This window comes from Thamnophis sirtalis, unplaced genomic scaffold (assembly GCF_051295495.1).
Source record: "Thamnophis sirtalis isolate CommonGarterSnake01/CBP01778 unplaced genomic scaffold, rThaSir2_p1.2 scaffold_7, whole genome shotgun sequence".
Lineage (NCBI taxonomy): Eukaryota > Metazoa > Chordata > Lepidosauria > Squamata > Natricidae > Thamnophis > Thamnophis sirtalis.
Genome location: NW_028261387.1, coordinates 95,402,528 through 95,464,819, shown reverse-complemented (window position 1 = coordinate 95,464,819; position 62,292 = coordinate 95,402,528). Strand labels below are relative to the sequence as shown.

The 62,292-nt window shown below is 48.5% G+C and overlaps 2 protein-coding genes across 6 annotated transcripts in view; both read right to left on the bottom strand.

Annotated features, from left to right (window-relative positions):
• Positions 1-1,931: 1,931 nt before the first annotated feature.
• Positions 1,932-38,058, bottom strand: MYLK2 (myosin light chain kinase 2). Its single transcript, XM_087720669.1, is given in 14 exon segments — positions 1,932-2,617; positions 2,620-2,659; positions 9,780-9,912; positions 12,064-12,216; positions 14,743-14,871; positions 16,986-17,056; positions 18,654-18,795; positions 20,044-20,108; positions 20,110-20,154; positions 20,271-20,364; positions 21,776-21,881; positions 30,325-30,686; positions 32,195-32,518; positions 37,727-38,058. Coding segments are annotated over 13 exon segments (1,614 nt in total). The 5' UTR covers positions 32,431-32,518; positions 37,727-38,058; the 3' UTR covers positions 1,932-2,579.
• Positions 38,059-58,448: 20,390 nt separating this feature from the next.
• TPX2 (TPX2 microtubule nucleation factor) overlaps positions 58,449-62,292 on the bottom strand; it is a 60,609-nt gene continuing 56,765 nt past the window's right edge. For all 5 annotated transcript variants that reach the window (XM_087720664.1, XM_087720665.1, XM_087720667.1 and 2 more), the window contains 4 exons: positions 62,210-62,292; positions 61,430-61,541; positions 60,837-61,003; positions 58,449-58,776 (listed from right to left, as the gene is read on the bottom strand). The exon at positions 62,210-62,292 is cut by the window's right edge and continues 64 nt beyond it. In XM_087720664.1, coding sequence (XP_087576790.1) covers positions 58,666-58,776; positions 60,837-61,003; positions 61,430-61,541; positions 62,210-62,292 — 473 coding nt within the window. In that variant the 3' untranslated portion in view covers positions 58,449-58,665. The remainder of the gene's footprint in view (positions 58,777-60,836; positions 61,004-61,429; positions 61,542-62,209) is intronic.

Sequence of the window (62,292 nt, the reverse complement as noted above, 5' to 3'; positions counted from 1 at the left end):
CTGGAACTGGCAGTAAAACCCAGGCCTGCCACGCCCTTCAACCGGTTTCGCTTCTGCGCACGCGCCGTACAATTTTCATTGCAGAAATGTAATTTTTTGATCATTTTTTTAATGTTTGCGCCTGCGCAGATCTATTTAAGTGCAAATACACACACACACGCACACACACAGGTGTTTTTTTTTTGTGTGCCGAGAAGCCCCCTACCCCTTTCCTGCAACCATCCCTCATATGTTTTAAATCCTAGGCTGCAACGTGTGTCTTTTTTTCCCTCCCCGGGAATGTCAATTTTAGATTTTAGCCTGAGAAGCTTCAGTCGATGTGTTTTGTTGGCTTATTTTTTTTCCTTTTAAAAGAGAAAAAAAAACACACCTCTTTATATTTTTAGGCTTCCCGGGGACGAAGAGATGAGCTGGTGCCTTACGGGGTTCCTGCAGAGATGGGCTTTCGTCCCCCCTCGAAGGAATGGCGGCCCTTCTTCCGTTGAGGTCGTGCAATGGCCAGTTTTTTTGGGGGGGGAATTCACATTTTTTTGACGACTGGTTCTGTGCTTGGTGGGGAAGGAAGCCCACGGCTGGCTCCTATTTAAGTGGTTGTCCACTAGGATGCCAAGATCCTTCTGGCGCAGTGTTTCTCAACCTTGGCAACTTGAAGATGTCTGGACTTCAACTCCCAGAATTCCCCAGCCAGCGAATGCTGGCTGGGGAATTCTGAGAGTTGAAATCCGGACATCTTCAAGTTGCCAAGGTTGAGAAACACTGCGTCTAGCTAGCAGTTACGACTCTTGAACCAGGTACCACCTATGACAACACCCGGGGCTCATTCATGCTCCCTCGGACTGTTAGGGGGTGGTGGACTGGCTGGCTGGGCGTAGCTAGGTGGTCTTGTGACTGGTTGGGCAATTTAGCAGTCCATTTTTCCTTTCTCCTTGCTGTGCCTGCCCCTCCCCTCCTCACTCACCAGCCCCTGGGTCACACGGCTGTGAAAAAGATCCCGAAAGGCTGTTTTTTAAAAGCCTTTTTTAATTTAAAGACTTTTAAAGCACTGGTCAGCACTTGTGACGGACTTTCTCTTGTTCTACTAGGCATTTCCAATGGTGGGAAAAAACGGGAGGGGGGATTGTGCGGAGTGAGGTGATATGCAGCCATAACAACATCCTTCTTAGAAACTCAAGGTCATCATTCTTTGTCTCTGCACCTAACCGGAACTGGATGGGCGGAAGCTGCAGCGTGGCAGTGGGAGATTGGACCATGGGATGGACTTGTGGGTGTGGGGGACTTTCAACTTTCAACCTGGTGGGGAAAAGCTTTCAGATTAGGGTTTTCCCAGATGTGCCAACATGGCTCTCTTCATCAACTGGAACTTTGAGGCAGCCGCAGTGGATGATCGCTGGAAGATAAGGCCGGTGGTGAGGGGCGGGGCAAGGGGCGGGGGCTGAATCCCACCACTCCGCAGGCCGGATAATTTGTATTGGCGGGCCGTATCTGGCCCGCGCGGGCCGGAGTTTGAGTACCAGCGTCCTATCTTGTCCCTGTGCATTTCGTTTTTCTTGCCTAAATGTAGAAACTGACTTTTTTCCCACTCCTGAGTGTCCATCCTCCTTTTAGCCTCTGGAGGACGTGCCAAGGGGGGGGGGGCTTTGGGGGCTCCGCGTGGCCCTCCTGATGGGGAGGAAGCTTTTGGGGACCCTCCCAGCTCAGAAGGGAGACTCACGGACCTGCCCAGGGCTGGGAACTGCTTGGGGGTGGTGGGGTGTCAGTGAATTTCCTCCAGTAACACTTCCACTCCAACTTTTAAGCAAAGAAACCGTTTTACAAAGGACAAAAGCAGAAGAAATTCTCCGTGGAGGAAAAGAAAAAAAAAACGCAATCAAGCAGGGGTTGCGTAGCCAAACTTCCAACAGTCCTTTGCCCCCCCCTCTGCCTATCCCCCCCCCCCAAAAAAACCCAAAGCCATGGCAGGAAGGTATGCAGGGGATCCCGTCTGCGGGGATCTGAGAATCCAGATTTCAAAATGAGCTTCCTTGGGTATCTTCTGACGGGAGGAGACGCCCAACAGCGGGGGGGGGATGCCAGGACCCTCTTCTGCCCCGACGAACGACACGTCTAGATGTCCCCAGCGGGACCCGGCCCCCCTGCGGCGAGGGTAGAAGGGTCCTTTAAGCAGCCGGAGCTCCGGGAAAGGGTGCGCGGATGGCGCCGCGCGCAACGTTGAGAGTCCTAAGGTGTTCTCAGCGGGAGAATCCTTCCAAGCAGCGCTGGGGGTTGGCGAAGGTCAAGCCAGCTGAGAGCGGGCAAGGACTTCACCTGCCCAGGTAGGCAGAGGCAGGAGACTGGGCAGGCTTCGTACGGAGGGGTGGTGGTGGTGGTGAGCATCAATGCACCGCCAGGTCCCATGCTCCGGGGCTCTGCTGTCCAGTGAAGAGTCCCGTGGCTCCCCCCCACTACGCAATCCCTGGATGGCAGGGCACAACACAACACAATACTCTCCAAGCTCTGGGCTGGTGGTTCCCCTTCGTTCCTCTTTGGCGGGGTACTGCGTCCACCATGTCCCTCAACACCTCCCCGCTCCCCCCCCCAGTTCAAACCCCGAGCGCGGTCAGGGATCCGGAGCTGGTGATTTCTTGAATCGGTTGGCAGCACAAACGCCGATGAAGTTTTTCTGTTGGGGGGGAAGAGGACAATGAGAAGCCGAAGAAGAGAATGTAGCTCAGGATTTCACGCTCTCTCGGGAGCTGGGCGGTTTTCTTGCAGACGTTTCATGAGCCAGCTAGGTAGTAACATCAGTGCTAGAAGGGAGGGGGGGTTGGGGTGGAGGAGGAGGAGGAGGAGGAGGAGGAGGAGGAGGAGGAGGAGGAGGAGGAGATGATGATGACTGTGGGCCCGATGCTCTCTGAGCCTGATTTCTTGAAGGCATTTCATGACCCAACTACATAACATCATTAGCTCTAGAGGGGAGAGGGGAGAGGAGGAGGAGAAGGAGGAGGAGGAGGAGGAGGAGGGAGGAGGAGGAGGAGGAGGAGGAGGAGGAGGAGGAGGAGGAGGAGGAGGAGGAGGACGACAATGATTATGGGGTCCTTGGTGCCCTCTTGAGTCTGGTGGTTTTTTTACAGACATTTCATGACCCAACTAGGTAACATCATCACTGCTAGAAGGGAGTAGTGTGTGTGGAAAGGAGAAGGAGGAGGAGGAGGAGGAGGAGGAGGAGGAGGAGGAGGAGGAGGAGGAGGAGGAGGAGGAGGAGGAGGAGGAGGAGGAGGAGGAGGAGGAGGAGGAGGAAAGAGGACAATGATTATGGGGTCCTTGGTGCATTCTGAGCTTGGTTGCTTTCTTGCAGGCGTTTAATGACCCAACTGGGTAACATCATCAGTGGTAGAAGGGAGTGGGGTTTGCTCTTTGTTTACATGTGTGGCTTGCAATCCTGCCTGAAAACAAGACGCCAATCAAGCGACTACCAACTCAGGCGGACAATCGCACAGTGAACAGCAGCCTCACTCTCACCAACACTGACAGGGCAAATCCTCCTTCCTTCTAGCACTGATGGTATTCCCTAGTTGGGTCATGAAACGCCTGCAAGAGGACAACCAAAATCAGAGAGCACCAAGGACCCCAAAGTTGTCCACCCCCCCTCCTCCTCCTCTTCGTCCCTCCCTCCCTCCTCTTCCTCCCTCCTCTTTTTCCTCCTCTCTCCTTCTCTTGAAACCCTCTCTTCCTTCTAGCACTGATGTTATTATCTGATGTTGGGTCATCAAACAGCTACAAGCAAACCGCCAGCTTCAGAGTATCAGGGATCACCCAGTCCTCCTCCTCCTCCTCCTCCTCCTCCTCCTCCTCCTCCTCCTCCTCCTCCTCCTCCTCCTCCTCCTCCTCCTCCTCCTCCTCCTCCTCCCATTCTCTTTGTCCTCTTCTTCTCTACAAAGCCCACTCCCTTCTAACACTGATGATGCTACCTGCTTTGGCAATGAAATGTCTGCAGGAAAACCATGAAGCTTAGAGAGCACCAAGCACTGCACAGTTTCGTTCTCCTCCTCCTCTTCCTCCCCCCCTCCCCGCTTCTCCTCCTCCTCCTCCTCCCTTTCAGCACTGATGATGTTACCTAGTTGGGTCAACAAAAGTCTGCAAGAAAACAACCAAGCTCAGAGACTATCAATACAATACAATACAATACAATACAATACAATAGCAGAGTTGGAAGGGACCTCGGAGGTCTTCTAGTCCAACCCTCTGCCTAGGCAGGAAACCCTATACCCTATACTGTTTCAGACAAATGGCTATCCAACATCGTCTTAAAAACTTCCAGTTGGGGCATTCACGACTTCTGGAGGCAACTTCTGTTCCACTGATTAATTGTTCTAACTGTCAGGAAATTTCTCCTCAGTTCTAAGTTGCTTCTCTCCTTGATTAGTTTCCACCCATTGCTTCTTGTTCTGCCCTCAGGTGCCTTGGAGAATAGCTTGACTCCCTCTTCTTTGGGGCAACCCCTGAGATATTGGAAGACTGCTATCATGTCTCCCCTAGTCCTTCTTTTAACATCCATCTCTAGATGGATAGAGATAGTTGATAAATACAATACAATAGCAGAGTTGGAAGGGACCTTGGAGGTCTTCTAGTCCAACCCACTGCCTAGGCAGGAAACCCTACACTGTTCCACTATCCAACATCTTCTTAAAGGCTTCCAGTGTTGGGGCATTCACAACTTCTGGAGGCAACTTCTGTTCCACTCACTAATTGTTCTAACTGTCAGGAAATTCCTCCTGAGTTCTAAGTTGCTTCCCTCCTTGATTAGTTTCCACCCATTGCTTCTTGTTCTACCCTCAGGTGCCTTGGAGAATAGCTTGACTCCCTCTTCTTTGTGGCAACCCCTGAGATATTGGAAGACTGCTATCATGTCTCCCCTAGTCCTTCTTCATCAAGGTCAATAGGAGTCCAGGCACAGCTAGATAAATCAGATTGCATGGCAGAAAATTCTGCTTTCCAAGGACAATTTCCAAGGAAGCCTCCGGGCTGCGAAGGAGCATCCGGCAAGACAAATGAATTCTGCAAACTGAGACTTGGCATTTTAAAAATCACTTTGCAGATACTTTTTCCCAGCTCCTGCTGGGAGGAAGGGAGAGCTGGCTCGGCCTGGAGCTGGGAGTTTATCCAGGGAAAGGACTTAGATCCCCCCTTTTCCCGTGTCTTAAAAACCAGAAAGAAGCAGATAGCATATTTTACAATGTGCTTATCATTATGCTCAACTTACAACCGCTTGTTTGACCGTTCACAGCCCACGGGGGAAGCTGGATTCGCTTAACAACTGTATGACAGGCTTGGCAACCGCAAGCGATTCACTTAACGACAGTGGCAAGGAAGGTGATAGAAGGGCACAACGTTTCAGATTGTGAGTTCTAGTCCTGCTTTAGGCATGAAAGCCAGCTGGGTGACTTTGGGCCAATCACTGTCACGCTTAGCAGTGGAAATTTTGAGGTCGGTTTTGGTCATAAGTGGAGGACTGTCTGCATCAAAGCTTGGCTGATGAGTGGGAGAGAAAGCCCTCGGGTCTGGGGAGTGGGGTGTGTGTGTCATTGCTGTGGATTTTTGGGGGGGGGGCATTATTTTTTGTTACATATTTTAACTTCGTGTCCCCATTTTTCCACTTTACATCTTCTGTTCTGCCTAGTTCATTTTACATCACATTTGACATGCCAGTCATCTATATTTTCTTTCCCTATTTTCCAGCTTAGCTTTAATTTCTTCTTTATATAAATAATATTCTTATTTGCCTCTCCAAGGTAATCAAATTTAACAGATCATTTTAGACTGTTTTTGTTAAAGATTTATACCGTGTATGGGTTCTGGGAAGTCGGGGGAAGGAAGGCTGGGGGGGGGGGGGGGTTGGGGGGTAGGGTGGGAGGGAGGGATTTATATTAGGCTTGACGAGGGGTGTTAGATTTTAAAGTAATATGATTGCACATGTATACTGTCTTCTCTTATTTCTTCTTTAAAACTAAGATATGTTAAGTATATTGATATGGAAGCATAAATACCATCAACATAAAATGGAGTTTGCTCGGAAGCTGAAATACACCAATAAGAGGAAGAGTGGGAAAGAGGAGAGAAGAAAGAAAGAAAGAAAGAAAGAAAGAAAGAGGAGAGAAGAAAGAAAGAAAGAAAGAAAGAAAGAAAGAAAGAAGAAAGAAAGAAAGAAGAAAAATAGGAAGAGAGGGATAGGAGAGAGGGTAGGGGAGGAAGTGTTGAGGAGGATAAGGGAGGAGTGGAATGTAGAGAGAGGAGAAGGAGAAAGGAAGGGGAAGTAGAGTAATATGGAAGCGGAAATACACCAATGAGAGGAAGAGTGGGAAACCAGAAGGGAGAAGAAAGATGGGAAGAGAGGGATAGGAAAGAGGAAGAGTGGGAAACAGAGAGAGAAGAAAGATGGGAAGAGAGGGATAGGAGAGAGGGTAAGGGGGAAGATGAGGAGGAGAAGGAGGAGTGGAATGAAGAGAGAGGAGAAGGAGAAAGGAAGGGGAAGTAGAAAAGGATGATGGAGGGAAGGAAGGAGGTAGGAGAGAGGCAGAAGAAAGAGGTGTATGAGAGAGCAGAAGAGCTAATAATGGGTTTTTTATCTTTTTGGGCGTTGATGACAAGAGGAACTGATGCAATTACTACTTAATACAATAGGATATTGGCTATGTAATAGTATACATGTGATTATATGTTACGAAAATGAAAAATAAAAAAAGTATATTCAAAACAAAATTTAACATATCGTTTCCATCTGTTATTCTGTTTTACCATCGATAACATACATCCTCCAATTTTATATAGTGAACATTTCACTTAGTAATTATCCACAATTAGTAATATTAACCTGTTTCCTCAAATTAGTTATATACCCATTGGGTATATTCACCGTATTTCATTCTATTCTACTAGTAATTCCTTTTCCTTCTTTCCTTCTTTCAATCATTTTCTCTTAGTCTCTCAAGAACTCCACTTACAATCTTTTCTTTCCACGCCTTCCTTTTTCTTGTTTTTGTAGTTTCTATATCTTTTCTTCCCAATCTTTTTTTCTCCTTTTTAATTCTATTGCAGTGTTTCTCAACCTTAGCAACTTGAAGATGTCCGGACTTCAACTCCCAGAATTCCCCAGGCCAGCATTCGCTGGCTGGGGAATTCTGGGAGTTGAAGTCCGGACATCTTCAAGTTGCTAAGGTTGAGAAACACTGTTCTATTGTTTTAGTACTTTTCCCCAGTTGTTTTCCTGACTTTCCCCATTAATTCCACCTTTGCTGTTTAATTTTCCCTTTTGGGGGGGGGGCAACTTCCTTTTAGGGGACATTTTTGATGGCTGGGATTAAACTGCTTTGGGAGGTTTATTTATAGGTTTGTGTGAAAGGCACTCTGATCGTGTACAAAATCCAGAACGAAAGATGAAGACGGATGTAATGTTTTTGGAGGCAAAATTGGAAATATTTTCACTTGTATTCGGCCCAAAATTCCTCTCCGGGGTCAGATGACGCAGAGAGTGACGGGCCTGCCGAATTCACATCAAAATCTGGCTGGGCCAAGCACTTGTTGGCCAACGCTACAAGGCCACTCATCCAGCCTCCCAGGAAATTCACACTTGCAAAACGACTGAGCAAATCTACGTGTGTGTTTTAACAGTGTGTCCTCTTTGGCAGCTTCAAGATTGTCTGGACTTCAACTCCCAGAATCCCCCTGGCCGGCATGGCTGGAGTTCAACTCCCAGAATCCTCCAGCCAGCAGATGTAAGAACAATTAATCAGTGGAACAGAAGTTGCCTCCAGAAGTCGTGAATGCCCCAACACTGGAAGTCTTTAAGAAGATGTTGGATAGCCATTTGTCTGAAATGGTATGGGGTTTCCTGCCTAGGCAGGGGGTTGGACTAGAAGACCTCTAAGGTCCCTTCCAACTCTGCTATTGTATTATATTTATCAACTATCTCTATCCATCTAGAGATAGATATTAAAGAAGGACCAGGGGAGACATGATAGCAGTCTTCTAAGATCTCAGGGGTTGCCACAAAGAAGATTTGTGGGTCAAGCTATTCTCCAAGGCACCTGAGGGCAGGACAAGAAGCAATGGGTGGAAACTAATCAAGGAGAGAAGCAACTTAGAACTGAGGAGAAACTTCCTGACAGTGAGAACAATTAATCAGAGGAACAGAAGTTGCCTCCAGAAGTTGTGAATGCCCCAACACTGGAAGTCTTTAAGAAGACGCTGGATAGCCATTTGTCTGGAACGGTATAGGGTTTCCTGCCTAAGCAGCGGGTTGGACTAGATGACCTCTAAGGTCCCTCCCAACTCTGCTATTGTATTGTATTGTAAATTTTCAACACCCAGAATCCTCCAGCCAGCAAGAGTGGATCAAACTCCCAGATTCCCCTAGCCAGCATGAAGGGACATCAACTCCCAGAATTCCTCAGTCAGCATGGTTGGAGTTCAAATCCCAGAATCCCCTGGCCAGGACAGGCAAACAACAAGTCACAGAATCCTCTAGCTATCATAGATGGATTTAACTCCCCGGAAATCCCCCAGCTAGCATAGACACAACTCCCAGAATCCCTTGGCCAGCAGGGATGGACCGCAACTCCCAGAATTCCTCAGCTAACATGATTGGAGTTCAGCTCCCAGAATTCCCCAGACAGCGCAAACGGACCAACTTCCAGAATCCTCTGGAAAACATGAGTGGGCTTCCATTCCCAGGATTCCCCAGCCAGGAAGCTGGCTGAGGAATTCTGGGAATTGAAGTCCACCCGCGGCAGCTGGGGAATTCTGGGTTTTGAAGTCCATCCATCAGTGGAACAGAAGTTGCCTCCAGAGGTTGTGAATGCTCCAACACTGGATGTTTTTAAGGAGATGTTGGATAGCCATTTATCTGAAACGGTATAGGGTTTCCTGCCTAGGCAGGGGGTTGGACTAGATGACCTCTAAGGTCCCTTCCAACTCTGTCATTCTATTCTATTCTATTCTATTCTATTCTATTCTATTCTATTCTATTCTATTCTATTCTATTCTATTCAGAGCATTCAGATGCCTTTCCTAAGGGCAGCCACTCTGCTTCCCTACCAAGATCGAAGCAAAGTTCCTTCCTGATCTCATTTTCCCAGAATGCCCCTCAGTTACAGCAAAAGTGAAACCAAAAGGAAAAAAATTCAGGGGCAATTTTTTTTTTAAAAAAAGGCAAACATGGATGAAACTTTCCTGCAAACCATCAGCCTTTGAGTTAAACCAGACAAGAGTTTGTGTCAGGGTTACAAATGCAGGTAAGTCCTCAATTTACGAGTTCATTTAGTGACCGTTCCAGGTTACGACGGCACTGGGGGGAAAAGGGCGACAGAGCCATTTTTCACCCTTACAATCATGGCAGCCTCCTCAGGGCCATGTGATTCACATGTACGACGGTCGCGGTGTCCCCAGGGTGACGCGACCCCCTATTGCGACCGTCTGACAAGCAAAATCAATGGGGAAGCCGTTTTCACTTAACAACCGAGTCCCTAACTTAAGAACTGCAGCGATCCCCTTAGCAACGTGGCAGGGAAAGTCGTAAAGCGAGGCAAATCCCACTTAATGAATTTTTCACTTAGCAACCTCGAATTTGGGCACTCAAATTTGGCGGTCGTAAGTCGAGGACTACCTGTAAAAAAAAAAGCAGTCGGCGGGTCAATTCTACTCGACACGGCCGCCATCTTGACTCTTTTGACCACTCCGCAAAGCATCTGCAGCGGGCCAGCCGGGGGCCCCTCTGCCCCCCCCCCCGGGCCCCAACTGGCTATTACCTTCCAGCGGCGTCGCATGACGTATCTCCGGAGCAGAACCTGAGACTTGAGGCGCCGGTTGACTTGCTTCGCTTTCTCGGCCAGGTTGTTGAGCCAGGGGTGCTGGAGGCACTGGGCCGCACTCATCCTCCCGCTGGGAGAAAGGGAGAAGGAAAGAGAGGAGGAAGAAAAGAAGATGTTAGAGGCAGTCCTCGACTTACGACGGTTCGTTTAGTGGCCGTTCAAAACCCTGAAAAAAAGGGACGTCCTCACTGTCTTTCAGAGTTACCACCTTTGCAGCGTCTCCAATGACCAGGGGAGCAAAACTGTAACGCTTGGCAACTGGCATGTACTTACGACGGGTGGAGAGTCCCCTGAGTCACGGGAAGGGGTGGGATTCACTTAATTTCCCTACTGGTATGTGAGAGCGTGCGCACTGGCTTCACTTGCACGCATCCCGTCCATGCATGCGCTCTGGAAGAGGTGGGTCCCTACCGATTCAATACAATACCATACAATAGCAGAGTTGGGAGGGACCTTGGAGGTCTTCTAGTCCAACCTCCTGCCTAGGCAGGAATCCCTATACCGTTTCAGACAAATGGCTATCCAGCATCTTCTTAAAGACTTCCAGTGTTGGGGCATTCACAACTTCTGGAGGCAACTTCTGTTCCACTGATTCATTGTCCTCACTGTCAGGAAATTTCTCCTCAGTTCTAAGTTGCTTCTCTCCTTGATTAGTTTCCACCCATTGCTTCTTGTTCTGCCCTCAGGTGCCTTGGAGAATAGCTTGACTCCCTCTTCTTTTGTGGCAACCCCTGAGGTATTGGAAGTCTGCTATCATGTCTCCCCTGGTCCTTCTTTTAATATCTATCTCTAGATGGATAGAGATAGTTGATAAATATAATACAATAGCAGAGTTGGAAGAGACCTTGGAGGTCTTCTAGTCCAACCCCCTGCTCAGCCAGGAAACCCTATACCGTTCCAGACAAATGGCTATCCAGCATCTTCTTCCAGTGTTGGGGCATTCACAACTTTTGAAGGCAAATTGTGTTCCACTGACTAATTGTCCTCACGGTCAGGAAATTTCTCCTAAGTTGCTTCTCTTCTTGATTAGTTTCCACCCATGAGGGCACCAGGCTAGGAACTGGGAGATGGTGAGGTTTAGTACCACCTCGGGCATGAGAGCTGGCTGGGTGACTGTGGACCAATCACCAGGAGAGGGTGAGTTCTAGTCCCACCTGAGGCATGAAAGCCGACTGGGTGACTTTGGGGAGTGTGACTTCTAGTTTCACCTCAGGCATGAAATTCAGCTGTGACTTTGGGCTAATCACCAGGAGATGGTGAGTTCTAGTCCCACCTCAGGCATGAAAGCCGACTGGGTGACTTTGGGAAGTGTGAGTTCTAGTTTCACCTCAGGCATGAAATTCAGCTGTGACTTTGGGCTAATCACCAGGAGAGGGTGAGTTCTAGTTCCACCTCAGGCATGAAAGCCGACTGGGTGACTTTGGGAAGTGTGAGTTCTAGTTTCACCTCAGGCATGAAATTCAGCTGTGACTTTGGGCTAATCACTAGGAGATTGTGAGTTCTAGTCCCACCTCAGGCATGAAAGCCAATTGGGTGACTTTGGGAAGTGTGAGTTCTAGTTTCACCTCAGACATGAAATTCAGCTGTGACTTTGGGTCAATCACCAGGAGATTGTGAGTTCTAGTTCCACCTTAGGCATGAAATTTAGTTGTGACTTTCGGCCAATCACCAGGCGATGGTGAATTCTAGTTCCACCTCAGGCATGAAATTCAGCTGTGACTTTGGGCTAATCACCAGGAGATTGTGAGTTCTAGTTCCACCTCAGGCATGAAATTTACTTGTGACTTTCGGCCAATCACCAGGAGATTGTGGGTTCTAATCCCACCACAGGCATGAAAGCCGATTGGGTGACTTTGGGCCAGTCCCTCCCCCTTGCCCCCCCCCCCCCTATCTCACATGCTGGCTGGAGAATTCTGGGACTTGAAATCCACAAGCCTTAACGTTAGCCAAGATTGTATATCCCTGTTCTAAGGCAGGGGGTCTCCAACCTTGGTTAACTTTAAGGCTTGTGGACTTCAACTCCCAGAATTCCTCAGCCAGCGTTTCTGGGAGTTGAAGTCCACAAGTCTTAAAGTTAACCAAGGTTGGAGACCTCTGTTCTAAGGCATTCAGGGTTGGTGGACCAGGGGTTTTCCTTCTAGTGTTTAGGCACTGAGTCTTATGCTAATTCCCTGCTTGACCCCTCCGCCTATCTGGGAGGTTTGCTCCACGAAGCACCGACCCTTTTTGCTTGATGATCAGGTTGGAGACGAAGTCTTTGGCTTCATCCGAGATGCCCTCAAAGGCCTCCTCGTCAAAATACCACTCCGCCAGGAGAACATTGTTGAGGGTTTCCGTGTCATTGTCCCCCAGGAAAGGGGAAAAACCACTCAGCCTGGAAGGGAGACAAAGAGAGAGAAGATGGGAACAGGAAATCTTCTGCAGAACAATCAGAATAGAGCTGGAAGGGACCTTGGAGGTCTTCTAGCCCAGCCCCCTGCTCAAGCAGGAGACCCTTACAGAATTACAGAATAAACAGAGTTGGAAGGGACCTTGGAGGTCTTCTAGTCCAGCCCTCTGCTCAAGCAGGAGACCCTTACGGAATTACAGAATAACAAGAGTTGGAAGGGACATCGGAGGTCTTCTAGTCTAGCCCCCTGCTCAAGCAGGAGACCCTTACAGAATTACAGAATAACAAGAGTTGGAAGGGACCTCGGAGGTCTTCTAGTCTAGCCCCCTGCTCAAGCAGGAAACCCTTACAGAATTACAGAATAACAGAGTTTGAAGGGACCTCGGAGGTCTTCTAGTCTAGCCCCCTGCTCAAGCAGGAAACCCTTACAGAATTACAGAATAACAGAGTTGGAAGGGACCTTGGAGGTCTTCTAGTCCAGCCCTCTGCTCAAGCAGGAGACCCTTACGGAATTACAGAATAAACAGAGTTGAAAGGGGCCTTGGAGGTCTTCTAGTCCAGCCCTCTGCTCAAGCAGGAGCCCCTTACAGAATGACAGAATAACAGAAGAGTTGGAAGGGACCTTGGAGGTCTTCTAGTCCAACCCACTGCTCAAACAGGAGAGCCTGTAAAATTTCAAATAAACGGTTGTTCATTCTTGAAAGCCTCCAGTGGAGTAGCTCCAGCAACATCTGGAGGGAAGATGTTCCACTGATTTGTTATTCCCAGCATCAGGAAATTTCTCTTTATTCTAGGTTGATTCTCTCCTTCACTAATTTCCATCCATTGCTTTTTTAGAATAGAATAGTGCTAGAAGGGACCCTGAAGGTCTTCTAGTCCACCCCCCCTTGCTCCATCAGGTGACCCTATACCATTTGAAACAGGTGGCTATCCAACCTCTTCTTAAAAGCCTCCAGGGATGGAGCATTCAGAACTTCTGGTGGCAAGCCGTTCCACTGGCTAATCGTTCTGACTTGTCAGGAAATGTCTCCTTAATTCCAGGCTGCTTCTCTCCCTGGTTAGTTTCCATCCATTGTTTCTTTTCCTGCCTTCTGATCATCGCCGTGTTCTAACAACCCCATAATCCCTTGCGGGATGGAGTCTAGGCAACTGAATGGAGTTCAGTGTTTAATGGCCGGATGCCCTTCCCGTCACCAAGGCGGAGTTTTGTTCAGCAGATACATTCTCATTGTGCCCAGAAAGAGAAATATCTGCCTCTAACCTAGGATCGAACTCACAGCCTCCTGATCGTGTGTCGTTAGCTCCACCTCTAGGCCAACACCCTTATCTCTCTTTTCCTGCATTCGGAAGCTTTGGAAAATAATTTGACCCCCTCTTCTTTGTGGCAGCTCCTCAAAAACGAAATGCACAGGTACAGTATAGGTGGTACCTGGCTCAACAGTAGCAACTGTGAGAGGGATCTTGGAGTCCTAGCGGACAACCATTTAAATAGGAGCCAGCCGTGTGCAGCAGCTGCCAAAAAGGCCAACACAGTTCTAGGCTGCATCAACAGAGGGAGAGAATCAAGATCAGGTGAAGGGTTAATACCACTTTATAAGGCCTTGGGAAGGCCACACTTGGAATATTTGCATCCAGTTTTGGTTGCCATGATGTAAAAAAAGATGTGGAGACTCTAGAAAGAGTGCAGAGAAGAGCAAGAAAGAGGATTAGGGGACTGGAGGCTGAAACATACGAAGAACGGTTGCAGGAACTGGGGATGTCTAGTTTAATAGAAAGAAGGACCAAGGGAGACATGATAGCAGCCTTCCGATATCTCAGGGGTTGCCCCAAAGAAGAGGGAGTCAAACTATTCTCCAAAGCACCTGAGGGTAGAACAAGAAGCAATGGGTGGAAACTAATCAAGGAGAGAAACAACTTAGAACCGAGGAGGAATTTCCTGACAGTGAGAACAATTAATCAGTGGAACAGAAGTTGCCTCCAGAAGTTGTGAATGCCCCAACACTGGAAGTCTTTAAGAAGATGTTGGATAGCCTCCAAGGTCCCTTCCAACTCTGTCTATTCTATTCTATTCTATTCTATTCTATTCTAATCTAATCAAGGAGAGAAGCAACTTAGAACTGAGGAGAAATTTCCTGACAGTGAGAACAATTAACCAGTGGAACAGAAATTGCCTCCAGAAGTTGTGAATGCCCCAACACTGGAAGTCTTTAAGAAGATGTTGGATAGCCATTTGTCTGGAACGGTATAGGGTTTCCTTGCCTAGGCAGGGGGTTGGACTAGAAGACCTCCAAGGTCCCTTCCAACTCTGCCATTGTATTGTAAATACCAGAATCCTGCTGTCATGTCACACCTAGTCCATGTTTTCTCTAGGCTGGCCAAACCTAATTCCTGCAACGTTTTCGTGTGCTTTTCGTTAACTTAAACCAGCTTTAGAGATTTTTGCAATGGAGTGCATGCTGCAAACCCCTAGATTTAGGGTCCCTGTGCTCCCCCCCCTGCACCCCAACTCACAGCATATATGCGATCACCCCCATACTCCACATATCGCTGCTGTAGGAGACCGGCTCGTAGCTAACCACCTCTGGCGGCAGGAATTCCGGGGTGCCAAAATTAACTTTTAGTTTTTCTCGGGGGTTGAACCTGCAACGGGGGAGAAGAATTGATATCGGTATGTTCGAACGATGCTTCTCCAATCCACGCACTTTTTAAATTTAATTTTATTTTATTCATGGACGTTTTGAATACTGCGCATTGTCAGGGCATATCATTTGCAAACGAAAAACAAAGGGAGAACAAAAAGAAATATTAGCACATTTACTGGTAACAATAGTAGTAATTTAACGGAATAGCTTGCCTCAGTTTCTCTTTATATTAGCTTATTGAAAATTCTGTTAATTATATTGGCATATTTATGATGATAAACCATCTTTACCTTTAATTCATACCTAGCAATCATCTTTCTTCTTCTAATTTCTACCTCTTATCTCTAACCACTCATAAAATCTAAAATAATACTCCGTGCCTCCTTTTATTTTCAAAGTCAATCTATCCATCTCTGCACCGTCTAATATTTTCCGAATTACATCGTCATCTGATGGAGTGTCCACATTTTCCCAATCTTGTGCAAATACAATCCTTGCTGCTGTTCAATACATGCAAAATTAAATGTATAGTCCCTTTATCATAACCCTCCAACGTTATACCCAAAGACAAATATTTCTGGTTTCAGATCCATATGTTGCTTAATCGTCTTTTGCAGCCAAGTATGTATTGTTTTCCAATATTTTCTTGCTTTCACACAAGTCCACACCACGTATGATAAGAAGCACCTGGGATCTGATTAAATTTCCCCACATATATAACTCTCTCTCTCTCTCTCTCTCTCTCTCTCTCTCTCTCTCTCTCTCTCTCTCTCTCTCTCTCTCTCTCTCTCTCTCTCTCTCTCTCTCTCTCTCTCTCTCTCTCTCTCAGAACACTAAGGGATTAAAATGTACAAAAGAAATATATGTACACATAGATAGAGATCAGGTGTATTGCATATAAATTAGTACATTAGTAGACTAATATACATAAAGGCAGTATAAATACATATCTTGGGCATAAGAGGTGTTGAAGATAAATTAATATATTAATAGACTATCATGTATAAAAGAAATATATGTACCCATGTATGGATAAAAATGGTGTAATGGAGGAATACCGATGTGGAAATGTTACAAAGATGATAATTGTTTTAAAAAACTGGGGGGAAAATGTTCAATAAAAATATTTTTTAAAAAAGAAAAGAAACAATATCTGCAAGAAAACAACTGAACTCAGAGATCATCAAGGACCATACAGTCCTCCTCCTCCTCCTCCTCCTCCTCCTCCTCCTCCTCCTCCTCCTCCTCCTCCTCCTTTCTAGCACTGAGGATGTTACCCAGTTGTGTAATGAAACATCTGCATGAAAACCACCAAGCTCAGAAAGCACCAAGGACCCCAACAGTCATTCTCCTCCTATTCCTCCTCCTCCTCCTCTCCTCTTCCTCCTCCCTCTCTTCTTCCTCCTCCTCTTCACCCCACTGCCTTCCAGCACTGATGATGTTCCCTAGTTGGGTCATGAAATGTCTGCAAGAAAACCACCAAACTCAGAGAGCACCAAGGACCCCACAGTTGTCCACAACCACCTCTTCCTCCCTCCCTCCCCTTCCTCTTCCTCCCTCCTCTTTCTCCTCCTCTTGAAACCCTCCCTTCCTTCTAGCACTGATGATGTTCCCTAGTTTGGTCATGAAACGTCTACATGAAAACCACCAAGCTCAGAGAGCACCAGGGACCCCACATGCCTCTTCCTTCCTCCTCTTCCTCTTCCTGCCTCCTCTTCCTCCTCCCTCCTCCTCTTGAAACCCTCCCTTCCTTCTAGCACTGATGATGTTCCCTAGTTGGGTCATAAAACATCTGCATGAAAACCACCAAACTCAGAGAGCACCAGGGATCCCACAGTCTTCCTCCCCCTTCCCCTTCCTCGCCTCCTCTTCCTCCTCCTCTTCCTCCTCCCCTCTGCTCTCGAAACCCTCCCTTCCTTCTAGCACCGATGATGTTCCCTAGTTGCGTCATGAAACGTCTGCATGAAAACCACCAAGATCTGAGAGCACCAGGGACCCCCTAGAACAGAGCATATTGGAGATGCTCCTGGAGGGACAAGAGAGGAATCAAAATGGGTTTGTCCTGGGCACGTGGGCAGAGGAAGGTCTGGCCACTCTGATCCCCCACATTACCTCCGGGCAAATCCAAAGTCAATGATCTTCACCATGTGCCCAGTGGCCGTCACACACAGGATGTTCTCGGGCTGCAGAATAAGGAGAAAAGAAGTGACCACATGAGGGGGAATAGATCAGGAGCTTTACAGATTAACAGGGTTGGAAGGGACCTCGTAGGTCATGTTATTCTTCTTTTTAAAAAAAAAATATTTATACTGAATAAACATTAAAAACACTGGACATAGCGTGACCTTTCTGGCTTTGTCATTTCCATACAGATTCTAACATAACAACAAATACAGTTTCTACTTTTCGCACATGGCTACATTCATCTTATTAACACATCCCTCACCCTCCTTTATATTATGTTGATCTATGTATTATCCAGTTCCAATTTTCCAATCCTCAAAATATTCTGTTCCGGCTCCTTTTCCTCATTTCCAACCGTTGCAACATTTAGTTCCAAATTTCAGAATAGAATAGAATAGAATAGAATAGAATAGAATAGAATAACAGAGTTGTAAGGGACCTTGGAGGTCTTCTAGTCCAACCACTTCAGACGGATGGCTATCCAACCTCTTCTTTAAAACCTCCAGTGTTGGGGCATTCACAACTTCTGGAGGCAACTTCTGTTCCACTGATTAATTGTTCTCACTGTCAGGAAATTTCTCCTCAGTTCTAAGTTGCTTCTCTCCTTGATTAGTTTCCACCCATTGCTTCTTGTTCTGACCTCAGGTGCCTTGGAGAATAGCTTGACTCCCTCATGAGAGAAGGAAGGAAGGAGGGAGGGAGGGAAGGAAGGAAGAAGGGAACAAGGGTGGGAGAGAGGAAGGATGGAGGAAGGACTAGGGGAGACATGATAGCAGTCTTCCAATATCTCAGGGGTTGCCCCAAAGAAGAGGGAGTCAAACTATTCTCCAAGGCACCTGAGGACAGGACGAGAAGCAATGGGTGGAAACTAATCAAGGAGAGAAGCAACTTAGAACGGAGGAGAAATTTCCTGACAGTGAGGACAATTAACCAGTGGAATAATTCGCGTTCAGAAGCTGTGAGTACTTCATCATCGGAGGTTAAGAAGAGATTTGACAGCTACCTGTCTAAAACGTTATAGGTTTCCTGCTTGAGCAGGGGGCTGGACTAGAAGACCTCCAAGGTCCCTTCCAACCCTATTATATGGTGTTCTAATTTGTGGGTCCTCCTTCACTGGAGGTTTTTAAGAAGAGACTGGACAACTATTTATCCAGAATGGTGTAGGGTCTCCTGCTTGAGCAGGGGGCTGGACTAGAAGACCTCCAAGGTCCCTTCCAGCTCTTGTTATTCTGTAATTCCGTAAAGGTCTCCTGCTTGAGCAGGGGGCTGGACTAGAAGACCTCCAAGGTCCCTTCCAACTCTTCTGTTATTCTGTAATTCCGTAAAGGTCTCCTGCTTGAGCAGAGGGCTGGACTAGAAGACCTCCAAGGTCCCTTCCAGCTCTGTTATTCTCTTACTGAATTGCATTCAGCCTGGTTCACTCTGGGAAGACATCTGCAGGAAGCTATGATGTCGGGACCCCTTGCAAAAGCCGCCATGGATTGGGCCCCGAGCCGCCGCCCCTCCTCCCCGCACAGGCTTTGGCCTTCTGTAGCATCTGGCCCTCCCCCTCTTGGGGGGGGGCTCCGCCTTGCCCCCCCCCGGGGGGCTGCCTACCTTGAGGTCCAGGTGCAGCACCCTCATCTGATGCATGAAGAGGATCCCTTCGCAAATCTGCCGCACGAACACCATGCAATCCACTTCGGTCAGTTGGTAATCCTCGTCGATGATCCGTTCGAAGAGCTCGCCCCCTTCCACGCTGGGGGAGGAGGGGAGTCAAGGCTGCATCAGGACGGCTCATAAGGTGCCCCCCCACCCACCCAAGGAACATCAGGACAACATAGCAATAGAAGCAGGACTTATTTGCCGCTTCACGAGGCTTTTACTGAGTGGTTTACAGGGTCAGCCTCTTGGCCCCAATAATCTGGGTCCTCGTTTTACCGACCTCGGAAGGACGGAGGGCTAAGTCGACCTCGAGCCTGGTGAGAATCGAACTGCTGGCAGTGAGCAGTTGAATTGGCCTGCATTTTAGCCACTATGCTGCCACAGGAAGGCCACAGGAAGGAAGGAAGGAAGGAAGGAGGGAGGGTGGGAGGGAGGGAGGGAAGAAAGGAGAGAGGGTGGAAGTTTGATTTTCATGAGAGAAGGAAGGAGGGAGGGAGGGAGGGAGGGAGGGAAGGAAGGAAGGAAGGAAGGAAGGAAGGAGGAAGGGAACAAGGGTGGGAGAGAGGAAGGAGGGAGGAAGGAAGTTTGATCTTAGGCAGAGAAGGAAGGTAGGAAGGAGGGGAGGAGGAAGGGAGGGAAGGATGTTTGATCTGCAGCAGAGAAAGGAGGAAGGAAGGAGGGAGGGAGGGAAGAAAGGAGGGAGGGTCTGTTCTTCATGAGAGAAGGAAGGAAAGAAGGAGGAAGGGAGCAAGGGAGGAGAGAGGAGGGAAGGAGGAAGTGAGGAAGGGATGAAGGAACGAAGGCAGAGAAGGAAGGAGAAAGGAAGGAAGGAAGTTTGATCTGCAGGAGAGAAGGAAGGAGGGAGGAAGGGAGCAATGGATGAAGGAAGCTTGATCTTAGGCAGAGAAGGAAGGAAGGAGAAAGGAAGGAAGGAGGAAAGAAGGAGGAAAAAAGGAAGGAAGGAGGAAGGAAGGAAGCTTGATCTTAGGCAGAGAAGGAAGGAAGGAGAAAGGAAGGAAGGAGGAAAGAAGGAGGAAAAAAGGAAGGAAGGAGGAAGGAAGGAAGCAGAAAGGAAAGAGGGAAGGAGGGAGGGAGGAAGAGATGAAGGAAGCTTGATTTTAGGCAGAGAAAGAAGGAAGGAGAAAGGAAGGAGGAAGGAAAGGAAGGAAGGAAGGAAGAAGAAAATGGGGCACAGATCCCTTAGCCGCCGTCTCTCTTAGCCACCTCCACGTTGGGCTCAATTGTGGTCGTAAGTCGAGGACCCCCCGTACATGCAGGATGGGGGGGGGGCTCTGCCTCTGATCCACGTGTGTCCCCCCCCCCTTCCCCTCCCCCAACTCACAACTCCATGAAGAGCATGATCTCTCGAGGCGTCTCGATGGCGTCGTAGAGTTGGATGAGGTTCCGGGTGGTTGAGCTGGTTCATCACGTCGATCTCCGCCTGGGCATTTTCCTGCCGGAGAAAAGCGACCTTGGAGGGACTGAAGGGGAGGAAGGGGGCCTAGCAAGCCCCCCACCACCACTCCCACACTGCCCAGCCCCACCCCGGATCTCCCTCAAGGGGCCTACCGTGTCTTTGGGGCCCTGCTTCTTGATGATCTTCACGGCCAACTTGAGGTCTGAGTCCTTCACCGTACAAATCCGGACTTCCCCAAACTTCCCCCTGGAAAGGGAGAGGGAGGGGAAAACCCTTGAGCCGAATCTCTGCTAATATGAATGCTTTTATATTTGCATTTTTATGGTATGGTAAGACACCCAGAATCACTCTGGAGACAGGAAGGAAGGAAGGAAGGAAGGAAGGAAGGAAGGAAGGAAGGAAGGAAGGAAGGAAGGAAGGAAGACAGACAGACAGACAGACAGACAGACAGACAGAAGGAGAGAGAGAGAGAGAGAGAATGGGGCGAGAGGGAGGGAGAGAGAAACAAAAGAAAGGAAGAAGGAAGGAAGACAGGAGAGAGAGAGAGAAAGAGAGAATGGAGAGGGGGAGGGGGAGAAAGAAAAGAAGAAGGAAGAAAGGGAAAAAGAGAGGAAGGGAGAGAAGGAAGAAGGAGGGAGGGAGGAAGAGAAAGATGGAAGAAAGGAAGGGAAGTAGGAAGAGAGCGGGGGGAAGAAAGGGAGGGGGAAGAGAAAGATGGAAGGAAGAAAAGGGGGAAGGGGAGAAGGAAGAGAAAGACTAAAGGGAAGGAGAGAAAGATGGAAGGAAGAAAAGAAGGAAGACAGAAGGAGGGAGGGAAAGAAGAGGGAGGGAAAGAAGAGGGAGAGACAAAGAGAAAGATGGAAGGAAGAAAAGAAAGAAGGGGAGGAAGGAAGGAAGGGGAGAATGAGAAGGGAACGAGAAGAAGGAAGGAAGGAAGATCTGGGTGAGGGAGGGAGAAAGAAAAGAAAAGGAGAAGGAAGGAAGGAGAGAGAGAGAGAGGATGCGAGAGAAGGAAGAGGGAGGGAGGCACAAAGAGAAAGATGGAAGAAAGAAAAGGAAGGGAAGTAGGGAGAGAGAGGGGGGAAGGGAGGGAGGAAGAGAAAAATGGAAGGAAGAAAAGAAAGGAAGGAGGAAGAGAAAGAAGAAAGGGAGAGAAAGATGGAAGGAAGGAAAGAAGGAAGAGAGAAGGAGGGAGGGAAAGAAGAGGGAGGGACGAAGAGAAAGATGGAAGGAAGAAAAGAAGGGGAGGGAAAGAAGGGAGGGGGAGGGAGGGAGGAAGAGAAAGGTGGAAGGAAGAAAAGAAAGAAGGGAAGGAGAGAATAAGAAGGGGATGAGCAGAAGGAAGGAAGGAAGGAAGATCTGAGTGAGGGAGGGAGAAAGAAAAGAAGAAGAAAAGAAGGAAGAGAAAGGAAGGGAAGGAAGGAAGGGAAGGAATAGAAGGGTAGGGTTGGAAGGACCTTGAGGCCTTTGCTCAAGCAGGAAGACCCTCTACAGAGGTGTCCAACTTTGGAACTTTAAGACTGGTAGACTCCAACTCCCAGAATTCCCCAGCCAGTCCTTCTCCTGTACCCTGCGAGACCAACGGCTGTCTGGTCTCCTCTTGAAGCCCCCCAGTGATGGAGACCCCACCCCACCCCTGGGTCGAAACCTTCCTTACCCTCCCAGGATCTCCTTTGTGTTCAGCTTGTAAGTCTCTTTGAAGTCTCCAGTCCTCAGCGTGACGATGCGGTGGGTGAAGGGCGCAGGAGGAGGGGGGGTGTCGTCTGGAAAAGAGAGAGAGAGAGAGAGGGAGGGAGGGAGGGAGAGAGAGGGAGAGGGAGGGAGGAAGAGAGAGAGAGGGAGAGGGAGAGAGAGAGAGAGATGGGAGATCTTTGAAAAAGAGAGCATGGGAACCATTTCTGCTCCGAACCAGCTTTCTATGCGCATCCATGCTCAGAGGGTGACATCTATGGGCCACAGAGGGGAATCTGTGCCTGGCTTGCCAGCCCCCACATTGGATTGGTTGACAATCACAGAATCACAGGACTGGTCTGGAAGGGACCTTAAAGGTCTTCTAGTCCAACCCCCTGCTTGAGCAGGAGACACGATAGAAGTCCAGACAAATGGCTGCCCAATCTCTTCCTGAAGATCTTCAATGATGTGTGTCTACCTTTCCCCTCCCTTCCTTCCTTCCCTCCTTCCTTTCTCCATCCTTCCTTTCTCCTTCCTTCTTTCCTTTCCTTTCTCCATCCTTCCCTTCTCCTTCTTTCTTTGCTTTCCTTCCCTCCCTTCTCCCATCTTTTCCTCCCTCACTTCCCCCTTCCTTCCTCCCCCTCCTCCCTCTCTCTTGCCCAATTTCTTCCTGAAGACTTCCAATGATGGAGCATCTGTGTGTCTATCTTTCTTCTCCCTCCCTCCCTCTCTTCCTTCCCTTTCCTTTCTCTATCCTTCCATCTCATTCTTTCTTTGCTTCCTTCCTTCCCTTCTCCCAACTTTCCTTCCCTCACGTCTCCTTCCTTCCTGCCCCCTCCCCTCCCCTTGCCCAATCTCTTCTTTGAAGACCTCCAGTGGTGGAGCATCTGTCTATCTTTCCCCTTCCTTCCTTCCTTCCTTCCTTCCTTCCTTCTTTCCTTCCTTCCTTCCTCCCTCCCTCCCTCCCGCCCTCCTTCCCTTTTTCTCTCTCTCTCCCTCTTTCTGTCTTTCTGTCTTTCTTTCTTTCTTTCTTTCTTTCTTTCTTTCTTCTCCTATGGCCCAGTTCCAAACTGGCCACAGCCCAATAGTGGGCCAGGTCTCAGGAGTTGGGGACCAAAAGGAACCTACGATCCAAATTTTGCCCCTCTTTTTCCAGAATCTAGAAAGCTGCTAGAAGATTTATCTACGGGATCCCATTTCTGCTGACTTCCATGATTTCCCAAACTTTTTGAGATTGGGGTAGAATTATTCACAATACAGGGAGTGTTAATTATGGGCACAGCTGAGTCCCAGGTTTTCATTGTTGAGGAAGGCAGCTGTTCAGTGAGTTGTGTCTCATTTTACGACCTGTTTTGCCACAGTTCTTAAGGGAATCACTGCAGGTGTTAAGTAAATCGGGCTGCCCCCACTGACTTTGCTTGTGGGAAGCCATCTGGGAAAGTCTCAAGCAGCAATCCCACGACCCCGGGACGGTGGGACTGTCATAAGTACGTGCTAGTCACCAAGGGCCCTAATTTTTGATCATGGGGATGCTGCTGTGGTCACAAGTGTGAGAAACGGTCATAAGTCACTTTTTTCAATGCAGTTGCAACTGTGAACTGTCAGGCTAAGACAATGCGTGCGTGAGTATGTGTGTGTGTAAGGGCACGTGCACACGCTCACACAAACACACACACACCAGGTACAGCATATAGATTTTATAAAGGTGTGCATAATGCATATTAATTAACAAAAAATAAACAGCAAATTTAGCAATAATTAATTACCCAAATAAAAAGAAACAATAGGAAAGGAAAAATAATAGATAGATTGATGAGAGAGATAAGATAGATAGATAGATAGATAGATAGATGGATGGATGGATGGATGGATGGATGGATGGATGGATGGATGGATGGATGGATGGATGGATGGATGATTGATGGATGGATGGATGGATAGATAGATAGATAGATAGATAGATAGATAGATAGGAGAGAGAGAGAGATGAGAGAGAACAGAGAGATAGATAGATGATAGATGATAGATAGATAGATAGATAGATAGATAGATAGATAGATAGATAGATAGATAGAGATAGATAGATAGATAGATAGATAGGAGAGAGAGAGATAGAAAGAGAGAGATGAGAGATAGATAGATGAGAGAGAGAGATGAGAGAGAGAGATGAGCTAGATGAGAGAGATAACAGATAGATAGATAGATAGATAGATAGATAGATAGATAGATAGATAGATAGATAGAAGGAGAGAGAGATAGAAAGAGAGAGATGAGAGATAGATAGATAGATGAGAGAGAGATGAGAGAGAGATGAGAGAGATAACAGATAGAGATAGATGAGAGAGAACAGAGATAGATAGATAGATAGATAGATAGATAGATAGATAGATAGATAGATAGATAGAGATAGATAGATAGATAGATAGATGAGAGAGAGATAGAAAGAAGAGAAATGAGAGATAGATAGACAGATAGATAGATGAGAGAGAGAGATGAGAGAGATAATAGATAGATAGATAGAGATAGATAGATAGATAGATGAGAGATAGAAAGAAGAGAGATGAGAGAGATAGACAGATAGATGAGAGAGAGATGAGAGAGATAATAGATATAGATAGATAGATAGATAGATAGATAGATAGATAGATAGAGATAGATAGATAGATAGATAGATAGATGAGAGAGAGAAAGAAGAGAGATGAGATAGATAGACAGATAGATAGATGAGAGAGAGAGATGAGAGAGATAATAGATAGATAGATAGATAGATAGATGAGAGAGAGATAGAAAGAAGAGAGATGAGAGATAGATAGACAGATAGATAGATGAGAGAGAGAGATGAGAGAGATAATAGATAGATAGATAGATAGATAGTTAGATAGATAGATAGATAGATAGAGATAGATAGATAGATAGATAGATAGATAGATAGATAGATAGATAGATAGATAGATAGATAGATAGATAGATGAGAGAGAAGGGTGGAGGTGTTTAAAAGAAAGGGGCAGAGAAAGTTATGGCTGCCACTATATTATGTATATCTATATAGAGAGAGACTCCATATTTATATTTCTGCACAAGACCAAGTCTGAAGACCAAATGCACTCAAGGCCAGAGCTGAAAAGACAGCAAATGGCATCTCCATAAAGAACCGAAGAAACGGGGGATCACCTGGTAAGCAGCGGCCAGAGGATCGCCCAGACTGACCACAAGCAGCGGCACCGCAAAGTAGCAACAACGCTGCATTGGAAGATCTGCAAGAAACCCCTTTTGTCTGCCAGCGAGAACTGGCGGGACCACAGGATGGGGAAAGTCATAGAAAATGAAGAAGCTGGGGAGAATTCATACACATACCACCCCTGACTTAACAATGAAGAAAGACACACACACACACACCCAAATCTGGATAGTGGACACGGCAAGAGCTTGAGACGGCAGAAGAGAAGAGGAAAGAAGCAGAGAGCATCACAAAACGCGAAGAACCGCAAAACAGAAATAGAACGACTGTGGCCAAAGAAAACAATAGTGATAAGTGCCTTGGTTTGGTTACAACCCCAAAACATCTGGGACGTCCCTTGAACACCATTCGGCATTGACACAATCCCCGCCAGTCAATTGCAAGTGCCAGCTTTACTTGGAAAAAGCTGCCATCCTGTGATGTGGTACCTCGAACACCCTCAAACAGCCACTTCCGTCTATCTCAGGTCCTGAGAAGGACTCGGTAGGTGGGCAAAGATGCCAATTCCAGTCTGAACATCTGGCCGACTGTGTGACCACCACTACCAACAACAACAACAACAACAACAACAACAATACATCTAGGTATTGGTCAATACCAGTGGTGGAATTATTATTATTTTATTACCAGTTCTGTGGGCGTGGCTTGGTGGGCATGGCTTGGTGGGCATAGCTTGGTGGGTGTGGTTTGGTGGGCATGGCTTGGTGGGTGTGGTTTGGTAGGTGTGGTTTGGTGGGCGTGGCAGGGGAAGGATGCTGTAAAAGCTCCATTCCCTCCTGATCAGCTGGGACTCGGGAGGCAGAGAATAGATGGGGGCGCGGCCAGCCAGAGGTGGAATTTAACCGGTTCTCCGAACTATTCAAAATTTCCGCTATCGGTTCTCCAGAACCTGCTGAATCCCACCTCTGGTCGATCCCTGGGATGCTGCCAGCAGCCCATATTAGCCATCTGTGCCAGTTAATAAGATTTGTGATACATTTTTAAAGGTTCGGTGAACGGAGTTTCATGTTTAATGAATGAAGTATGTAATGATAATGCCATAACATTATCATCAGCTGATAATGCATAATAATTGTCATTCTGGGCAAGCAGCTGTCCGATCTCTGAACCAGGCCATAGAAATGCTAATGTATATTTTGGGTGATTGTCAAGTAGAAATGTTAACATCTCTTAGATTGTCCTAGATGTCTAATGTTTATTTTCCTAGCACGTAATTAACTAAATTGGGATTGAGGGAAAAGTCCTATAAATCTTATTAATAAATCATTGTTTAAAGACGGCTATAAAGTTATAATATTGTGTGGGCCTGGAGAGGTGAGATAAACAGTAAATAACCCTTAGTTAATTACAATAATAACAATGAAATGTTAATGGACAATATTTAATGATACATATAGGTGTGATGCGGGGGGAAATGCTTAGATATCTTACTTAACCGAATTAATTTTAGAATATGTTATAAAGGTGCAATGTTATTAGAGATCTATTGAAATTGCAAATGAATGCCAGTAGGTGGTTGTGTATTTTAATATAAATGATTCTAGATAAAAACATGTTTAAACATAGGTAACCAAATGAGGATTATGGTACAAGGATAGTAAAATACATAACTTTTCTTTCTTGACTTAAAATGTACAACCTGATTTGAACGAAGCCTACGTAAGGATTGTGTAAGGCAGTGTTTCTCAACCTTGGCAACTTGAAGATGTCCGGACTTCAACTCCCGGAATTCCCCAGCCAGCGAATGCTGGCTGGGGAATTCTGGGAGTTGAAGTCCGGATATCTTCAAGTTGCCAAGGTTGAGAAACACTGGTGTAAGGAACGCACTGAATATATTTGTAACCAATCGATTCGCTTTCAACAAGATGTAATTCTCAGTTATTCCTGTTAGGTATAACTACTGATTGTACTGTTATAGAGACTAACTTGATTTTGTATTTAATAACGGCAGCAAGACTGTTGGTGGCGCAATACTGGAAGAAGGAAGATTTGCCTACTATTCAAGAATGGACATTAAAAGTCACAAACTTAGCAGAGATGGCTAAAATATCGGCATATCTCAAGGACCACTCAGACGAGAGATATAAACTGGAGTGGAGAAGATGGATTGACTACATTCAAAATAAATACGGGACTAAGAAATTCCAGATAGTTTATGATTGAAAAAGCGAGGAATGATATAGTCTGTTTAGAGTTAGCCTAACAAAAAAGGAGTTAAAGCTCAAATGAAAGAGGATACTAACTTTTTTTAAAGTTTATTTTAGAACATCTTTGTTAAAGATTTATACCCTGTATTGGTTCTGGGAAGTCGGGGGGTGGGGGGGAAGGTTGGAGAGGGTTCGGGTGCGGAGGGCAGTGGAGGGGAGGTAAATATTTGCAAAAAAAAAATTTTCTACAAATTTTCAATAAAATATTGTGATAACAAGATGTAACGAAAGATGATATTTTTTGCTTTTTGTTTGTTTAACTAGAACAATTTTAAAAATTCTCAAAAAACAAAACAAAACCTCCAGTTTTTCAGATGGAATGAGGCATGAAAAGCGATTGAACAAATCAGGCATTAAACTCTAAACTATATTTCATTTCTACTTTTATTGATTAATATGCACAAGAGAAGGTGATGCTCCCCCTTCTCAATGCATGGATTATATTCTCTCTCTGCATTTGAAACTTCGTCTCACAACAAGGCCTCCCTTCAGATTTAGGAGGAGAGGCACAATTAGAAAGAGGAATTTCTGCAGGCAGTCCCCGAGTTACAACCGTTTCATTTAGCGACCGGTCAAAGTTATAACGGCAGTGGGGAAAGGTGACTTAGGACTGTTTCTCACACTTATGACCGTTGCAGCATCCCCGTGTTCACGTGATCAAAATTCAAATGCTTGGTAACTGACTCGTATTTACGACGGGCGCAAAAGGGGGTCAAGTGATCTCCTTTTGTGACCTTCTAACCAGCAAAGTTAGACTCACTTAACAACTGTGTGACTAATGGAACCGCTGCATTGATTCACTTAACAACAACAGCAAGAAAGGTCATTAAATGAGGCCAAATCCACTGTCTTGCTTAGCAACAGAATTGGTGGTCGTAAGTCGAGGACTCCCTGTATTTTAGCCCAAGGAGCTTCTGATCAGTTATAGGGAAAAAAATCCCTTCTTAACCGCAGCCAGAGTGTCATATTTGATCTCCACTGATAATGGAGGTAGTTCTCGACTTACGACCTCAATGGAGCTTATCCATTACATAGTGATGGTCATAAAGCAGGTCGCTCACGGGAATGATGTGATTTTCATGACCGTTTTTGCAGTAGTCATTGAGCAAAATGTTGCCACTACAAGATGTGGCAAACACATCATGGCCGTTAAGTGAAGCCATTGTACCCAATGGGGGTAAATGGCGTGGGGAATTCTGGGAATTGAAGTCCACATACTGTAGTTTAAAGTAGGGAAACATGGCGTCATGAAATAAATAGGTATTATCCCCTTGCTTACTTAGCTTGGTATAATTTGCCTTTTGTTCTTTGGCTGCTACTATAACAAGAGGTGGGTTCTTACCAGTTTGCACCTATTCGGTAGAACCGGTTCGTCAAATTTACCGAACCAGTTAGAAGAGGTTCCACCAGTGGACCTGGAAAGCAGGCCCCACCTACAGAAGAGGTTCCAAAAAAATTTGAAACCCACCACTGACACACACACACACACACACAAACACACACACAGACTCACACAGAGAGAGAAAGAGAAAGAGAAAGAAAGAAAGAAAGAAGGAAAGAAAGAAAGAAAGAAAGAAAGAAAGAAAGAAAGAAAAAAAAGTGAGAGAGAGATGAAAGAAAAAAAGGGAAAAGGGACAGAGAGACAAAAGGAAGGAGAAAGAGAGAGAGAAAGAGAGAGAGAGAGAGAGAGAGAGAGAGAGAGAGAGAGAGAGAGAGAGAGAGAGAGAGAGAGAGAGAGAAAACACATGGCCGGCAAGCCACTCCCACCAGGTCACATGGCTGACAAGCCACTCCCACAAAGGAAGCCACACCCACAGAGCAGATTCAAAAAAAATTTGAAACCCACCACTGTACTATAGGTAGAGATTAACAGATTGGAAGGGACCCTGTAGGTCATCCAGTCCAACCCCCCACCCAAGCAGGAGACCCTACCTACATCACCCCCCGACAAATGGCAGCTCAATATCTTCTTGAAACCTCCTGCAGTTTCTGGTGGCAGGCAGTTCCACTGGTTAATTGCTCTGACTGTCAGAAAATTCCTCCTTATTTCCAGGCTGAATCTCTCCTTTTTCAGTTTCCTTCCATTCTTCCTTCTCTGGCCTTCGGGGGCTTTGGGAAATAGCTTGAACCCCCCCCCTCCTCTCTGTCCTCGACTCACGGCCGCAATGGGGCATCCCAAATTTATGTTGCTAAGCGAGACATTTGTCAAGGGAGCTTTGCCCCGTTTCACAGCCTTGCTTGCCACAGTCTTTAAGCGAATCACTGCAGTTTCGAATTGAACAGCACCGTTATTAAGTGAATCAAGCTTCCCCATCGACTTTGCTTGTCCGAAGGGCGCAAAAAAGGACGGTGTGATATTGCAACGGTCATAAAAATGAATCGGTTGCCAAGCATCTGAATTTTGATCCCTGAGGGACGGAGGGAATGCTGCAATGGTCGCTGTAAGTGTGAAAAAAACGGTCGTAATTTCCTTTTTTATGTGCCGTTGTAACTTTGAACAGTCACTAAAATGAAGCGTCATCCGTCAAGGGCTACCTTTATTCGGAAGCGGAAGTTAATCCAATTCCAGGTGCAGGAATCCTCGATTTATGACCATTTCTGTAGTGACCGTTCAAAGTTACAACGGCACTGAAAAAAGTGGTCTACGACCCGTCCTCGCACTTACAACCGTCTTGACATACTCCAGGATCATGTAATCAAAATGTAGGCTTTGAGTAAATCACCATGATTGCAACATCCTGGGGTGACGTGACTCCCCCAATTGCGACCTTTCCGGCTCTCAAAGTGAGTGAGTAAGCCAGATTTACCACTCGATTCACTTAACAACCACCTGATTCACTTAACAACCACCCGATTCACTTAACAACCACTGCAATAAGGGACATAAAATCGGGAGGGACTTCATTGAACTTGATTTAGCATTGGAAATGTTGGTCCGAATTGCGGTCATAAGGGGCCCAGGATGACCTGCGTCTGCCCTCATGAGTCATGAGGACTAGAAACTTGTGAAGGGACACGGTCTCCTTCCATCAGTTTTTCGCTCCGGGGGGGGGGGGGGGGCTGAAACCAGCAATTCCCTGACAACCTTACCCAAGATCAGGGAGGGGTCTTCTTTGCCAAAATCTGGAGTGAGGTAGGGGCTGCAGCCCGGTTCCTCAGGGCCGGGGGTCTCTTCGCTTGCCGGGGATGGCGAGGCCCCCGCAGCCTCGGGAACAGGAGGGAGGGGCTCTTCAGGCAAAGTCCTGTCACTCTCTTGGGTGGTGGGGCTGGGGGCTTCCGCTGACGGCTCCGGGACCTGCTCTGGGGCCCCCTCCTCCTTCTCCTTCTCCTTCTCCTCTTGTTTGGGGGTCTCTGCAGCCGGGGGCTCTGGGGCAGAGGGAGAAGCAGCCACGGGGTCTTGGGGAGTCTGTGCACTGGGGGCTCCGGGGGTCTCTTCTGGGATATCTCCTAAGCTGAAAGGGAAAGAGGAGACAGGTTGAGGGTTTTAAAAGGCCCCCTCCCCAAATGCAGCAAGGTGGGAGAAAGCCCGGAATGGAGGCTTCCCACAAGGGCAGCCTAGAAAGTGGGCTCCCCGGGCTCCTAAAGGCCTTGGCACAGGCAGGCCTCGAGTTACGACCGTTTAGTGGTCACAGGGGGCCACAGAGAGAGCAGCGGCAAGCTCATAGTTCTGCCCAACGCCCCTTGGCCTTCTGTCTCCTCTTCCTCCTCCTCTGCCTCCCCTTTCTTCTGCTCCTTCCCTGTCTCCTCCTCCTCTCCTCCTCCTCCCCCTCTCCCTCTCTTCCTCCTTCTGCTCCTCCCCATCTCCTCTTCCTCTCCTTCTCTTTCTCCTTCTCTTTCTCCTTCTGCTCCTCCCCCTGTCTCCTCCTCCTCCCCTCCTCCTCCTCCTCCTCCTCCTCCTCCTCCTCCTTCTGCTCCTCCTGTCTCCTTTTCCTCTTCCTCCTCCTTCGGTCTTCCTTCCTCTGCTCCTCCCAGTCTCCTCTTCCTCCTTGTGCTCCTCCTGTCTCCTTTTCTTCCTCCTCTCCTTCTCCTTCTCCTCCTCCTCTTCCTCCTTCTCTTCCTCCTACTGCTCCTCCTCCTGTCTCCTCTTCCTCCTTCTCATTCTACTTCTACTGCTCCTCCTGTCTCCTCCTCCTCTTCCTCCTCCTCCTGTCTCCTTTTCCTCCTCTTCCTCCTCTTCCTCCTCCTCCTCTCTTCCTCCTTCTGCTCCTCCTGTCTCCTTTTCCTCTTCCTCCTCATTCTACTTCTACTGCTCCTCCTGTCTCCTCTTCCTCTTCCTCCTCCTGTCTCCTTTTCCTCCTCCTCCTCTTCCTCCTCCTCCTCTCTTCCTCCTTCTGCTCCTCCCCCTGTCTCCTCCTCTTCCTCCTTCTGCTCCTCCTGTCTCCTTTTCCTCTTCCTCTCCTTCTCCTCCTTCTCCTCCACTTTTACTGCTCCTTCTGTCTCCTCCTCCTCCTCCTCCTCCTGTCTCCTTTTCCTCCTCCTCTCTTCCTCCTTCTGCTCCTATCTCTTTTTCCTCCTCTTCCTCCTCCTCCTCCTCCTCCTCCTCCTCCTCCTCCTCCTCCTCCTCCTCCTCCTCCTCTCCTCCTCCTCTCCTCCTCCTCCTCCTGCTCTACACCTTGTAAGAGGTTCCTTATCCTCTCAAGGCCTCAGGTGGCTTCATCCCGATCACAGGTAGCCCAGAGCCGAAGGTCACCGTCAAGAGTCCTTTCTACGTAGGATCCATCCCAAGTGCCCAACTGGTTGCAGGGCAGTCACTAGTCTTCCCCCCTCCCCCCCAAAAAAACCCCACCCCCCTCCTCACCCAATCGCTTGCCTTTCTTCCCACTGAACTCCACCCCTGCGCCCCGCCTCCCCAGTCCATTTTCAAAGATGATGCCCCCCCACCATGGCTTTGCCCGTTGGGCAAGTGGACCTCCGGGCAGAAGGACCTCAAATGAATGGAAATAGCGGAGAAGAATATTACCTGCTCACTTTTGCTGGGCAGCTGAAGCTGTGTTGGATGTGGAGGGGCTTCCGTTGATCCTCCTTGGGTCCCTCTTGGGAGTCCTTCACATCCGGGGACTCACCTGAGGGCTCTTCTTTCTCACCTGGGCCCTGGTCTGTTGGCTTCTCTTTCTCCTGGGCTGGAGCTTCCGGAAGGACATTTTCTCCCCCTCCCCCAGTATCCTGCACGCTGCTGGTTTCTCCGTCCTTCTCCATCTTCTGGAAGATACTCCTGAGACAATGGGGGCCCCGTAGAGATCTTCCAAACTGACCCTTCTCCTTTCCGGGGACTTCAGATCAATTCCTGCAGGAGACAAAACAACAGGTTGATCTCTATGTATCTCCAGGCTGCACAAAGAAGCCAAGATAATAATTATAAGGCCTTGGGAAGGCCACACATGGAATATTTGCATTCAGTTTTGGCCGCCACGATGTAGAAAGGATGTGGAGACTCTAGAAAGAGTGCAGAGAAGAGAGAGCAACCTTCCCAAGGCCTTATAAAGCGGTATTAAGACTTCACGTGATCTTGATTCTCTCCCTCTGTTGATGCAGCCTAGAACTGTGTTGGCTTTTTTGGCAGCTGCTGCACACGGCTGGCTCTATTTAAATGGTCGTCCACTAGGACTCCAAGATCCCTCTCACAGCTACTACTATTGAGCAAGATACCACCTATACTGTACCTGTGCATTTCGTTTTTCTTGCCTAAATATAGAACCTTAACTCTTTTCACCATTGAATTTCATTTGTTTAGATAGAGCCCAATGTTCAAGTTTATCAAGATCCTTCTGCATCTTGAGCCTTAAGTCTTCTGGAGTGTTGGCTATTCCTGCCAGCTTGGTGTCATCTGCAAATTTGATGAGTTCCCCATTTATCCCCTGGTCCAAAGTGGGCAAAATGGAATAATGGAATAAATAAATAAATGGAATAATAACAATATAAGAATGGCATTGAAAAAGAATAACTATGTGAATGTATACCTAGAACTGTATGTAAGAGAATAAATGACAGTAAAAATATAAAGCACAATATAGGTAAATAATACTTGATCATAAGTAGCTAAGTATAAATAAATAAATGAATGTATATAAAAATGGATAATGAATAACGAGATTACAAACGCAAGGTAGAAATGTATAGAAGGGAAAACACTAACTGGAAAGAAACCGATTCGGAACTGCGGTATGATCTACGATGGAACTTATTGTTCCTATGTTGTTTTTAAGTTATGTGGTTATTTTTGTTAATGTGTTTATGTGTTCTGTTGATGTGCTTATGTGTATAAAATAAAAATTCAAAGAATTTTTTTTTTAAGTTAAAAAATAATAATGCAAGGGAATAATTTGGCAGAAAGTGTAAATGAGAGGATGCAAAAAGACAGACCCTCTTTGTCCCTATAACACATGTAATTTGTATTAAAAAAAAAAAAAAACCTTGAATGGCAAATAAAATAAAATAAATATGAACCAATTGCAAAGGGTCTGGATTTTGATTACGTGCGTGCGGGGATCAGTGGTGGGTTCCGGGCCAATTGCGTATGTGAGCACAGCGCACGGTGCCTGCACGACCGCCGACGAGCAGCTGGGTGTTGGACGAGCAGCAGAGGCGGTGAATTGAATTGAATTGAATTTTATTATTTGTATGCCGCCCTTCTCCGGGAAGGACTCAGGGCGGCGAACAACTCAAAAAGGGGAAAAGGGGAACATAGAACAAAATACAGATAATTAAAATAAGCAAGAATCACGCAACCACACAGGTCGAGAGGGGAGGGGAACTCATCAACCCCAGGCCTGCCGGCACAGCCAGGTTTTGACGTCTTTTCGGAAGGCCTGGAGAGAGGTGAGGGTCCGAATCACTGTGGGGAGTTCGTTCCAGAGGGCCGGAGCTGCCACAGAGAAGGCCCTCCCCCGGGTAGTAGCCAGGTGGCATTGGCTAGTAGACGGAACCCGGAGGAGGCCGACCCTGTGCGATCTAATGGGTCTTTGGGAGGTAATTGGCAGCAGGCGGTCTCTCAAGTACCCAGATCCAATACCATGAAGGGCTTTATAAGTTACGACTAGCACTGGGTGGAGTGCACACGTGCGCACGGCATGCATGCACGACAGTGGTGGGTTTCAAAAAATTTTGGAACCTCTTCTGTAGGTGTGGCCTGCTTTCCGGGTCCACTGGTGGAACCTCTTCTAACCGGTTCGGTAGATTTGACGAACCAGTTCTACCAAACCGGTGCGAACCGTTAGGAACCCACCTCTGATGCACGACCAGGATGCCTGGCCCCAGGCGCAGCATACCGGTACCGACGTGGAGAGGAACCTACCACTGCCAGGGATGCGGCAATGGTTGTAGTAAGAGTGGGTTGCTGCCAGTGTTATTGCCGGTTCGCTGCGGGTGAGCTTTGCCAGTGTGCACAATTGCCTGTAAATAGTTCTGCGCATGTGCAGAATATTTAAAAAGGACAAAAAAAAACCATGCTGGCAGCACCAGCGGTGACCAGGGAATCAGTTCGGGGGGGGCATGGCCAGCCTGGGTCGCTGCCGGTTCTGCCACCGAAGCTAGCACTCCACTACCGGTTCGCCCAAACCAGTACGAACCCGTAGCAACCCACATTCTGGGTCGTAGGTGTGAAAAAAGGTCATAAGTCACTTTTTTTCCAGTGCCCGTTGCAACTTCCAAAATAAATATTGCTTCGATTCCACTGCCACTTACATGCCTCCCTGCGACCTCTCTGCTCCTAAACCAGGGTTTAATCCTGGATGAGTAGGAGATGACATCATGTAACGGGCAACTAGCATTGTCCGGCGAGGGTGTCTTAATATAGTTGGGCCATTCCTTCTCGGAGGGGCACCAGAAGCGAAGGCATTTTTTTCAAACGGAACAAGTCGGCGCCCTCATTCACCGCCCGGCTGCTGATTAAGGAATCACTTCCCCTTTCCGCTTCGTTAATCAATAAATTGTGCCAAGAGAGGCACCATGCCAGCCTCCTGGCCTTTTAAGGAACAGCAATGAAGAGGATCGAAGAGGATGGAAGCGAAAACATACGAAGGACGGCTGCAGGATTTGGCTAGTTTGGAGAAAAGAAGGACTGGGGGGGGGGGGACAGGGTAGCAGGATTCCGGTATTTGAGGGGACGCCATAAAGAAGAGGGGGGTCAAATTATTTTCCGAAGCACCAGAAGGCAGGACAAGAAGCAATGGATGGAAACTAATTAAGGAGAGAAGGAACCTGGAATTAAAGAGAAACTTTCTAATAGGAACTGCATGTCTCCAGAGGTTGTGGGAGCTTCATCCCTAGAGGCTTTCGAGAAGAGATTGGACTGCGTTGGTCAGAAATTGGTGTAGGGTCTCCTGCTTGGTGTGGGGGTGGGTTGGGCTGGAATAGATGACCTCTAAGGTCCCTTCCGAGTCTGTTAATCTACACGGTTAATCTAAAAGAAATGGTAGAGATTCTCCTGCTTGAGCAGGGGGCTGGACTAGAAGATTTCCAAGTTCCCTTTCAGTTCAATTCAGTTCTGTTCTATTCTATTCTGTTCTATTCCATTCTGCATTCTATTCTATTCCATTCCATTCTATTCCATTCAATTTCATTCCTTTCCATTCTATTCCATTCTATTCCACTCTGCATTCTATTCCATTCCATTCCATTCTATTCCATTCTATTCCATTCGATTCTATTCGATTCCATTCGATTCCATTCCATTCGATTCCATTCCATTCGATTCTTCATTCTATTCCACTCTGCATTCTATTCTATTCTATTCTATTCTATTCTATTCTATTCTATTCCATTCTATTCCATTCCATTCCATTCCATTCCATTCCATTCTATTCCATTCTATTCCATTCTGCATTCTATTCTATTCCATTCCATTCCATTTTATTCCATTCTGCATTCTATTCTATTCCATTCCATTCCATTCTATTCCATTCCATTCCATTCTTCATTCTACTCCACTCTGCATTCTATTCCATTCCATTCTATTCCATTCCATTCGATTCCATTCCATTCGATTCCATTCCATTCGATTCCATTCCATTCTATTCTATTCCATTCTATTCTATTCTATTCCATTCTGCATTCTATTCCATTCTGCATTCTATTTCATTCCATTCCATTCTATTCCATTCCATTCCATTCCATTCCATTCCATTCCATTCCATTCCATTCCATTCCATTCCATTCCATTCTATTCCATTCTATTCCATTCTGCATTCTATTCCATTCTATTCCATTCCATTCCATTCCATTCTATTCTTCATTCTATTCCACTCTGCATTCCATTCCATTCCATTCCATTCCATTCGATTCCATTCCATTCGATTCCATTCCATTCCATTCTATTCCATTCCATTCTATTCCATTCTATTCTATTCTATTCCATTCTGCATTCTATTCCATTCTGCATTCTATTCCATTCCATTCCATTCTATTCCATTCCATTCCATTCCATTCCATTCCATTCCATTCCATTCCATTCCATTCCATTCCATTCCATTCTGCATTCTATTCCATTCCATTCCATTCTATTCCATTCCATTCCATTCGATTCCATTCCATTCGATTCCATTCCATTCGATTCCATTCCATTCCATTCCATTCCATTCCATTCTATTCTTCATTCTATTCCACTCTGCATTCTATTCCATTCCATTCTACTATTTCTTAACCCCACCATCGGCGCGGAGACCTTAGGAAAACTCCTCGTTACATAAAGTTGCGTTTGGCCTTCGGTTGGTGCCGCGTCGCGAGGTCTTCCCTTCTCGATCGGTTAAGCCTTTCCGCTATTTTGGAAATCATTCCGTGGCCCGAATAGCCCTGCCATGCATCAGAAAAGTAAGACCCTCTGCGCCCCCCCCCCCAGGAATCCCTGCATGCAGTTGCAGACGATATCCCACTTTTCCAAAACTTTTTCATGCACCCTAGAAAAATCCCAGCATGGAGGAAATGTATACTTGTCGTCCCCGGGAGCTGTCGTCCGACTTGACGGCAGATAATCCACGGATCCAGAAAATCCGGAGAAGTGCAGATTAGCGCCGGTCAGAGCGGCTGAGTTAAAAGACCACCTCCAAGGTTCTAGATGCCGGCCACTAGATTGGGCCGAAAGCTGAGCAGAAAGAAGGGACCATGTGGGGCCTTGTGGACTCCCGAGCCATGGTCCCATCTAGAAAAAGCTCATGCAACACAAAACGAAGGTTGGAGACTCACCCCTGGTTACCCTCAACCAAGCCAACCCTGGCTTTATCTCGCCTTGCCCGACCACCGTTAGAAGGATTTGGCTGAAGTCCTCCAGCAAGTTCTGGAGATGTTTTGAGATCAAGCAGCCCACAGCAGAGGTGGGCAGTGGTACCTTGAAAACTTAGCTGCCAATATCAACTGGGCTTACACCAGAAAAGTCTCCCATGGGCTTCTTTTGGGGGGAACACCCACCCACCCACCCACCCAAACCAGCTGGTTGGACCACCTCCACTGGAGTTGACCTGGGCAGGTAACCCTGAGCGAGGAGCCCTTGCAAGGAACTCACCCAGAGGCCGAGAGCAGAGATGTCCTGAGCCCTCTGTGTGGTGTCCTCACCACCCCCGGGACAAGGCTCCCAAGCAGAAGTCCACCGCCGTCCCTGTCGGCGAGGTTCTTCGGCCGCGTCCCCTTCTATACCCCGCGTAACAGATCCGGATTTAGGGCAGGGAGAGGGGAAGCCTCTTTCTACCCAAGGCATTGGGCAGAATTATGATCCCGCCGCTGCTCGCTGTCTCTTTGGCCACCTGTTCTTGCTGGCCCCAGTTCAAAGGACAGTCCATTCTGCTGCCAGGCTGACGGGGAGGAGAATTTCAGCAAACAGAAAGCAGAAAATGACGCACCATCCCCAGTGAACTCTTGACGCCCGTCAAACCGGGATCTTCCTTGAAGCAGCAGCCACGGCGGCCCGTTTTGAAGCTTCAAGAGAGGCGAGCGGGGGGGGGGTGTATTTCAGGGCTCGACTCAACAGATCCCCCCTACCCCCCACCCGGACCTCCCAGCCATCTTGGGTTGAGGCCAGGACCAGCGGAATGGAATCGCTCGTCTTTTTATTTAAACTGGCCGGTTGGGCAGAGAAATGCCAGGGTGGTGCCACATCCGGAGGGAATTGGTCAAGGCACCTGGAAAGGGAAAGGCTAGAGAGGTTGGATGGTGGATTGGTTAAGCCAGTGTTTCTCAAATTTTGGCAGCTTTAAGATCTGCGGCCTTAACGCCCAGGATTCCCCAGCCATCGTGTTGTAAGATAGATGGACTTCAACTCCCAGAATTCCCCAGCTAGGCTAGTGTTTCTTAAACTTGGCAACTTTAAGGTCAATGGACGTCAACGCCCAGGATTCCCCAGCCATCATGTTTTCAGATAGATGGACTTCAACTCCCAGAATTCCCTAGTCAAACTAGTGTTTTGGAACCTTGGCAACTTAAGAACTGTGGACTTCAACTCCCAGAATTCCCTGACTAGACCAGTGTTTTTCTGGAGGCTAAAACATACGATGGACGGTAGCAGGAACTGGGCCTGGCTAGTCTAGGGAAGAGAAGGACCAGGGGAGACAGGAGAGCATCTTCTAATATTGGAGGGGCTGCCACAGAGAGGAGGAGGAGGGGGTCCAGCTATTCCACAAAGCACCTGAAGGCCAGGCAAGGAAGAATGGATGGAAACTGAACCAGGAGAGATTCAACCTAGAAATAAGGAGGAACTTTCTGACAGTGAGAACTATCAACCAAAGGAACAGAAGTTGCCTTCAGAAGTTGTGGGAGCTTCATCTCTGGAGGCTTTCCAGAAGACACTGGACTGCCATCAGAAATGGTATAGGGTCTCCTGCTTGGGCAAGGGGGTTTGACTAGATGATCTACAAGGTCCCCTCCATCTCTGCCTGCCTGCCTGTTTGTCTATCTATCATCTATCTATCTATCTATCTATCTATCTATCTATCTATCTATCTATCTATCTATCTATCTATCTATCTATCATCTATCTATCTATCTATCTATCTATCTATCTATCTATCTATCTATCTATCTATCTATCTATCTATCTATCTACCTACCTACCTACCTACCTACCTACCTACCTACCTACCTACCTACCTACCTACCTATCTATCTATCTATCTATCTATCTATCTAACAGTTGCAGGAACTGGGCCTGGCTAGTCTAGTGAAGAGAAGGACCAGGGGAGACAGGAGAGCATCTTCCAATATTTGGGGGGCTGCCACAGAGAGGAGGAAGGGGGGGTCAAGCTATTCTCCAAAGCCCCCGAAGGCCAGACAAGGAAGAATGGACGGCAACTGACCAAGGAGAGAAGCTACTGAAAATTATTAATTTGTAACCTTCCAAATTGGAGTGACTCTACTTAGCAACATAAATTTGGGGTGCTCCATTGCGGTCGTAAGTCGAGGACAGAGAGGAAGGGGTTAAGCTATTTTCCAAAGCACCTGAAGGCCAGACAGGGAATAATGGATGGAAACCGACCAAGGAGAGATTCAACCTGGAAATAGGGAGGAATTTTCTGACAGTGAAAACCATCCACCCATGGAACAGAGGTTGCCTTCAGAAGTTGTGGGAGCTCCTTCAGATCTTCCAATGGTATCCCCACCACAAACGTATCTTTTGTCCACCACCTTCTTGATGGCCATCCATTCTTCTCTTTCCTTCCACCTATTCCCAGCATTATGGGCTTCTCAAAAGAGATGGGTCTTCGGTTGTTTGATGAATGGATTGATGATTGATGGATGGATGTTCTATCAACTCAATGTCACCTCTTAGAAACCTCATAGATTTCCTACGTGACAAATGTGTTCCTAAAACTTCAAGAATGGTGTCCTCACCACTACTATAATGGAATCCTTCCGCTTGGATCATCCTTCTCTTCTTCTCTTTCCTTCCTTCTTCTTTTCCCAGTGTGATGGACTTCTCAAAGCCACTTGGTCCTGACATTGTCACTCTTGACTCTTAGCAACCATATGGATTGTCCTCTAGGATGATCTGTGCCCATCCTGGTCCTTCAGCCATCCTAATGGTGCTCTCCCCACCAGTCTTATTGATGATGTCCCATTGAGTATGAAGTCATAGTTGACTCTTGGTAACCACATAGATTTTCTTCATGATGGTCTCCCCTTCATCCTGGTCCTTCACATCTGCTAGTGGTGACTCTATCACAGCTATAATTGAGTCCCTCCACCTTAATTCTCACCCTCACCACTACCCTTATCCTACCACACCCTAATCCTCACCCTTATTGCTACCCTAACCCTTATTAACCCTCCCACAAAAACTATCCCTAACCCTCACCCTCATCCCATCCCCACCCTCACCTTAACCTTCACTACTACCCCCACCCTCACACTAACCCTCATCCTAACTCTCACCTTCACTGCTACCCTCACCCTAACCCTGACCCTCACCGCTACCCTCACGCCAACTCTAACCCTAACTAATCCTAATCCTAACTGTAATCCTAACCCTAGCGCTCAACCTAATACCACTGCTACCCTCACCCTAACTCTAACCCTAACTCTAACCCTAACCTTACTCTAACCCTAACTGTAACCCTAACACTAACCCCACCCTCACCACTACCTTAACCCTCACACTAACCCTTAACCTCACCGCTACCCTAACCCTCACCCTCACAATAATCCTCACAGTAACCCTCACCCCCACCGCTAGCCTCACCCAAAACCTAATCCTATCCATAATCTTAATCCTAACCTTCACCCTAACACCTACCCTAACCCTAACCTTAACCCTCACCCTCATCCCATCCCCACCCTCACCTTAACCTTCACTACTACCCCCACCCTCACACTAACCATCCTAACTCTCACCCTCACTGCTACCCTCACCCTAACCCTGACCCTCACCGCTACCCTCACGCCAACTCTAACCCTAACTAATCCTAATCCTAACTGTAATCCTAACCCTAACTCTCACCCTAATCCCCACCCCCACCTTAACCCTCACCCTCACGATTACCCTAACCTTAACCCTCACACTAACCCCCCCCAACCCACACCCATGGGCTTCCACATGTGGGTGGTAACCAGGGGTGGGTTTCAACCGGTTCGCGACGGTCCCCACGAACCGGTTGGTCGGCGAACCCGGAAGTCTAATGCCACTGCTACCCTCACCCTAACTCTAACCCTAACTCTAACCCTAACCTCACTCTAACCCTAACTGTAACCCTAATACTAACCCCACCCTCACCACTACCTTAACCCTCACACTAACCCTTAACCTCACCGCTACCCTAACCCTCACCCTCACAATAATCCTCACAGTAACCCTCACCCTCACCGCTAGCCTCACCCAAAACCTAATCCTATCCATAATCTTAATCCTAACCTTCACCCTAACACCTATCACCCTAACACCTACCCTAACCCTAACCTTAACCTTAACCCTAACCCTCACCTTAATTCTCACCCTCACCACTACCCTTATCCTACCACACCCTAATCCTCACCCTCATTGCTACCCTAGCCCTTATTAACCCTCCCACAAAAACTATCCCTAACCCTCACCCTCATCCCATCCCCACCCTCACCTTAACCTTCACTACTACCCCCACCCTCACACTAACCCTCATCCTAACTCTCACCCTCCCTGCTACCCTCACCCTAACCCTGACCCTCACCACTACCCTCACGCCAACTCTAACCCTAACTAATCCTAATCCTAACTGTAATCCTAACCCTAACTCTCACCCTAATCCCCACCCCCACCTTAACCCTCACCCTCACGATTACCCTAACCTTAACTCTCACACTAACCCCCCCCAACCCACACCCATGGGCTTCCACATGTGGGTGGTAACTAGGGGTGGGTTTCAACCGGTTCGCGATGGTCCCCACGAACCGGTTGGTCGGCGAACCCGGAAGTCTAATGCCACTGCTACCCTCACCCTAACTCTAACCCTAACTCTAACCCTAACCTCACTCTAACCCTAACTGTAACCCTAACACTAACCCCACCCTCACCACTACCTTAACCCTCACACTAACCGTTAACCTCACCGCTACCCTAACCCTCACCCTCACAATAATCCTCACAGTAACCCTCACCCCCACCGCTAGCCTCACCCAAAACCTAATCCTATCCATAATCCTAATCCTAACCTTCACCCTAACACCTATCACCCTAACACCTACCCTAACCCTAACCTTAACCCTAACCCTCACCTTAATTCTCACCCTCACCACTACCCTTATCCTACCACACCCTAATCCTCACCCTCATTGCTACCCTAACTCTCATTAACCCTCCCACAAAAACTATCCCTAACCCTCACCCTTATCCCATCCCCACCCTCACCTTAACTTTCACTACTACCCCCACCCTCACACTAACCCTCATCCTAACGCTCACCCTCACTGCTACCCTCACCCTAACCCTGACCCTCACCGCTACCCTCACGCCAACTCTAACCCTAACTAATCCTAATCCTAACTGCAATCCTAACCCTAGCGCTCACCCTAATCCCCACCCCCACCTTAACCCTCACCCTCACGATTACCCTAACCTTAACCCTCACACTAACCCTCCCCCCCCAACCCACACCCATGGGCTTCCACATGTGGGTGGTAACCAGGGGTGGGTTTCAACCGGTTCGCGACGGTCCCCACGAACCGGTTGGTCGGCGAACCCGGAAGTCTAATGCCACTGCTACCCTCACCCAAACTCTAACCCTAACTCTAACCCTAACCTCACTCTAACCCTAACTGTAACCCTAACACTAACCCCACCCTCACCACTACCTTAACCCTCACACTAACCCTTAACCTCACCGCTACCCTAACCCTCACCCTCACAATAATCCTCACAGTAACCCTCACCCCCACCGCTAGCCTCACCCAAAACCTAATCCTATCCATAATCTTAATCCTAACCTTCACCCTAACACCTACCCTAACCCTAACCTTAACCCTCACCCTCATCCCATCCCCACCCTCACCTTAACCTTCACTACTACCCCCACCCTCACACTAACCATCCTAACTCTCACCCTCACTGCTACCCTCACCCTAACCCTGACCCTCACCGCTACCCTCACGCCAACTCTAACCCTAACTAATCCTAATCCTAACTGTAATCCTAACCCTAACTCTCACCCTAATCCCCACCCCCACCTTAACCCTCACCCTCACGATTACCCTAACCTTAACCCTCACACTAACCCCCCCCAACCCACACCCATGGGCTTCCACATGTGGGTGGTAACCAGGGGTGGGTTTCAACCGGTTCGCGACGGTCCCCACGAACCGGTTGGTCGGCGAACCCGGAAGTCTAATGCCACTGCTACCCTCACCCTAACTCTAACCCTAACTCTAACCCTAACCTCACTCTAACCCTAACTGTAACCCTAATACTAACCCCACCCTCACCACTACCTTAACCCTCACACTAACCCTTAACCTCACCGCTACCCTAACCCTCACCCTCACAATAATCCTCACAGTAACCCTCACCCTCACCGCTAGCCTCACCCAAAACCTAATCCTATCCATAATCTTAATCCTAACCTTCACCCTAACACCTATCACCCTAACACCTACCCTAACCCTAACCTTAACCTTAACCCTAACCCTCACCTTAATTCTCACCCTCACCACTACCCTTATCCTACCACACCCTAATCCTCACCCTCATTGCTACCCTAGCCCTTATTAACCCTCCCACAAAAACTATCCCTAACCCTCACCCTCATCCCATCCCCACCCTCACCTTAACCTTCACTACTACCCCCACCCTCACACTAACCCTCATCCTAACTCTCACCCTCCCTGCTACCCTCACCCTAACCCTGACCCTCACCACTACCCTCACGCCAACTCTAACCCTAACTAATCCTAATCCTAACTGTAATCCTAACCCTAACTCTCACCCTAATCCCCACCCCCACCTTAACCCTCACCCTCACGATTACCCTAACCTTAACTCTCACACTAACCCCCCCCAACCCACACCCATGGGCTTCCACATGTGGGTGGTAACTAGGGGTGGGTTTCAACCGGTTCGCGATGGTCCCCACGAACCGGTTGGTCGGCGAACCCGGAAGTCTAATGCCACTGCTACCCTCACCCTAACTCTAACCCTAACTCTAACCCTAACCTCACTCTAACCCTAACTGTAACCCTAACACTAACCCCACCCTCACCACTACCTTAACCCTCACACTAACCGTTAACCTCACCGCTACCCTAACCCTCACCCTCACAATAATCCTCACAGTAACCCTCACCCCCACCGCTAGCCTCACCCAAAACCTAATCCTATCCATAATCCTAATCCTAACCTTCACCCTAACACCTATCACCCTAACACCTACCCTAACCCTAACCTTAACCCTAACCCTCACCTTAATTCTCACCCTCACCACTACCCTTATCCTACCACACCCTAATCCTCACCCTCATTGCTACCCTAACTCTCATTAACCCTCCCACAAAAACTATCCCTAACCCTCACCCTTATCCCATCCCCACCCTCACCTTAACCTTCACTACTACCCCCACCCTCACACTAACCCTCATCCTAACGCTCACCCTCACTGCTACCCTCACCCTAACCCTGACCCTCACCGCTACCCTCACGCCAACTCTAACCCTAACTAATCCTAATCCTAACTGCAATCCTAACCCTAGCGCTCACCCTAATCCCCACCCCCACCTTAACCCTCACCCTCACGATTACCCTAACCTTAACCCTCACACTAACCCTCCCCCCCCAACCCACACCCATGGGCTTCCACATGTGGGTGGTAACCAGGGGTGGGTTTCAACCGGTTCGCGACGGTCCCCACGAACCGGTTGGTCGGCGAACCCGGAAGTCTAATGCCACTGCTACCCTCACCCAAACTCTAACCCTAACTCTAACCCTAACCTCACTCTAACCCTAACTGTAACCCTAACACTAACCCCACCCTCACCACTACCTTAACCCTCACACTAACCCTTAACCTCACCGCTACCCTAACCCTCACCCTCACAATAATCCTCACAGTAACCCTCACCCTCACCGCTAGCCTCACCCAAAACCTAATCCTATCCATAATCTTAATCCTAACCTTCACCCTAACACCTATCACCCTAACCCTAACCCTAACCCTCACCTTAATTCTCACCCTCACCACTACCCTTATCCTACCACACCCTAATCCTCACCCTCATTGCTACCCTAGCCCTTATTAACCCTCCCACAAAAACTATCCCTAACCCTCACCCTTATCCCATCCACATCCACATCCCCACCCTCACCTTAACCTTCACTACTACCCCCACCCTCACACTAACCCTCATCCTAACTCTCACCTTCACTGCTACCCTCACCCTAACCCTGACCCTCACCGCTACCTTCGCGCCAACCCTAACCCTAACTAATCCTAATCCTGTAATCCTAACCCTAACTCTCACCCTAATCCCCACCCCCACCTTAACCCTCACCCTCACAATTACCCTAACCTTAACCCTCACACTAACCCCCCCCAACCCACACCCATGGGCTTCCACATGTGGGTGGTAACCAGGGGTGGGTTTCAACCGGTTCGCGACGGTCCCCAACGAACCGGTTGGTCGGCGAACCCGGAAGTAAGTAACTTCCGGGAACGGCGAAGGGCCCACCCACCCACCCGCGTTCCTTACCCGGTTTTGACGAGTTCTGCGCTTCCACGCATGCGCAGGACGCATACAGCGCCCGCGGGGTCCTCCAGGAGCAGCTGGAGCATCGCACAGACGCTAGTACGCATGCGTGCGCTGCGCGCGTGCATGAGGACGCCGCCGGCCCCGTTCCAATCGAACCGGTTGGAACAGGGCGAGAAACCCACCCCTGGTGGTAACTAATAAAGCTCTTGAAACAGGTTGGATGAGCCATTTCTGAGAGTGTGGTTGTGTGTGTGTGTCTGTGTGTGTCCATTTTTGTGGTGGCTGAAATGACAAGGAAGCCGGGGAGGGTACGGCAGATGTCGTAAACACGCCTGAAGAGGCTTTTTGGGGGCTTTGCAAGATGCTTATTTATTTATCACATTGAAGAGGCTGCAGCTGTTTGTTTTATTTTAATCTTTTTGCTGTTTTGCTCGCAAATCCCAGCCAATTGTTTATTGTTGTTGTTTTCCTATTCTATTTCTCACTCTAGCCAGTTTCACGGGGCTTTCGAGAAGAGGAAAAGGGGGCAGTGGTTTGCAAGAATTTGCCGCAGAATGACCGGGGAGGGACAGAGCCAGGGCATTCCTCAACCCCGCCACCAAAAATACCCCAGAATTGAGAGCTGCGCCGAGTTCGAGGGTTCCCATGTTTCCCTCTGGAGATAATTCCCCAAAAGGAAACCGTTCGTTTTAAAGCAGGGGTGTCCAAACTTGGGAACTTTAAGACTGGTGGACTTCAACTCCCAGAATTCCCCAGCCGGCTGGCTGGGGAATTCTGGGAGTTGAAGTCCACCAGTCTTAAAGTTCCCAAGTTTGGACATCCCTGTTTTAAGGGATCAACCCCCCAGGACACCCCTGTTTTAAGGGATCAAACCCCCCAGCAGGGTTTCTCCATTCGATTTGCAGATTCCAAGCTCAGTGAGCAGAAATGTCAGCATTGCCATTTATTAAATAAACATCCTGCCATTTCTTCACCAAGCAAGATATACTGAGTATTTAGGTCTCCTATTCCCCCCAACCCATAATAACATCCCTGCAAAGTAAGGTTGATAAGTGCTGGAAAGCCAGTTTGCTTCATTTGGGGGCATCACGTAAGCCACACGTAGGGATGTAACGGGGCTGCCTGTTTATTTGAAGTTTTTATTTGATTTTTATCCTGGGTTTATTATCGTTTGTAAATGACTCGAGGTGGCGAAAATACCTAATGCTCTTTCTTTCCTGTTTTCCCCAGAAGAACAACCACCCTGTGAGGTGGGCTGCCTGAGAGAGAGAGTCACCCAGCCACCTTTCACGCCTAAGGAAGGACTAGAATTCCCAGTCTCCTGGTGATTGGCCCAAAGTCACCCAGCCAGCCTTCATGCATAAGATGGGACTAGAACTTTCAGTCTCCTGGTGATTGGCCCAAAGTCACCCAGCCGGCCTTCATGCCTAAGGCGGGACTAGAACTCCCAGTCTCCTGGTGATTGGCCCAAAGTCACCCAGCCAGCCTTCATGCCTAAGGCGGGACTAGAACTCCCAGTCTCCTGGTGATTGGCCCAAAGTCACCCAGTCAGCCTCCATGCCTAAGGCAGGACTAGAACTCCCAGTCTCCTGGTGAGTGGCCCAGAGTCACCCAGCCAGCCTTCATGCCTAAGGCGGGACTAGAACTCCCAGTCTCCTGGTGATTGGCCCAAAGTCACCCAGCCAGCCTCCATGCCTAAGGCAGGACTAGAACTCCCAGTCTCCTGGTGAGTGGCCCAGAGTCACCCAGCCAGCCTTCATGCCTAAGGCGGGACTAGAACTCCCAGTCTCCTGGTGATTGGCCCAAAGTCACCCAGCCAGCCTTCATGCCTAAGGCGGGACTAGAACTCCCAGTCTCCTGGTGATTGGCCCAAAGTCACCCAGCCAGCCTTCATGCCTAAGGCGGGACTAGAACTCCCAGTCTCCTGGTGATTGGCCCAAAGTCACCCAGCCAGCCTTCATGCCTAAGGCGGGACTAGAACTCCCAGTCTCCTGGTGATTGGCCCAAAGTCACCCAGCCAGCCTTCATGCCTAAGGCAGGACTAGAACTCCCAGTCTCCTGGTGAGTGGCCCAAAGTCACCCAGCCAGCCTTCATGCCTAAGACAGGACTAGAACTCCCAGTCTCCTGGTGAGTGGCCCAAAGTCACCCAGCCAGCCTCCATGCCTAAGACAGGACTAGAACTTTCAGTCTCCTGGTGATTGGCCCAAAGTCACCCAGCCAGCCTTCATGCCTAAGGCGGGACTAGAACTCCCAGTCTCCTGGTGATTGGCCCAAAGTCACCCAGCCAGCCTTCATGCCTAAGGCGGGACTAGAACTCCCAGTCTCCTGGTGATTGGCCCAAAGTCACCCAGCCAGCCTTCATGCCTAAGGCAGGACTAGAACTCCCAGTCTCCTGGTGATTGGCCCAAAGTCACCCAGCCAGCCTCCATGCCTAAGGCAGGACTAGAACTCCCAGTCTCCTGGTGAGTGGCCCAAAGTCACCCATTCAGCCTCCATGCCTAAGGCAGAACTAGAACTCCCAGTCTCCTGGTGAGTGGCCCAAAGTCACCCAGCCAGCCTTCATGCCTAAGGCGGGACTAGAACTCCCAGTCTCCTGGTGATTGGCCCAAAGTCTCCCAGCCAGCCTTCATGCCTAAGGCGGGACTAGAACTCCCAGTCTCCTGGTGAGTGGCCCAAAGTCACCCAGCCAGCCTCCATGCCTAAGACAGGACTAGAACTTTCAGTCTCCTGGTGATTGGCCCAAAGTCACCCAGCCAGCCTTCATGCCTAAGGCGGGACTAGAACTCCCAGTCTCCTGGTGATTGGCCCAAAGTCACCCAGCCAGCCTTCATGCCTAAGGCGGGACTAGAACTCCCAGTCTCCTGGTGATTGGCCCAAAGTCACCCAGCCAGCCTTCATGCCTAAGGCAGGACTAGAACTCCCAGTCTCCTGGTGATTGGCCCAAAGTCACCCAGCCAGCCTCCATGCCTAAGGCAGGACTAGAACTCCCAGTCTCCTGGTGAGTGGCCCAAAGTCACCCATTCAGCCTCCATGCCTAAGGCAGAACTAGAACTCCCAGTCTCCTGGTGAGTGGCCCAAAGTCACCCAGCCAGCCTCCATGCCTAAGGCAGAACTAGAACTCCCAGTCTCCTGGTGAGTGGCCCAAAGTCTCCCAGCCAGCCTCCATGCCTGAGGCAGGACTAGAACTCCCAGTCTCCTGGTGATTGGCCCAAAGTCACCCAGTCAGCCTCCATGCCTAAGGCGGGACTAGAACTCCCAGTCTCCTGGTGATTGGCCCAAAGTCACCCAGTCAGCCTTCATGCCTAAGGCAGGACTAGAACTCCCAGTCTCCTGGTGATTGGCCCAAAGTCACCCAGCCAGCCTCCATGCCTAAGGCAGGACTAGAACTCCCAGTCTCCTGGTGAGTGGCCCAAAGTCACCCATTCAGCCTCCATGCCTAAGGCAGAACTAGAACTCCCAGTCTCCTGGTGAGTGGCCCAAAGTCTCCCAGCCAGCCTCCATGCCTGAGGCAGGACTAGAACTCCCAGTCTCCTGGTGATTGGCCCAAAGTCACCCAGTCAGCCTCCATGCCTAAGGCAGAACTAGAACTCCCAGTCTCCTGGTGAGTGGCCCAAAGTCACCCAGCCAGCCTCCATGCCTAAGGCAGAACTAGAACTCCCAGTCTCCTGGTGAGTGGCCCAAAGTCTCCCAGCCAGCCTCCATGCCTGAGGCAGGACTAGAACTCCCAGTCTCCTGGTGATTGGCCCAAAGTCACCCAGTCAGCCTCCATGCCTAAGGCGGGACTAGAACTCCCAGTCTCCTGGTGATTGGCCCAAAGTCACCCAGTCAGCCTTCATGCCTAAGGCAGGACTAGAACTCCCAGTCTCCTGGTGATTGGCCCAAAGTCACCCAGCCAGCCTCCATGCCTAAGGCAGGACTAGAACTCCCAGTCTCCTGGTGAGTGGCCCAAAGTCACCCATTCAGCCTCCATGCCTAAGGCAGAACTAGAACTCCCAGTCTCCTGGTGAGTGGCCCAAAGTCTCCCAGCCAGCCTCCATGCCTGAGGCAGGACTAGAACTCCCAGTCTCCTGGTGATTGGCCCAAAGTCACCCAGTCAGCCTCCATGCCTAAGGCGGGACTAGAACTCCCAGTCTCCTGGTGATTGGCCCAAAGTCACCCAGTCAGCCTCCATGCCTAAGGCGGGACTAGAACTCCCAGTCTCCTGGCTCTTAGGCCAGCAAGCACCACTAGACCAAACTGTCTCTGCACCAGCCACGGCTGTGACCTTCAGTCCTTATTCCCCAACGCTTAGCAACCTTCCTTGTTTCTTTTATCAAACTATAAAATTGCCCATGATATGATGGCTAGGTTTACTCCAATGCAGTCTTCTCTTTCGTTGTTGTTAAACAGAAGCTTAGATGCAGAAAATCTAATATTTTGGATTCAGATTTTATCTTGGATGGATAATATCTAATAGTTACCCCGTGGTAAGATGGGTGGCCAATAAATTAAATAAATCAAATAAAAATAAGCTCATCAGCCTTCAGAAGTTATGGGAGCTTCATCCCTGGAGGCTTTCAAGAAGAGACCGGACTGCCCTCTGTCAGAAACGATGTAGGGTCTCCTGCTTGGGCCAGGGGTTGGACTAGATGACCTGCAAGGTCCCTTCCAAGTCTGTTAATCTGTTATTCTAACCAGCGGAAGGACTTGCCTCCAGAAGTTGCTGGAGCTTCATTACTGGAGGCTTTTTTAAAAAAAAGATTTTTATTAACAAACATGTAAAATACACACAGACAAAACTTAGACGTACACCACATTTACACAATACAATACGAACAGGAGCTTCCTGTTCTTTCTAATAGCAATCATCAATCGATACCGCTCACCTTACATTATTTCCCCTTCTATTGCATTTCATTTGGATTTCACCATTCTTAACCCTCTTCTTTTACTCATAACTATTATTTTTTGAGTTTTGTTATATTCCTTCATTGATTCTTCTTTCTTTCCTCCATCCATCTCTACCATTTATCCCATATCTGGTAGAATTCTGATTCTTCTTTTCCCTGGATTTCTTTAGTTAGTTTGTCCATTTCAGCACAATCCGTAACCTTTCTTATTATTTCATCTTCGCTTGGAATTAATTTGTTTTTTCCATTTCTGGGCAAAGGCAATCTTTGCTGCCGTAATTATATGTAGTATTAAATACTGGATTTCTTTTTTGTATTTGGAATTGGAATTGGAATTGGAATTTATTCGATTTCCCGAAGGGACTCAGGGCGGCTGAACAAGGGAAGGGGAACAAACATTTCACAGACATTATTCCTAATAAAAAAAAAACTTCAGGTTTCCATTCTATTTTAACCCCTGTTATTGCCTCCAGCCAATTTTTGATCCTTTTCCCAAAAAATTTTAGCCTCATTACTGGAGGCTTTCAAGAAGAGCCTGGACTGCCATCTGTCAGAAATGGTGTCGGGTCTCCTGCTTGGGCGAGGGGTTGGACTAGATGACCTGCAAGGTCCCTTCCCAACTCTGTAATTCTAAGTTTTCAAAAGCTGTACACGATGCTTCGTTTAGGGATTTTCCCTTATACAGATCAAGCACGGGCGAAAACAACTTAAAAAAAAATAAAATAAAGATACCCAGTGGGAAATGTGAAGCTCCTCGTGCAAATTTCGCCCGCGTTGACCCTGGTGTTTTATTCCACACGGGGGATCTCAGTGCCCCCAATCCATTCCTTGGGTGAGAGAAAAACCACAGCCGGCTGAGGAATCAGCCAACGGTTCAGAGAGGGGATGTTGTTGTCTGCCACATAGCAGTGAGTTAACACCCGTCCTCCACCACGCGATGCGCCTGATTAGCCTTAATCGGAGAGATCCGGGTAACAGCCGGGCAACAACCACAGAGGCCTATTGTCTAATTAGCAGGGCTCCGCGAGGGCCAAAGCAACAGCCACCCGTTATCGGAGCTGGCTTACCATGCCAAACTTTGAAGCGGGCGGAAAAAGGAATATCCAGGATTGGACTTTTAAGAAAATCAACTCTGCGCCTGAAAAAGCAGCTGGATGGATTTCCAGAGGGGGGAAAAATTGCAGAATGCAGGAACCATTTGCACCACTCAGGTGACCCTGAGGACACAGGTAAAGCTCCAAGGGGCCTCAAGGACCCTCTAAAAGGACGCAAAGGACCAGCTTTGTCTGCAAGGAGTATAATTCCTTCCCCTCCCCACCCTCCAGTCAGAGCTGAAGAAGCTTCTGGGATGAGAAGAGAAACGTCTTCAAGGAAAAACGAGAAACTCCAGTTGGCTCTTGAAAAAAAAAACAATCATGGTTGTGATGGGACAACCATGATCTGGATGACTGAGATTATTTTGCACACAAAAAAGTAGAAATTTGACAGCTGTTGGGGGGAGGGGGATATGACAGAACATAGAATCACAGGGCTGGAAGGGACCTCGGAGGTCTTCTAGTCCAGCCCCCTGCTCAAGCAGGAGACCCTTACGGAATTACAGAATAACAAGAGTTGGAAGGGACCTTGGAGGTCTTCTAGTCCAGCCCCCTGCTCAAGCAGGAGGCCCTTACAGAATGACAAAATAACAGAGCTGGAACGGACCTTGGAGGTCTTCTAGTCCAGCCCTCTGATCAAGCAGGAGGCCCTTACAGAATGACAAAATAACAGAGTTGGAAGGGACCTTGGAGGTCTTCTAGTCCAGCCCTCTGCTCAAGCAGGAGGCCCTTACAGAATGACAAAATAACAGAGTTGGAAGGGAGCTTGGAGGTCTTCTAGTCCAGCCCCCTGCTCAAGCAGGAGACCCTTACAGAATTACAGAATAACAAAGAGTTGGAAGGGACCTTGGAGGTCTTCTAGCCCAACCCACTGGTCTCCTTATGCAGGCAGTCCTGGATTTACCACCTTTCGTTCAGGGACTGTTTGAAGTCCCAACAGCACTGAAAAAAGGGACTCACAGGCATTTTTCACACTTACAACCGCTGCAGCATTCCCCGTGGTCACATCATCAAAATTAAAACACTTGGCAACTGGCATGTACTTATGACAGTTGCAGTGTCCCGGTGTGTGCGTGCGTGCGTGTGTGTATCACGCGATCCCTTCTTGCGACCTTCTGACAAGCAAAGTCAATGGGGGAGCCCGATTCACTGAACAACCGTGTGACTAACTGAAGGACTGTAGTGATTCGCTTAACAACGGGTCATAAAACGAGGCAAGACTCGCTTAATAACTGTCTCGCTTCGTCACAGAAATTCTGGGCTCCATGGTGCTCCTAAGAAGTACGAATGGCTGTCCAGGGTCTTGTTGAAGCATACACAACTTCATAACTCTTCCACGGGTTAATTAATTAAGGGCCAGATTCAGTGGAGCCTCCAGGACGCAGCCCTCTCTACCTTAAGCAAAGGTTGAACTTGGCCTTTGTTTTTTGACCATTGTTTTCATTTTATTTTTTCGTTTGCTTGTGGTTGATTTCAATGAACCTCTTTGCATGGCATCGGAGGCTGGCAGCCTTCTCTTTCGTGAGGGGAAAATAATTACTATTTTAGAATCCAAAGGACTCTCTGCTACGACTCTCCCCTCCCCTCCATTGCATGCATTTCTTCCCGTTTAATCCTCCCAATTTTAAAACTTTTCTTTAATGAATTCAATGTTAATTCTTAGGGGTTTTTTTCCCCCCCTTCAATATTTTTAAATTTTCATTTTAATTCTTTTGCCAGCCGCCCAGCATCACTGCAATAGGAAAAGGGCTGGCATAGAAAATGTAATAAATACACGAGAGATAAGACATGGGGGAGATAAACGAACCTAGCAGGTTCTCAGGCAGAAGGGATAATCACTCGTTCATGTGGTGACTGTTCGAAATTAGGATGCCGGAAAAAGGGACGTATGGCCGTGTTTCACACTTATGACCATCGCTGAGTCCAAATGTTGATCACGGGCATGTGATCAACATTTGGATGTAAACAATACCATACAATAGCAGGCCCCTAATCCTCTTGGTTGCTCTTCTCTGCACTCTTTCTAGAGTTTATACAATACAATACAATAGCAGAGTTGGAAGGGACCTTGGAGGTCTTCTAGTCCAACCCCCTGCCTAGGCAGGAAACCCTATACCGTTCCAGACAAATGGTTATCCAGCATCTTCTTAAAGACTTCCAGTGTTGGGGCATTCACAACTTCTGAAGGCAACTTCTGTTCCACTGATTGATTGTTCTCACTGTCAGGAAATTTCTCCTCAGTTCTAAGTTGCTTCTCTCCTTGATTAGTTTCCACCCATTGCTTCTTGTTCTGCCCTCAGGTGCCTTGGAGAATAGTTTGACTCCCTCTTCTTTGTGGCAACCCCTGAGATATTGGAAGACTGCTATCATGTCTCCCCTGGTCCTTCTTTTCATTAAACTAGACATCCCCAGTTCCTGCAACCGTTCTTCATATGTTTTAGTCTCCAGTCTTCTAATCCTCTTTCTTGCTCTTCTCTGCAATCTTTCTAGAGTTTATACAATACGATACAATAGCAGAGTTGGAAGGGACCTTGGAGGTCTTCTAGTCCAACCCCCTGCCTAGGCAGGAAACCCTACACCGTTCCAGACAAATGGCTATTCAACATCTTCTTAAAGACTTCCAGTGTTGGGGCATTCAGAACTTCTGGAGGCAACTTCTGTTCCACTGGTTAATTGTTCTCACTGTCAGGAAATTTCTCCTCGGTTCTAGGTTGCTTCTCTCCTGGATTAGTTTCCACCCATTGCTTCTTGTTCTACCCTCAAGTGCCTTGGAGAATAGCTTGACTCCCTCTTCTTTGGGGCAACCCCTGAGATATTGGAAGGCTGCTATCATGTCTCCCCTAGTCCTTCTTTTCATTAGAGATACCCAGAAGTGATTCATATTTATGACGGTTGCAGTATCCCAGGGTCACCCTTCCGCAACCTTCCGACAAGCATAGTCCGGGGTGGTGGTGGTGGATTCACTTAATGACCGTGCCACTCAGTGATTCACTTAACAACTTAGTAAACAGAGGCTATCAAATGGGGCGAAATCCACTAGGAGCAGAAATGTCGGGCTCAGTCGTGTTCGTAATTCGAGGACTACTTGCTCTTTGGCCCTGTGAGGGTGATAGTTTAGGTGAAGTGCGGGTATCGGGCCCGGTAGAGCCTCCAGCCCACGGGACTCTCTACCTGAAGCCGAGCTCGCTGGAGCTTGCATCACTCTTGCAAAAAAGGCTTTGGCAAGCAAGGCAATTCAATCCGGCCGAAGCCGCCGCCTGTCCTGGGGACAGCTGGCACGGACTCAAGCATGCCCGTTCCCGTGGCGACATTGTCGTCACAACCGGCGCAGGACACCCTATAACCTTTCCTGCTCTTTCCAAGGGGGTGGTGGGGTTGAGAAAGCCGGTTCGGCAGCCCCCTCCTCATTCCCTTTCCTGGGGTGGAGGGGGGGGAGAGAAACCCGATCTCTGTGCTAAATCGAGCCCCAGTGCCAGCCTGATGCCAGGCGGCTGGGTGGGCATTGCAAAACAGGAGACTTTTCACATACCTGTAATCCCGGCTGCTCCGCGATACACGCCACACCTTGCTGGGACGGGAGAGGCAGATGTGTCCGTCCGTCGGCCATCGGTGGGACGGGGGGGTTCTTCCCCCCCAACCTCCGGCCAGATTTGCAGATCCGAGGAGGCGCAAGAACAACTCAGCCGCTCTGCTTCGGGAGCGACCATGCCAGCCTAGCTAAAAAAAGCCGCCGTCTCCTGGTGCCAGCACATTGCTTGGCTAGAGCATCTGGGGTCCAGCTTGCCCTGCGATGAACACAACACCCAGGGTTTTTTTTTTTGGCACCCGGCGTGGGTCATGTGGAGCCCTGGCGATGCCAAGTGTCAGAAGAAAAAAACAGCCCGTATCAGCGCCGGGGAAAGAGTCAAGAGGCTGGCATTTTGCAAACTTCCTTGTCAACAGTCGTGCTTGGAAGGCTGGGTCTAGGGAAATGGGGGTCAAGCCCCCCCCCATCATGGGGGTCTTGGAAGAAAGTGAAGTTGGTGGAGGAAAAAATATGGGTGGAGGGAGGGGAGCTGGGCCAGGATCGAAGGGAGAAGCAGCTCGGTGGCACATATATAAAAAGAAACAGGAGTGTAAAAGGTATTTATAGACGGGGAGTCTTGTCTTTCTCAACTTTGCAACTCCAAATTAATCGGTGGACTTCAACTCCCCGAATTCTCCAGCCAGCCAGCTGACTGGGCTTAGTAGACAGTTAAGTATCAATCAATCAGAATAGAACTGGGATCTTGGAGGTCTTCTAGTCCAGCCCTCTGCTCAAGCAATTGAGCCTTACAGAATGACAGAATAACAAGAGATGGAAGGGACCTCGGAGGTCTTCTAGTCCAGCCCTCTGCTCAAGCAGGAGACCCTTATGGAATGACAGAATAACAGAAGAGTTGGAAGGGACCTCAGAGGTCTTCTAGTCCAGCCCCCTGCTCAAGCAGGAAACCCTTATAGAATGACAGAATAACAAGAGTTGGAAGGGAACTTGGAGGTCTTCTAGTCCAGCCCTCTGCTCAAGCAGGAGACCCTTATGGAATGACAGAATAACAGAGTTGGAGGGGACCTTGGAGGTCTTCTAGTCCAGCCCTCTGCTCAAGCAGGAGACCCTTACGGAATGACAGAAGAGTTGGAAGGGACCTTGGAGGTCTTCTAGTCCAGCCCTCTGCTCAAGCAGGAGACCCTTACAGAATGACAGAATAACAAAGAGCTGGAAGGGACCTCAGAGGTCTTCTAGTCCAGCCCCCTGCTCAAGCAGGAGACCCTTACGGAATTACAGAATAACAGAGTTGGAAGGGACCTTGGAGGTCTTCTAGTCCAGCCCTCTGCTCAAGCAGGAGACCCTTACAGAATTACAGAATAACAGAGTTGGAGGGGACCTTGGAGGTCTTCTAGTCCAGCCCTCTGCTCAAGCAGGAGACCCTTACGGAATGACAGAATAACAGAGTTGGAGGGGACCTTGGAGGTCTTCTAGTCCAGCCCTCTGCTCAAGCAGGAGACCCTTACAGAATTACAGAATAACAGAGTTGGAGGGGACCTTGGAGGTCTTCTAGTCCAGCCCTCTGCTCAAGCAGGAGACCCTTACGGAATTACAGAATAACAGAGTTGGAGGGGACCTTGGAGGTCTTCTAGTCCAGCCCTCTGCTCAAGCAGGAGACCCTTACAGAATTACAGAATAACAGAGCTGGAAGGGACCTCAGAGGTCTTCTAGTCCAGCCCCCTGCTCAAGCAGGAGACTCTTGCAGAATTACAGAAGAGTTGGAAGGGACATTGGAGGTCTTATAGTCCAGCCCCCTGCTCAAGCAGGAGACTTTAGACCATTTCAGACAAATGGCTGTCCAGTCTCTTCTTGAAAACCTCCAGTGATGGAGCCCCCACGTCTGGTGGCAAGCAGTTCCACAGGTTAATTGTTCTCACTGTTAGGAAGTTTCTCCTCAATTCCAGGTTGCTTATCTCCTGGATTAATTTCCTTCCAGTTGATAGAGATAGTCCTCAACTTATGACCACAATTGAGGCCCAAATTTCCCTTGCTAAGTGAGATGATTAAAGCGAGTTTTGCTCCGTGTTTGCAACCTTTCTGGCCACAGATGTTAAGTGAATCACGGCCGTGGGTAAGTTAGGAACACGGTTGTTAAGTGAATCGGGCTTCCCCGATGGATTTTGCTTGTCGGAAGGCCGCCACAGGGGAATCACGTGACACCGCTGCCACCACCACCCCGGGACACTGCGACTGTTGTAAATGTGAATCAGTTGCCAAGCGTCAGAATTTGCATCCTGTGACCACAGGATGCTGCAACGGTCATAAGTGTGAAAATGGCACTTAAAACCTATAGCAGACTAGCCAATAACTCAGTGTTGCCCTGGTATTTATTTAGTTATAGGGGAAAAATGTCCGGATCAAACGTATTTTCTAATGTTGGATTTTCCCTCTTATGAGAGGGAGCCCCCTTGTGGAGTACTGTGAAGCCGTTACCAGGGCAATTCCTCTGCACTGCACAGTAGAAGCCATTTTACAGCAGTACGGTAGAAGCCGTTTTAAGGCACAACAGGCTGTATCTTAACAGAACACACACCCTGGGGGTTTTAGGGGTGTCTTACCCCAGAGCATGGCAACTAATCAGCAATGCGCGCACGTACTCTCTCTCTCCCTCCCCCCCAGGACTGCCAAAACACGTCTTGACTTGGTAATCCACAGCCAAGAGATGATGTATACAAAAAAGGGTAGGTGCCCCCTCCAAAGAGCTGAGGTGGCGCAGTGGTTAAATGCAGCACTGCAGGCTACTGCTAGATCAGCAGGTCAGCGGTTCAAATCTCACCGGCTCAAGGTTGACTCAGCCTTCCATCCTTCCGAGGTGGGTAAAATGAGGACCCGGATGGTTGTTGGGGGCAATATGCTGACTCTCTGTAAACCGCTTAGAGAGGCCTGAAAGCCCTATGAAGCAGTATATAAGTCTATTGCTATTGCTATTGCCATGGGGTATGCTCCCCCCAGGACATAAGAATATAATAGCGCGCGCACACACACACACTGAAAGAAACCTTTCCAGTGTGGAATTTTACTCATCTATATTTTTTATTAATGCAGATAAATACAAAGGCTTATCCAAAGGTATGATAAAACGATAAAATTGGGGGTGTCTTTTCGGAGGGGAGGGACTGGCAATGAGTCTCGAGGCCTCGAGTCACAGGCTGAAAAAAAGACGTATCTGTGTGTCAGCTAAATGGGGGGAAAATCTCAACGCCAAGGAGGACCCCCTTCTCCCTGGCCCTCGGGGGGCATTGGCACTCGGACGGGCCTCGAGGCTCAACGCTGAAACCTATCGGAGAAATTGGGGGAGCGTGGCACGGTCAGTGGGTGTTCGCTGGCCTTGATTTCCACACTGGCGTATTTGCGGATGGGGTTGGCCTTGTGCACCTGGAAGGAGAAAGAAGGGACACTTGGGTGAGGGTGAGGGCACAAGGGCAACCTTGCCCGTTCTGGAAAGAGATGCTTGCTGAAGAGAAAGACAAGGAGAAGGAGGACAGGACAAAAAAAGAGACAACTTTGTCATTTTTTTACTCTGATCACACTGGCACACATTAAAAATGAAATTTTGAAAAGACAGTGTCAACCCTGAAGTTGGCTGGACTGTATGCTGATTGGATCATGTGACTGGAGGCTCTGTGTGTGTGTGTGTGTGTGTGAAAAAGTTTTGTTTTTAATTGTGTGTAAAACCAGCGGGAACCTAGAGCCGTTTTTTTAACAGGTGTTCTGACCGAGGCTTCCCAAGAGCATGGAGCAGATTCCTTGTCCCGACAAAACCCCCTTTTATTAACTGGTTGGGAATTCTGCTCATTCCCATCCAGCAAAGTCTTTCGAGGGAGGATTTACGGTCACAGACCTTATCTGGCTTGGAGAGCAGCCAGGCCGATATCTGCAGAACTTGGCCAGGAGTCTCCAAACAAATTAAGCAAACTAATGGTCTCCTGCAAACTCCACTCCCCTTTTGCTCCTCTTTTATTCCCTCTGGGAGGGGCCGTTCATCATCCACATGCAGCCTTACTCCCAAGTCGGCCCCTGTCCTTTAGCTGTTCCCTTCTCCTGGTGGATCTGTGCATGCACACACAAGGAACAGGCTCCAGCTGCTCTTCTGCCCCACTAATGTCCAGCTCCGAAGGCAGCTGATAACTGTCAGACGGCCCTGGCCCCCTCTCTGCCTCCAACACAGAGCCCTCGCCCAAGCCTTCCCCAGACTCCAGGACTGGCCCATCTTCCTCCCCAACCTCCCCTCTGTCCGAATCCGCTGCCAGTTTTGCTGGCGGGCCACACCACCAGGAACATGCCAATTTCATATGTTCTAATAAAATGTTCTTTGAGGGATTTGGCGGCCTCGGAGTTCTTATTGAATGGGATGTATTGCTTGGAACCTTGGCACACAGTTCAAAGCGGTGTTTTTCCAGCCTTGGCCAGTTTAAGAGGGGTGGGCTTCAACTCCCAGAATTCCCCAGCTAGCATGCTATCAAGCAGCAGTCCCCAACATTTCGGTCACCGGGGCCCAGTTTCGGAAAGAAAAATAGCTTTCCACAAACCAGGGACAGGAGATGGGAGAATGATTTTGTGTGCAATCGAGATGAATCATCAGTCGCCGGCCTGTTGCTTGCATAGCCCAGAGGTCACAGCCTGGTACTGGTCCAGATCCTGGGGGTCGTGTACCTCTGCCATTAATGCTGCAGCCATCCAAATATATGTAATCCTCGACTTACAACAGTTCATTTAGTGACCTTTCCAAGTTACAGCGGCACTGGAAAAAGTGACCGATGACCATTTTTTCATGGGTACAACCTTTACAGCATCTCCGTGATCATGTGATCAAAATCCAGATGCTTGGAAATTGGTTCATAGTTATGACCACTGCAGGGTCGCACGATCCCCTTTTAGTGACCTTCCGGCGAGCAGTCAATGGGGGGGACAGATTCACTTAATAACCGGGAGACCGAAATTTCTCTTTGCTAAGCGAGACAATTGTTCAATGAGTTTTTCCTCATTTTACGACCTTTCCTGATGTTAAGAAGACGGTCGTTAAGTCAATCCAGCCTCCCCTGTTGACTTTGGCTGGTCAGAAGGTCGCGAAAGGGGACCGCCTGAAGCCTGGGACGCTGCGACCGTCATAATTATGAACCAGTTGCCCAGCCCCTGAATTTTAATCACGAAAACCGTGGGGATGCTGCCTCCTTTGTAAGTGTGAAAAACAATCCCATTTTCCCCCCAGTGCCGTTGTAACTTTTGGTCGCTGAATGAACCGTTGTAAGTCAAAGACTCTATGCAACTGGGGAGATGGTGAAAAATTCCACTTTCTAGTTGGATTAGAGCAGCTGCAGGAGGTCAGCTAAGAATAAGGATTGTGAGGTCAGCTAAGAATAAGGATTGTAAACCCTAAGATTTGGGAGCGAGGAAGTCCCGTTGTCCTTCCCTTCCAAAGCGCAGGGGGGTCTTACCAGCTCTTCGCGAAGCTTGGCCATCTCCTCCTTCGCCCGTTCTTCCTCCACCCGCCGAGTGGCCTCCTGCAGCCGGGCCTTCTCCGCCTGCAGTTCCGCTAACCTCTTCTCAAACTCCTGACGTTCCCTGGCCCGTCGATCGGTGGCCAGCTCGAAATTGTCCGGTGCTGTAGAACCAGAAAGGACAGGCACCAGATTGAGAAACTGGCAACCCTGAAGCTGGCTAAACTGTGGGTGTGGCTTGGTGGACATGGCGTGGTGGGTGTGGCAGGGGAAGGCTACTGCAAAATCCCCATTTCCTCCCTCCCCACCCCACTAACCCACTTTCCAGCTCCGTTCTCCCGTTCAGGGCAACAAACGAAGAATCAGCTGGGAGGCAACAGGGGCGTGGCCAGCCTATCTGCTGGTTCTCTGAACTACTCAAAATTTCCGCTTCCGTTTCTCCAGAACCTGTTATAACCGGCTGAATACCAACCCTGGAGTGTTGTAAGTTGAGGACTACCCTGTCCCATTCCAGGGAAATGGCTGCCCGGTCTCTTCTTCAAAAACTCCAAACCACATCAGGTGGGTCGCACCTGAAGACCCGGCCTCACCTGAAAGCACCTTGCTGTCCTTCTTGGGAACGAAAGGTTCCTGGTGCAAAACCTGGCTGGATTGGGCTTTAAAGACAGCGGCTTCTTTCTGGCGCCTCATCTCCTCCTTCAGCTGGGGGGGGAGGGGGAGAAAGGTTTAAAGGAGACATCCAACAGAAGAAAAATTCGGGCAGTCCTTGGCTTACGACGGCGAGGGAGCCCCAAATTTTTGCTGCTGAGCGAGACAGTCGCTGAGTGACTTTACTGAACCAGTAAAAGGGCTTACTGTAGTTTTTTGGAGTATAAGACGCAACCCCCCCCCAAAAAAAGAGGGTGAAACTTTGGGTGTGCCCCGCCCATCCACACTTTCTATTATTCTCCTATGCATTTTCTATGGTGGGAAAACGGGAGGGGGGATTGTATGGAGTTAGATGATATGCAGCCATAACAACATCCTTTCTAGAAAGCCAAGGTCATCCTTTGTCTCTGCACCTGACCGGAACTGTACGGGTGGAAGCTGCCAGTGTGTCAGGGGAAGATTGGACCATGGGATGGACTTGTGGGTGTGGGGGGAAAGATATTGAACTTTCAACTGGGTGGGGAAAACCGGGAAGCTTTCAGATTCGGGTTTCCCCAGATGTGCCAACGTGGCTCTCTTCATCAATTGGAACTTTGAGGAATCCTTTGCCTCGGACTCTGATTTAATTTTGGATGCTATTTGGAACCCTCACAATGTCCTTGAAGCCCACCCGGATCCTGCCATATCTCTCCCACCCCCACCCCCCACTGCTGCCCTCTTACCTGCTTCTGCCACATCTCCTGCCGGGCGGCTCCACGGGCATCGATGGCCAGTTGGAAGGGCTCCGGCTTCGTGACACTCTTCA